The following is a 55,000-nucleotide window of genomic DNA, read 5'->3' as shown; positions in this document are numbered from 1 at the left end:
TAGGATGTAGGATAAAGAGTGTAGGGTATAGGGTATAAAGTGTAGAGTATAGGGTGTAGAGTATAAAGTGTAGGCTATAGGGTGTAAGGTATAAAGTGTAGGGTATAAAGTGTAGGGTGTAGGGTACAGAGTGTAGAGTATAGGGTATAGTGTAGGGTATAGAGTCTAGGATATAGGGTGTAAGGTATAAAGCGTAGGGTGTAGGGTATAGGGTAAAAGTGTAGGGTATAGGGTGCAAGGTATAAAATGTAGGGTATAGAGTGTAGGGTATAGGGTGCAAGGTATAAAATGTAGGGTATAGAGTGTAGGGTATAGGGTGTAGGGTATAAAGTGTAGGGTATAGGGTGTAGGGTATAAAGTATAGGGTGTAGGGTATAGGATGTAAAGTATAAAGTGTAGGGTATAAAGTGTAGGATATAGGGTGTAAGGTATAAAGTGTAGGGTATAGAGTGTAGGGCATAGGGTGTAAAGTATAAAGTGTAGGATATAAAGTGTAGGATATAGAGTGTAGGGCATAGGGTGTAAAGTATAAAGTGTAGGGTATAGGGTGTAGGGTATAGGATGTAAAGTATAAAGTGTAGGGTATAGGGTGTAGGATGTAAAGTATAAAGTGTAGGGTATAGGATGTAGGGTATAGGATGTAAGGTATAAAGTGTAGGGTATAGGGTGTAGGGCATAGGGTGTAAAGTATAAAGTGTAGGGTTTAGGGTGTAGGGTATAGGATGTAAGGTATAAAGTGTAGGGTATAGAGTGTAGGGTATAGGATGTAGGGTATAAAGTGTAGGGTATAGGGTGTAGCGTATAAAGTGTAGGGTATAGGATGTAAGGTATAAAGTGTAGAGTATGAAGTGTAGGGTATAAGGTGTAGGGTATAAGGTGTAGGGTATAAGGTGTAGGGTATAAAGTGTAGGGTATAAAGTGTGGAGGATAAAGTGTAGAGTATAGGATGTAGGGTATAGGATGTAGGGTATAAGGTGTAGGGTATGGAGTGTAAAGTATAAAGTGTAGGGTATAAAGTGTAGAGTATAAAGTGTAGGGTATAAAGTGTAGAGTATAAAGTATAGGGTATAAAGTGTAGGGTATAAGGTGTAGGGTATAAGGTGTAGGGTATAAGGTGTAGGGTATAAGGTGTAGGGTATAAAGTGTGGAGTATAAAGTGTGGAGTATAAAGTGTGGAGTATAAAGTGTGGAGTATAAAGTGTGGAGTATAAAGTGTGGAGTATAAAGTGTAGAGTATAAAGTGTAGAGTATAAAGTGTAGAGTATAAAGTGTGGAGTATAAAGTGTGGAGTATAGGATGTAGGGTATAAAGTGTAGGGTATAAAGTGTAGAGTATAAAGTGTGGAGTATAAAGTGTGGAGTATAAAGTGTGGAGTATAAAGTGTGGAGTATAAAGTGTGGAGTATAAAGTGTAGAGTATAAAGTGTGGAGTATAAAGTGTAGAGTATAAAGTGTGGAGTATAAAGTGTGGAGTATAGGATGTAGGGTATAAAGTGTAGAGTATAAAGTGTGGAGTATAAAGTGTAGAGTATAAAGTGTGGAGTATAAAGTGTAGAGTATAAAGTGTGGAGTATAAAGTGTGGAGTATAAAGTGTGGAGTATAGGATGTAGGGTATAAAGTGTGGAGTATAAAGTGTAGGGTATAAAGTGTAGGGTATAAAGTGTAGGGTATAAAGTGTGGAGTATAAAGTGTGGAGTATAAAGTGTGGAGTATAAATTGTGGAGTATAGGATGTAGGGTATAAAGTGTAGAGTATAAAGTGTGGAGTATAAAGTGTAGAGTATAAAGTGTAGAGTATAAAGTGTGGAGTATAAAGTGTAGAGTATAAAGTGTGGAGTATAAAGTGTAGAGTATAAAGTGTAGAGTATAAAGTGTGGAGTATAGGATGTAGGGTATAAAGTGTGGAGTATAAAGTGTAGGGTATAAAGTGTAGGGTATAAAGTGTAGGGTATAAAGTGTAGGGTATAAAGTGTAGGGTATAAAGTGTGGAGTATAGGATGTAGGGTATAAAGTGTGGAGTATAAAGTGTAGGGTATAAAGTGTAGGGTATAAAGTGTAGGGTATAAAGTGTGGAGTATAGGATGTAGGGTATAAAGTGTGGAGTATAAAGTGTAGGGTATAAACTGTAGGGTATAAAGTGTAGGGTATAAAGTGTAGGGTATAAAGTGTGGAGTATAAAGTGTGGAGTATAAAGTGTGGAGTATAAATTGTGGAGTATAGGATGTAGGGTATAAAGTGTAGGGTATAAAGTGTAGAGTATAAAGTATAGTTTATAAAGTGTGGAGTATAAAGTGTGGAGTATAAATTGTGGAGTATAGGATGTAGGGTACAAAGTGTAGAGTATAAAGTGTGGAGTATAGGATGTAGGGTATAAAGTGTAGAGTATAAAGTGTGGAGTATAGGATGTAGGGTATAAAGTGTAGAGTATAAAGTGTGGAGTATAGGATGTAGGGTATAAAGTGTAGAGTATAAAGTGTGGAGTATAGGATGTAGGGTATAAAGTGTAGAGTATAAAGTGTGGAGTATAGGATGTAGGGTATAAAGTGTAGAGTATAAAGTGTGGAGTATAGGATGTAGGGTATAAAGTGTAGAGTATAAAGTGTGGAGTATAAAGTGTAGAGTATAAAGTGTAGAGTATAAAGTGTGGAGTATAAAGTGTAGAGTATAAAGTGTGGAGTATAGGATGTAGGGTATAAAGTGTAGAGTATCAAGTGTGGAGTATAAAGTGTAGAGTATAAAGTGTAGAGTATAAAGTGTAGAGTATAAAGTGTAGAGTATAAAGTGTGGAGTATAAAGTGTGGAGTATAAAGTGTGGAGTATAAATTGTGGAGTATAGGATGTAGGGTACAAAGTGTAGAGTATAAAGTGTGGAGTATAGGATGTAGGGTATAAAGTGTAGAGTATAAAGTGTGGAGTATAGGATGTAGGGTATAAAGTGTAGAGTATAAAGTGTGGAGTATAGGATGTAGGGTATAAAGTGTAGAGTATAAAGTGTGGAGTATAGGATGTAGGGTATAAAGTGTAGAGTATAAAGTGTGGAGTATAGGATGTAGGGTATAAAGTGTAGAGTATAAAGTGTGGAGTATAGGATGTAGGGTATAAAGTGTAGGTTATAGGGTGTAGGGTATAAAGTGTAGAGTATAAAGTGTAGAGTATAAAGTGTAGAGTATAAAGTGTGGAGTATAAAGTGTAGAGTATAAAGTGTGGAGTATAGGATGTAGGGTATAAAGTGTAGAGTATCAAGTGTGGAGTATAAAGTGTAGAGTATAAAGTGTAGAGTATAAAGTGTAGAGTATAAAGTGTGGAGTATAAAGTGTGGAGTATAAAGTGTGGAGTATAAAGTGTAGGGTATAAAGTGTAGGGTATAAAGTGTAGGGTATAGGATGTAGGGTATAAAGTGTAGGTTATAGGGTGTAGGGTATAAAGTGTAGAGTATAAAGTGTGGAGTATAAAGTGTAGAGTATAAAGTGTAGAGTATAAAGTGTGGAGTATAAAGTGTGGAGTATAAAGTGTAGAGTATAAAGTGTGGAGTATAGGATGTAGGGTATAAAGTGTAGAGTATAAAGTGTGGAGTATAAAGTGTAGAGTATAAAGTGTAGAGTATAAAGTGTGGAGTATAAAGTGTGGAGTATAAAGTGTGGAGTATAAAGTGTAGAGTATGAAGTGTGGAGTATAGGATGTAGGGTATAAAGTGTAGAGTATAAAGTGTGGAGTATAAAGTGTAGAGTATAAAGTGTAGGGTATAAAGTGTAGGTTATAGGGTGTAGGGTATAAGGTGTAGGTTATAGGGTGTAGGGTATAAGGTGTAGGGTATAAAGTGTGGAGTATAAAGTGTGGAGTATAAAGTGTGGAGCATAAAGTGTGGAGCATAAAGTGTGGAGCATAAGGTGTAGGGTATAAAGTGTAGGTTATAGGATGTAGGGTATAAAGTGTAGGGTATAAAGTGTAGGGTATAGGGTGTAAGGTATAAAGTGTAGGGTATAGGGTATAGGGTGTAGGGTATAAAGTGTAGGGTATAGGGTGTAGGGTATAAAGTGTAGGGTATAGGGTGTAGGGTGTAAGGTATAAAGTGTAGGGTATAGGGTGTAAGGTATAAAGTGTAGGGTATAAAGTGTAAGGTATAAAGTGTAGGGTATAAAGTGTAGGGTATAGGGTGTAGGGTGTAAGGTATAAAGTGTAGGGTATAAAGTGTAGGGTATAGGGTGTAGGGTGTAAGGTATAAAGTGTAAGGTATAAAGTGTAGGGTATAAAGTGTAGGGTATAGGGTGTAGGGTGTAAGGTGTAGGGTATAAGGTGTAGGGTATAAGGTGTGGAGTATAAAGTGTAGGTTATAGGATGTAGGGTATAAAGTGTAGGGTATAAGGTGTAGGGTATAAAGTGTAGGGTATAAAGTGTAGGGTATAGGGTGTAGGGTGTAAGGTATAAAGTGTAGGGTATAGGGTGTAGGGTATAAAGTGTAGGGTATAGGGTGTAGGGTGTAAGGTATAAAGTGTAGGGTATAGGGTGTAGGGTGTAAGGTATAAAGTGTAGGGTATAAAGTGTAGGGTATAGGGTATAGGGTGTAGGGTATAGGGTGTAGGGTGTAAGGTATAAAGTGTAGGGTATAGGGTGTAAGGTATAAAGTGTAGGGTATAAAGTGTAGGGTATAGGGTATAGGGTGTAGGGTATAAAGTGAAGGGTATAGGGTGTAGGGTGTAAGGTATAAAGTGTAGGGTATAGGGTGTAGGGTGTAAGGTATAAAGTGTAGGGTATAAAGTGTAGGGTATAGGGTGTAAGGTATAAAGTGTAGGGTATAGGGTGTAGGGTATAAAGTGTAGGGTATAGGGTATAGGGTGTAGGGTATAAAGTGTAGGGTATAGGGTGTAGGGTGTAAGGTATAAAGTGTAGGGTATAAAGTGTAGGGTATAGGGTATAGGGTGTAGGGTATAAAGTGTAGGGTATAAAGTGTAGGGTATAGGGTGTAGGGTGTAAGGTATAAAGTGTAGGGTATAGGGTGTAAGGTATAAAGTGTAGGGTATAAAGTGTAGGGTATAGGGTATAGGGTGTAGGGTATAAAGTGAAGGGTATAGGGTGTAAGGTATAAAGTATAGGGTATAGGGTGTAGGGTGTAAGGTATAAAGTGTAGGGTATAAAGTGTAGGGTATAGGGTGTAAGGTATAAAGTGTAGGGTATAGGGTGTAGGGTGTAAGGTATAAAGTGTAGGGTATAGGGTATATGGTGTAGGGTGTAAGGTATAAAGTGTAGGGTATAGGGTATAGGGTGTAGGGTATAAAGTGTAGGGTATAGGGTGTAGGGTGTAAGGTATAAAGTGTAGGGTATAGGGTGTAAGGTATAAAGTGTAGGGTATAAAGTGTAGGGTATAAAGTGTAGGGTATAAAGTGTAGGGTATAAAGTGTAGGGTATAGGGTATAGGGTGTAGGGTATAGGGTGTAGGGTATAGGGTGTAGGGTGTAAGGTATAAAGTGTAGGGTATAGGGTGTAGGGTGTAAGGTATAAAGTGTAGGGTATAGGGTGTAGGGTGTAAGGTATAAAGTGTAGGGTATAGGGTATAGGGTGTAGGGTATAAAGTGTAGGGTATAGGGTGTAAGGTATAAAGTGTAGGGTATAGGGTATAAAGTGTAGGGTATAGGGTATAAAGTGTAGGATATAGGGTGTAAGGTATAAAGTGTAGGGTATAGGGTGTAGGGTGTAAGGTATAAAGTGTAGGGTATAAAGTGTAGGGTATAGGGTGTAAGGTATAAAGTGTAGGGTATAGGGTATAGGGTGCAGGGTATAAAGTGTAGGGTATAAAGTGTAGGGTGTAAGGTATAAAGTGTAGGGTATAAAGTGTAGGGTATAAAGTGTAGGGTATAGGGTGTAGGGTATAAAGTGTAGGGTATAAAGTGTAGGGTATAAAGTGTAAGGTATAAAGTGTAGGATATAAAGTGTAGGGTATAAAGTGTAGGGTATAGGGTGTAGGGTATAAAGTGTAGGGTATAAAGTGTAGGGTGTAGGGTGTAAGGTATAAAGTGTAGGGTATAGGGTGTAAGGTATAAAGTGTAGGGTATAAAGTGTAGGGTATAAAGTGTAGGGTATAGGGTGTAAGGTATAAAGTGTAGGGTATAGGGTGTAGGGTGTAAGGTATAAAGTGTAGGGTATAAAGTGTAGGGTATAAAGTGTAGGGTATAAAGTGTAGGGTATAAAGTGTAGGGTATAAAGTGTAGGGTATAGGGTGTAAGGCATAAAGTGTAGGGTATAAAGTGTAGGGTATAAAGTGTAGGGTATAGGGTGTAGGGTATAAAGTGTAGGGTATAAAGTGTAGGGTATAAAGTGTAGGGTATAAAGTGTAGGGTATAAAGTGTAGGGTATAAAGTGTAGGGTATAAAGTGTAGGGTATAGGGTGTAGGGTATAAAGTGTAGGGTATAAAGTGTAGGGTATAGGGTGTAGGGTGTAAGGTATAAAGTGTAGGGTATAGGGTGTAGGGTGTAAGGTATAAAGTGTAGGGTATAAAGTGTAGGGTATAGGGTGTAGGGTGTAAGGTATAAAGTGTAGGGTATAGGGTGTAGGGTGTAAGGTATAAAGTGTAGGGTATAGGGTGTAGGGTGTAAGGTATAAAGTGTAGGATATAGGGTGTAGGGTGTAAGGTATAAAGTGTAGGGTATAGGGTGTAGGGTGTAAGGTATAAAGTGTAGGGTATAGGGTGTAGGGTGTAAGGTATAAAGTGTAGGGTATAGGGTATAGGGTGTAGGGTATAAAGTGTAGGGTATAGGGTGTAAGGTATAAAGTGTAGGGTATAGGGTATAAAGTGTAGGGTATAGGGTATAAAGTGTAGGGTATAGGGTGTAGGGTGTAGGGTATAAAGTGTAGGATATAGGGTGTAAGGTATAAAGTGTAGGGTATAGGGTGTAGGGTGTAAGGTATAAAGTGTAGGGTATAAAGTGTAGGGTATAAAGTGTAGGGTATAGGGTGTAAGGTATAAAGTGTAGGGTATAGGGTATAGGGTGCAGGGTATAAAGTGTAGGGTATAAAGTGTAGGGTGTAAGGTATAAAGTGTAGGGTATAAAGTGTAGGGTATAAAGTGTAGGGTATAGGGTGTAGGGTATAAAGTGTAGGATATAAAGTGTAGGGTATGAAGTGTAAGGTATAAAGTGTAGGATATAAAGTGTAGGGTATAAAGTGTAGGGTATAAAGTGTAGGGTATAGGGTGTAGGGTATAAAGTGTAGGGTATAAAGTGTAGGGTGTAGGGTGTAAGGTATAAAGTGTAGGGTATAGGGTGTAGGGTGCAGGGTATAAAGTGAAGGGTATAGGGTGTAAGGTATAAAGTGTAGGGTATAGGGTGTAGGGTGTAGGGTATAAAGTGAAGGGTATAGGGTGTAAGGTATAAAGTGTAGGGTATAGGGTGTAGGGTGTAAGGTATAAAGTGTAGGGTATAAAGTGTAGGGTATAGGGTGTAAGGTATAAAGTGTAGGGTATAGGGTGTAGGGTGTAAGGTATAAAGTGTAGGGTATAGGGTATAGGGTGTAGGGTATAAAGTGAAGGGTATAGGGTGTAAGGTATAAAGTGTAGGGTATAGGGTGTAGGGTGTAAGGTATAAAGTGTAGGGTATAAAGTGTAGGGTATAGGGTGTAAGGTATAAAGTGTAGGGTATAGGGTGTAGGGTGTAAGGTATAAAGTGTAGGGTATAGGGTGTAGGGTGTAAGGTATAAAGTGTAGGGTATAGGGTGTAGGGTGTAAGGTATAAAGTGTAGGGTATAAAGTGTAGGGTATAGGGTGTAGGGTGTAAGGTATAAAGTGTAGGGTATAGGGTATAGGGTGTAGGGTATAAAGTGTAGGGTATAGGGTGTAGGGTGTAAGGTATAAAGTGTAGGGTATAGGGTGTAGGGTGTAAGGTATAAAGTGTAGGGTATAGGGTATAGGGTGTAGGGTATACTGCAGACTATCCCCACCCATTCCCCAGACAAGCACCACCCACTAGAAAAACTTGTGTATAAATGGGAATGTGTATCCTCTGTTTGTGTGATGACCTATTACAGGTGGTGTGTACACACACACACACACACCCTCAGCATCTGTGTGTGAGAGAGGCTTCAGATCCAACATCAGCTCCATCTGCTCTCCAGCTCCCCATTATACACATCACTCTGTGTGTGTGTGTGTCAGAGGCAGTTACGGTGACAGACTGCAGTTGAGGAACAGCCCAATGACTTCCAATTCTCTGCTTTACTAACTTCACTCCTCATTTTCTCTCTCTCACACACACACACACACACACACACACACACACACACACACACACACACACAGTTCTGTTGACTGTATTTCAGTGCAGTTACTCTGTGATGTGAAGATAATAAATATTTTAAAATGAATACCCCAGCTCTACCCCACCTGAACCTTACACACTAACTAACATGACAATACTGACACGTTGTCATGGTAACACTGTGTGGGTCATTAAGACAGTGTTCAATGTGGCTGTGTTTTAATCTTTTAATCAGAGGTGTGTCACTCTGTGGGTTTGACGCAAAAGGTTTTTGGTTGTGGGGGGGGGGGGGGGGGGTATTCAATAATTTTGTATAAAATTGAAACATGTCCAGAAATTCAGGATCTCCCATTGTGTATGTTTATAGAAGCATTTTCATGACGGGGGCCAGTACTTCTGGAGCCGAGTACAGGACTGAGTTACAGAGAGCAGAATTACAGCACACACACGCACACCTTTTGATTCTAAACATGAAACAGTATGAGATTGGATCTCCAGTCGCCGGAGCACTGAATCCATTTTCTCTCTCTCTCTTCCATTTATCCATCTCACACACACACGAGAGAAAGATTAAAAATATAATCACTTTTCTCACCTGTATTTCACGACTCAGTTGCTGTTTGTCTCTCTCACACACACTCCTAATTATGCGAGTGGCTCAGTGAGGCTGAATAAAAAGTACACTACTGGTACAAACTCCAGTTCCAGGCAGAATGTGAACCTTCATGTCAGTCTTTACTTCTCCTCTCTGAGACTCTCACCTGCCTCAGTTTTGTCTCTTTCCCTCCTCTCTTTTTATCTTTTCACTGCTCTGTTTTTCATCTTCATCTTCTGAGCATGGAGTTTTGTCTCCCTCTAGTGGCAGGAACACACATGCGCAGTGCATTAGCTCACATCAGTGTAAAGATCATCACGTGACTGTCATAACATTATTCACTTTATACACAGTGTAAGGTTTTGGGACACCACCCGAGTTTGGTGTGGAGGAACTGGACTGTCCTGCACAGAGTCCTGACCTCAACCCCATAGAACACCTTTGGGATGAATTAGAGTGGAGACTGTGAGACAGACCAAAAGTTTTGGGACGCCTGCCTTTACCTACACATGAATGTAATATGGAGTTGCCCCGCCCTTTACAGCTATAACAGATTCAGCTCTTCTGGAAGGCTTTCCACAAGGTTTAGGAGTGTGTTTATGGGAATTTCTGACTGTTCCTCTAGAAGCGCATTTGTGAGGTCAGACACTGATGTTGGACGAGAAGGTCTGTCTCACAGTCTCCACTCTAATTCATCCCAAAGGTGTTCTATGGGGTTGAGGTCAGGACTCTGTGCAGGACAGTCAAGTTCCTCCACACCAGACTCACTCATCCATGACTTTATGGACCTTGCTTTGGTCACTGGTGTACAGTCATGTTGGAACAGGAAGGGGTCATCCCCAAACTGTTCCCACAAAGAGCATGAAATTGTCCAAAATGTCTTGGTATGAAGCTGAAGCATTAAGAGTTCCTTTCACTGGAACTAACTAATGATTTGGAGGGGTGTCCCAATACTTTTGGCAATTCCGTGTACATTATATACCTGAACATCACACACATGTTCCACATCCTCACACTAAGGTTTTTGGTTTATTCTGTAAACTACTGAAACGTTCCCCAGGTGCAGTGTTCTCAGATGGTAGATGATGAAGTAAACAGATTTATTTGCAAACAGCAGTGTGAATGTGTAAAGTGAGGAAGAGTTCAGGAATCAGTTTAGTTTGGATCCTGAAGATCCTCACTGATCCTCCACCAGATTCCACAGGAGGTGAGAGACATGGGCTTGTCCAGGATTTTAACGGATTTATATTTGCATGATTTTATCGTGCGTTTTCCATCTCTCACTTTACTCGACTATTTCATCGATTCACTTCCTGTTATAATGACGGGACATCTTCAGCTGAACAAATGGTTTTAGAGGAACGTTCCAGATCCATCCTCTCCCTTCACTGTTCTAATCAGCTCCAGTCTTCTGGAAGGTTCTCCACTAGACGTTGGAGTGTGTCTGTGGGGATTAGTGGTCATTCAGCTACAGCAGAATTAGTGAGATCAGACTCTGGTGTTGTGAGAGTGAGGAGGTCTGGGGGTCAGGCTCTGTGCAGGGCACTCCAGTTCTTCACTCCAACCTTCTCCTCCACACCATGTCATGGTCATGCTGGAGCAGGGACTGGACTCTGAGGTCCAGTTAAACTGTAAAGCCACACACACACACACACACACACCTGTGAGACTCATGGGAACAGGGGGTCACTTTACTGTTGACCTCTCAGCATAATGACCGCAGAGAAATGAGTGAGAATTCCAGAGGTGTGGTCAGTTCAGTCGTTTATAATTCAGTAAAATCTACTGGAATACAGAGTACAACAAAATAGAGTGTACAATTCTAATGTTCAATATACAAACACCATCATCAGAGCATACTGCTGCCCCAGACCTAGGACACACACACACACACACACACACACACACAGTAGATGAGGGGAAAAAAGGAAGATGGTGAACAGCTTGTTGAACTTTAACCTTTAAAACAGCATCAAGTGTGAGGAGCTGTCTGTAATACTGCGTTTGGTACAAAACACACACACACACACACACACACACACACACACACAGAGCTTAACACTCCACTGAAGTAATAATAATAATAATAATAATAAACATGAGTTTTGTGAGCAGGACTCAAACTCTCCCTCACACACACACACACACACACACACACACACACACACACACACACACTCCCTGTTCCTCACTTCCTCTTCTTTCCTCGTTCCCTTTTTTTTCCTCTCCCCCGTCCTGAGCCCCACTCAGTCCATTCCCTCCATCCTGTGACATCATCACAGTGACAGTCCAAACTTAAATGCTGGTTTTGGATCACAAATACCCCCCAAAAAAAGGATCAACTCTCTGTACAGGTATAAAAGTTTGTATGTACACACACACACACACACACACACCTCTGTGCTGTGTGTAGAGTCAGTATGTCCACATGTGTCCTTTGTAGTGTTCTTCCTCTCTGTAGTGTCCTTCACTGCGGCCTCACACTGGTCCCTGAAACAGTCTGACTGACCGCTCAGTCTGTGTGTGTTCCCCATGAACATCTCCTTTTTAGCTCAACATCTCTGTGCTGCTAACTTCCTGTCTATGCACCTCCAATTCCTGTTTGCCTGGTGTGTGTGTGTGTGTGTGTGGGTGTGACATATATATATATATATATATGTGAGAGAGACAGAGAGGAGGAGACTGCTTCCACCTTTAGCTGTGTGTGTAAGCAGTGACTTCCTGTGTGTGTGCCTCCACTTCCTGTTGGAGAAGTTCTGTGTGTGTCATGTGACTGTCAGACTGTATATGGATCTGCACAGGGAGCTGAGTGGTGGGGGCGGAGCTGTGTGTGTGTGAGTGGGCAGGGTCTGTGCCAGGGGGCAGGGCGAGAGTAATAGGTGTGATGGTGATGATTTTGGCGAGCTGTAGCGTGATCTTATCACTGTTCTCCACTGCCGGGACCGTTTGGATCAGAACCTTAGAGGTGGAGGCTCCGGTTGCCGTGGTAACGCTGGAGGGAGGTGGGGATGCCGTTGGCATGGCAACCGGTGAGATCTTCTGACCTAGGGGCGTCGTCATGACAACAGGGACTTGCATAGCAACTCGGACAGTCCTGCAGATGGAGAAGAGATTTCAAAAACACACACACACACAAACAGTAATCACACAGTATACACACACAGAGAAAACACACACACACAGTATACACACACAGAGAAAACACACACACACAGTATACACACACAGAGAAAACACACACACACACACAGTATACACACACAGAGAAAACACACACACACAGTATACACACACAGAGAAAACACACACACACACAGTATACACACACAGAGAAAACACACACACACACAGTATACACACACAGAGAAAACACACACACACAGTATACACACACAGAGAAAACACACACACACACAGTATACACACACAGAGAAAACACACACACACACAGTATACACACACAGAGAAAACACACACACACAGTATACACACACAGAGAAAACACACACACACACAGTATACACACACAGAGAAAACACACACACACAGTATACACACACAGAGAAAACACACACACACAGTATACACACACAGAGAAAACACACACACACACAGTATACACACACAGAGAAAACACACACACACAGTATACACACACAGAAAACACACACACACAGTATACACACACAGAGAAAACACACACACACACAGTATACACACACAGAGAAAACACACACACACAGTATACACACACAGAGAAAACACACACACACAGTATACACACACAGAGAAAACACACACACACAGTATACACACACAGAGAAAACACACACACACACAGTATACACACACAGAGAAAACACACACACACAGTATACACACACAGAGAAAACACACACACACAGTATACACACACAGAGAAAACACACACACACAGTATACACACACAGAGAAAACACACACACACAGTATACACACACAGTATACACACACAGAGAACACACACACACACACAGTATACATAGACACACAGTATACACACACACAGAACACACACTCAGAACACACACACATAGTATACATAGACACACAGTACACACACACAGAACACACACACAGTATACATAGACACACAGTACACACACACAGAACACACACACACAGTATACATAGACACACAGTACACACACACAGAACACACACACAGAACACACACATAGTATACATAGACACACAGTACACACACACAGAACACACACACATAGTATACATAGACACACAGTATACACACACAGAACACACACACAGTATACATAGACACACAGTATACACACACACAGAACACACACACATAGTATACATAGACACACAGTATACACACACAGAACACACACACAGTACACACACACAGTATACATAGACACACAGTACACACACACAGAACACACACACATAGTATACATAGACACAGTACACACACACAGTACACACACACATAGTATACATAGACACACAGTACACACACACAGAACACACACACAGAACACACACACATAGTATACATAGACACACAGTATACACACACAGAACACACACATAGTATACATAGACACACAGTACACACACACAGAACACACACACAGTATACATAGACACACAGTATACACACACAGAACACACACATAGTATACATAGACACACAGTACACACACACAGAACACACACACAGAACACACACATAGTATACATAGACACACAGTACACACACACAGAACACACACACATAGTATACATAGACACACAGTACACACACACAGAACACACACATAGTATACATAGACACACAGTATACACACACACTCAGAACACACACACATAGTATACATAGACACACAGTATACACACACAGAACACACACACATAGTATACATAGACACACAGTATACACACACAGAACACACACACATAGTATACATAGACACAGTACACACACACAGAACACACACACATAGTATACATAGACACACAGTACACACACACAGTATACACACACAGAACACACACACATAGTATACATAGACACACAGTATACACACACAGAACACACACATAGTATACATAGACACTCAGAACACACACACAGAACACACACACATAGTATACATAGACACACAGTATACACACACAGAACACACACACAGTACACACACACATAGTATACATAGACACACAGTATACACACACAGAACACACACACAGTATACATAGACACACAGAACACACACACATAGTATACATAGACACTCAGAACACACACAGAACACACACACATAGTATACATAGACACACAGTATACACACACAGAACACACACACATAGTATACATAGACACACAGTACACACACACAGAACACACACACATAGTATACATAGACACACAGTACACACACACAGAACACACACACATAGTATACATAGACACACAGTACACACACACAGAACACACACACATAGTATACATAGACACACAGTATACACACACAGAACACACACACATAGTATACATAGACACACAGTACACACACACATAGTATACATAGACACACAGTATACACACACAGAACACACACATAGTATACATAGACACACAGTATACACACACAGAACACACACACATAGTATACATAGACACTCAGAACACACACACAGTATACATAGACACACAGTACACACACACACAGTATACATAGACACACAGTACACACACACACAGTATACATAGACACACAGTATACACACACAGAACACACACACAGTATACATAGACACACAGTATACATAGACACACAGTACACACACACACAGTATACACACAGAACACACACACAGTACACACACACACAGTATACATAGACACACAGTACACACACACACAGTATACACACAGAACACACACACAGTACACACACACACAGTATACATAGACACACAGTACACACACACACACACACAGTATACACACACAGAACACACACACAGTACACACACACACAGTATACACACACACACACAGTATACACACACAGAACACACACACAGAACAAACACACACAGAACACACACACAGTATACATAGACACACAGTATACACACACACAGAACAAACACACACAGAACACACACACAGTACACACACACACAGTATACACACACACACACAGTATACACACACAGAACACACACACAGTACACACACACACAGTATACACACACACACACAGTATACACACACAGAACACACACACAGAACAAACACACACAGAACACACACACAGTATACATAAACACACAGTATACACACACACTGTATACATAGACACTCAGAACACACTCAGAACACACACATAGTATACATAGACACACAGTACACACACACAGAACACACACACATAGTATACATAGACACACAGTATACACACACAGAACACACACACATAGTATACATAGACACTCAGAACACACACAGAACACACACACATAGTATACATAGACACTCAGAACACACACAGAACACACACATAGTATACATAGACACACAGTATACACACACAGAACACACACACAGAACAAACACACACAGAACACACACACAGTATACATAGACACACAGTATACACACACACAGAACAAACACACACAGAACACACACACATAGTATACATAGACACACAGTATACACACACAGAACACACACACATAGTATACATAGACACTCAGAACACACACAGAACACACACACATAGTATACATAGACACACAGTATACACACACTCAGAACAAACACACACAGTATACATAGACACACAGTATACACACACTCAGAACAAACACACACAGTATACATAGACACACAGTATACACACACAGAACACACACACATAGTATACATAGACACACAGTACACACACACAGAACACACACACATAGTATACATAGACACACAGTATACACACACAGAACACACACAGTATACACAGACACTCAGAACACACACACATAGTATACATAGACACACAGTACACACACACAGAACACACACACATAGTATACATAGACACACAGTACACACACACAGAACACACACACATAGTATACATAGACACACAGTACACACACACAGAACACACACACATAGTATACATAGACACACAGTATACACACTCAGAACACACACACATAGTATACATAGACACACAGTATACACACACAGAACACACACACAGTATACACACACAGAACACACACACAGTATACACACACAGAACACACACACATAGTATACATAGACACACAGTACACACACACAGAACACACACACATAGTATACATAGACACACAGTATACACACACAGAACACACACACAGTATACACACACACTCAGAACACACACACATAGTATACATAGACACTCACAACACACACACATAGTATACATAGACACTCAGAACACACACACATAGTATACATAGACACACAGTATACACACACACAGAACACACACACATAGTATACATAGACACACAGTATACACACACACAGAACACACACACAGTATACATAGACACACAGTACACACACACACAGTATACACACACAGAACACACACACAGTATACACACACAGAACACACACAGTATACATAGACACACAGTATACACACACACAGGACACACACAGTATACACACACATAGTATACATAGACACACAGTATACACACACACAGAACACACACACATAGTATACATAGACACACAGTACACACACACAGAACACACACACATAGTATACATAGACACACAGTATACACACACAGAACACACACACATAGTATACATAGACACTCAGAACACACACACATAGTATACATAGACACACAGTATACACACACACAGAACACACACACAGTATACATAGACACTCAGAACACACACACATAGTATACATAGACACACAGTATACACACAGAACACACACACATAGTATACATAGACACTCAGAACACACACACAGAACACACACATAGTATACATAGACACACAGTATACACACACAGAACACACACACAGAACACACACACATAGTATACATAGACACTCAGAACACACACACATAGTATACATAGACACACAGTATACACACAGAACACACACACATAGTATACATAGACACACAGTATACACACACAGAACACACACACAGTACACACACACACAGTATACATAGACACACAGTACACACACACACAGTATACATAGACACACAGTACACACACACACACACAGTATACACACACAGAACACACACACAGAACAAACACACACAGTATACATAGACACACAGTATACACACACAGAACAAACACACACAGTATACATAGACACTCAGAACACACACACACACAGTATACACACACAGAACACACACACAGTACACACACACACAGTATACATAGACACACAGTACACACACACACAGTATACATAGACACACAGTACACACACACACACACAGTATACACACACAGAACACACACACAGAACAAACACACACAGTATACATAGACACACAGTATACACACACAGAACAAACACACACAGTATACATAGACACTCAGAACACACACACACACAGTATACACACACACTCAGAACACACACACACTCAGAACACACACACATAGTATACATAGACACACAGTATACACACACAGAACACACACAGTATACATAGACACTCAGAACACACACACACACAGTATACACACACACTCAGAACACACACACATAGTATACATAGACACACAGTATACACACACAGAACAAACACACACAGTATACATAGACACTCAGAACACACACACACACAGTATACACACACACTCAGAACACACACACATAGTATACATAGACACACAGTATACACACACACACAGAACACACACACATAGTATACATAGACACACAGTATACACACACAGAACACACACACAGTATACATAGACACACAGTATACACACACAGAACACACACACATAGTATACATAGACACTCAGAACACACACAGAACACACACATAGTATACATAGACACACAGTACACACACACAGAACACACACACATAGTATACATAGACACTCAGAACACACACACAGAACACACACATAGTATACATAGACACACAGTATACACACACAGAACACACACACATAGTATACATAGACACACAGTACACACACACAGAACACACACACAGTATACATAGACACACAGTACACACACACACAGTATACACACACAGAACACACACACAGTATACACACACAGAACACACACAGTATACATAGACACACAGTATACACACACACAGAACACACACAGTATACACACACATAGTATACATAGACACACAGTATACACACACTCAGAACAAACACACACAGTATACATAGACACACAGTATACACACACACAGAACAAACACACAGTATACACACACTCAGAACACACACATAGTATACATAGACACACAGTATATACACACACACAGAACACACACACAGTATACATAGACACACAGTATATACACACACACAGAACACACACAGTATACATAGACACACAGTATATACACACACACAGAACAAACACACACAGTATACATAGACACACAGTATACACACACAGAACACACACAGTATACACACACATAGTATACATAGACACAGTGTATACACACACAGTATACACACACATAGTATACATAGACACACAGTATATACACACACAGAACACACACACAGTATACATAGACACACAGTATACACACACAGAACACACACACATAGTATACATAGACACACAGTGTATACACACAGAACACACACACAGTATACATAGACACAGTATATACACACACAGAACACACACACAGTATACATAGACACAGTATATACACACACAGAACACACACACAGTATACATAGACACACAGTATACACACACAGAACACACACACAGTATACATAGACACACAGTATATACACACACAGAACAAACACACACAGTATACATAGACACACAGTATATACACACACAGTATATACACACACAGTATACAGACACACAGTATACATAGACACAGTATATACACACACAGAACACACACACAGTATACATAGACACACAGTATACACACACAGAACACACACATAGTATACACACACATAGTATACACACACACACAGTATACACACACACACACAGTATACACACACACAGTATACACACACACAGTATACACACACACAGTATACATAGACACACAGTATACACACTCAGAGAAAACACACACACAGTATACATAGACACACAGTATACACACACAGTATACATAGACACACAGTATACACACACACAGTATACATAGACACACAGTATACATAGACACACAGTATACACACACACAGTATACATAGACACACAGTATACATAGACACACAACACACACACACACAGTATACATAGACACACAGTATACATAGACACACAGTATACACACACACAGTATACATAGACACACAGTATACATAGACACACAGTATACACACACACAGTATACATAGACACACAGTATACATAGACACACAGTATACACACACACAGTATACATAGACACACAGTATACACACACACAGTATACATAGACACACAGTATACATAGACACACAGTATACACACACACAGTATACATAGACACACAGTATACACACACAGAACACACACACAATATACATAGACACACAGTATACACACACAGTATACATAGACACACAGTATACACACTCAGAGAAAACACACACACAGTATACACACACAGAACACACACACAATATACATAGACACACAGTATACACACACAGTATACATAGACACACAGTATACACACTCAGAGAAAACACACACACAGTATACACACACAGAACACACACCCACACTCACCTGGGTGCACTGGTGTTGGGAATAATGGTGGCATGAGGCGGCTCTGTGGGTGCGGAGACGGTCACGATGCGCTGATTGGGTGTGACAATGGGTGAAGGCTTGGCTTTGGGAGAGGCGGGACTTATAACTGACCCCACCCCCCTCAGAATGCCCGAGGTTTTGGAGAGGTCAGCGGCTATGACATGCTCGTAAGCCGCACCCAGATCATCAGCTTCACACTTGTCATCATCAATGACCACAATGTCTTTAGGCATTTCTTTAAACTGGTACACTAACCTCTGACCTTCAACCTTAGACAGGATCCCCCTCTGATAATAATACCTACAGAGAGAGAGAGAGAGAGAGAGAGAGAGAGAGAGAGAGAGAGGGATATTAAGAAAAGTAAAATAAACAGATATGTAAATAGACATCATGTCCACTAGAGAGTGCTATAAGCAACATTAGATAAACAGATACAGCCTTATCTCAAACACCCCTGACCCCTACACCCTAGCTCTGACCCCTACAGCCTTCAAACCCTGTGCCCTAGTGCTCTCGGTCTAGCTCTCAACACCCCCCTATCCCCTTAACCCCTATGGCCTTAACCCCTATCCCCTTAACCCCTATCCCCTTAACCCCTATGGCCTTAACCCCTATCCCCTTAACCCCTATGGCCTTAACCCCTATCCCCTTAACCCCTATGGCCTTAACCCCTATCCCCTTAACTGCTATGGCCTTTACCCCTATGGCCTTAACCCCTATCCCCTTAACCCCTATCCCCTTAACCCCTATGGCCTTAATCCCTATCCCCTTAACCCCTATGGCCTTAACCCCTATGGCCTTAACCCCTATCCCCTTAACCCCTATGGCCTTAACCCCTATCCCCTTAACCCCTATGGCCTTAACCCCTATCCCCTTAACCCCTATCCCCTTAACCCCTATGGCCTTAACCCCTATGGCCTTAACCCCTATCCCCTTAACTGCTATGGCCTTTACCCCTATGGCCTTAATCCCCATGGCCTTTACCCCTATGGCCTTAATCCCCGTGGCCTTTACCCCTATGGCCTTAATCCCCGTGGCCTTTACCCCTATGGCCTTAATCCCCGTGGCCTTTACCCCTATGGCCTTAATCCCCATGGCCTTAATCCCCATGGCCTTTACCCCTATCCCCTTAACTGCTATGGCCTTTACCCCTATGGCCTTAATCCCCATGGCCTTTACCCCTATGGCCTTAATCCCCGTGGCCTTTACCCCTATGGCCTTAATCCCCGTGGCCTTTACCCCTATGGCCTTAATCCCCATGGCCTTAATCCCCATGGCCTTTACCCCTATCCCCTTAACTGCTATGGCCTTAACCCCTATGGCCTTAACTGCTATCCCCTTAACCCCTATGGCCTTAACCCCTATCCCCTTAACCCCTATGGCCTTAACCCCTATGGCCTTAACCCCTATCCCCTTAACCCCTATCCCCTTAACCCCTATGGCCTTAACCCCTATCCCCTTAACCCCTATGGCCTTAACCCCTATGGCCTTAATCCCCATGGCCTTTATCCCTATGGCCTTTATCCCCGTGGCCTTAATCCCCGTGGCCTTTAACCCTATGGCCTTAATCCCCATGGCCTTAACCCCTATGGCCTTAATCCCCATGGCCTTTACCCCTATCCCCTTAACTGCTATGGCCTTAACCCCTATGGCCTTTACCCCTATCCCCTTAACCCCTATGGCCTTAATCCCTGTGGCCTTAATCCCTGTGGCCTTTACCCCTATCCCCTTAACCCCTCTGGCCTTAACCACTAAGCAAGGTTGAACCTGCTAGCCCTATACCCTACTCTGGAGCCTTGCACCCTACACCTTGGGCCTGGACCCTTAACCCATGTCCACTACTGCTGAACTTTTAGAGCCTATAACTCTGAGCCTAACACACTGACCTTAAACTCCAAGACCTGAAACTTTAGCCTTGAATCTTTAATGGTCAGAGTTAGTGAGAGTGAGTGTGTGTGTGTGGTGGATGTTCACCTGAGGGCGCGTCCCATGGTCTCGTAATTCATGTCAGGTTTGTTCTTGTGTTTGCCCCACAGCTTGGAAACAGCTTTAGAGTCCACAAGCTTAAAAATGCCCTTTTCCCGCTGTGTCCACTTAATGTACCTGGGACAGGTGTTCTTATCCTGCAGCAGGTCCAACAGGAACTCCCACAGGTACGTACTGCCTACAGAATACACATACAATCTTCATCATCCTCTTCCTCCTCACACACACACACAAACTCATCACCATCATTCACACAAACACTCAGACTCACCTTTGCCATCTCTCGATTTCTTCTTGATGCCTAAATCAGGAGAGCCGTTGGGGATAGGGTGGGGCTTACTGGGCTTCCTCCCAGCTACAGAACACACACACACTTCTTAAATACAGACATCACACCAGTAAATAAATGCTGTGTTTACAGTGACAGTGATGGAACAAATCCATGAGGGTGTGGCCAAGCATCAAACAGCTGAGCTGAGAACTATATGTAAAGGATGTGGTTCTTGTGTGAAAGTGAAATCTCAGTCATGTGGACAAGACCATCAGGGGGCAGTAATGAGTGTGTGGTTGTGTGTATATAGGTGTGTTCACTCGTACTTTTCTTCTTCCTGCCATCTCTCTCCATCACTCTCGGCTCCTTGATTAAGGTCACCACCTCCATAGGCTCCGCCTCCTCCGTGCTGACCTCCACCACTGTTTCCGTGACGACGTCAGGACGCATGGCAGCGTGCAGGAACTCCGGAGTGGATATGCATGGAGGGACAAATACCTCTACACACACACACACACACACACCATCCTGAATTACTGAACGCACACACACACACACACACGTCTGGAAAACTAATCCTGTACAAACAGCACATATTAGAGTGTGTGTGTGTGTGTGTGTGTGTGTGTGTGTGTGTGTGTACCTGGACTGCGGTCTCCCCGTAAGCTACATGGTGAGTCCATGTGTAAAAGAGCTTCTGCTGCTTCAATTGTTTTATCAGTGCAGTGAAGACTGGAGCCTCCATGTACTGACGCCTCCACTGTAACACACACACAGGGACATACACATAAAAACACACACACACACACACACAGAGACAAACACACACACAGGGACACACACAACAACACACACACACACACACACACAGAGACACACAGAGAGACAAACACACACAGACACACACACACACACACAGAGACACACAGAGAGACAAACACACACAGACACACACACACACACACACAAAGAGACACACAGACACAGTTACTACAAAACTACAAGATAAGCATGTATACCACTATATCTCCTATGTGTAACTGAACACACACACACACGTGCACACACACCTGGAACTCTTCATCTGTACACTACACACTAGATCAGGAACACTACAGGAACACTACACACTAGATCAGGAACACTACAGGAACACTACACCACTAGATCAGGAACACTACAGGAACACTAGACACTAGATCAGGAACACTACAGGAACACTACACACTAGATCAGGAACACTACAGGAACACTACACCACTAGATCAGGAACACTACAGGAACACTAGACACTAGATCAGGAACACTACAGGAACACTACACCACTAGATCAGGAACACTACAGGAACACTACACCACTAGATCAGGAACACTACAGGAACACTACACCACTAGATCAGGAACACTACAGGAACACTACACCACTAGATCAGGAACACTACAGGAACACTACACCACTAGATCAGGAACACTACAGGAACACTACACCACTAGATCAGGAACACTACACACTAGATCAGGAACACTACAGGAACACTAGACACTAGATCAGGAACACTACAGGAACGCTACACCACTAGATCAGGAACACTAGAGGAACACTACACCACTAGATCAGGAACACTACAGGAACACTAGACACTAGATCAGGAACACTACACACTAGATCAGGAAGACTACAGGAACACTACACACTAGATCAGGAACACTAGACACTAGATCAGGAACACTACAGGAACACTACACCACTAGATCAGGAACACTACAGGAACACTAGACACTAGATCAGGAACACTACAGGAACACTACACCACTAGATCAGGAACACTACAGGAACACTACACCACTAGATCAGGAACACTACACCACTAGATCAGGAACACTACAGGAACACTACACCACTAGATCAGGAACACTACACACTAGATCAGGAACACTACAGGAACACTAGACACTAGATCAGGAACACTACAGGAACGCTACACCACTAGATCAGGAACACTAGAGGAACACTACACCACTAGATCAGGAACACTACAGGAACACTAGACACTAGATCAGGAACACTACACACTAGATCAGGAAGACTACAGGAACACTACACACTAGATCAGGAACACTAGACACTAGATCAGGAAGACTACAGGAACACTACACACTAGATCAGGAACACTACACACTAGATCAGGAACACTACACACTAGATCAGGAAGACTACAGGAACACTACACCACTAGATCAGGAACACTACAGGAACACTACACACTAGATCAGGAACACTACAGGAATACTACACCACTAGATCAGGAACACTACAGGAATACTACACACTAGATCAGGAACACTACAGGAACACTACACACTAGATCAGGAACACTACAGGAACACTACACACTAGATCAGGAATACTACAGGAACACTACACCACTAGATCAGGAACACTACAGGAACACTACACACTAGATCAGGAATACTACAGGAACACTACACACTAGATCAGGAACACTACAGGAACACTACACACTAGATCAGGAACACTACAGGAACACTACACACTAGATCAGGAACACTACAGGAACACTACACACTAGATCAGGAACACTACAGGAATACTACACCACTAGATCAGGAACACTACAGGAACACTACAGGAATACTACACACTAGATCAGGAACACTACAGGAACACTACAGGAATACTACACACTAGATCAGGAACACTACAGGAACACTACACACTAGATCAGGAACACTACAGGAACACTACACCACTAGATCAGGAACACTACAGGAATACTACACACTAGATCAGGAATACTACAGGAACACTACACCACTAGATCAGGAACACTACACACTAGATCAGGAACACTACAGGAATACTACACCACTAGATCAGGAACACTACAGGAACACTACAGGAACACTACACACTAGATCAGGAACACTAGACACTAGATCAGGAAGACTACAGGAACACTACACACTAGATCAGGAACACTACAGGAACACTACACCACTAGATCAGAAACACTACAGGAACACTACACACTAGATCAGGAACACTACACACTAGATCAGGAACACTACAGGAATACTACACCACTAGATCAGGAACACTACAGGAACACTACACACTAGATCAGGAACACTACACACTAGATCAGGAAGACTACAGGAACACTACACACTAGATCAGGAACACTACACACTAGATCAGGAACACTACAGGAACACTACACACTAGATCAGGAACACTACAGGAACACTACACACTAGATCAGGAACACTACAGGAACACTACACACTAGATCAGGAATACTACAGGAACACTACACACTAGATCAGGAATACTACAGGAACACTACACACTAGATCAGGAATACTACAGGAACACTACACACTAGATCAGGAACACTACAGGAACACTACACACTAGATCAGGAACACTACAGGAACACTACACACTAGATCAGGAACACTACAGGAACACTACACCACTAGATCAGGAACACTACAGGAATACTACACACTAGATCAGGAACACTACACACTAGATCAGGAAGACTACAGGAACACTACACACTAGATCAGGAACACTACAGGAACACTACACACTAGATCAGGAACACTACACACTAGATCAGGAACACTACAGGAACACTACACACTAGATCAGGAACACTACACACTAGATCAGGAAGACTACAGGAACACTACACCACTAGATCAGGAACACTACAGGAACACTACACCACTAGATCAGGAACACTACAGGAATACTACACACTAGATCAGGAACACTACACACTAGATCAGGAAGACTACAGGAACACTACACCACTAGATCAGGAATACTACAGGAACACTACACCACTAGATCAGGAACACTACAGGAACACTACACCACTAGATCAGGAATACTACAGGAACACTACACCACTAGATCAGGAACACTACAGGAACACTACACACTAGATCAGGAACACTACACACTAGATCAGGAAGACTACAGGAATACTACACACTAGATCAGGAATACTACAGGAACACTACACACTAGATCAGGAATACTACAGGAACACTACACACTAGATCAGGAATACTACAGGAACACTACACACTAGATCAGGAACACTACAGGAACACTACACACTAGATCAGGAACACTACAGGAACACTACACACTAGATCAGGAACACTACAGGAACACTACACACTAGATCAGGAACACTACAGGAACACTACACACTAGATCAGGAACACTACAGGAACACTACACCACTAGATCAGGAACACTACAGGAACACTACACACTAGATCAGGAACACTACAGGAACACTACACACTAGATCAGGAACACTACACACTAGATCAGGAACACTACAGGAACACTACAGGAATACTACACACTAGATCAGGAAGACTACAGGAACACTACACACTAGATCAGGAACACTAGACACTAGATCAGGAAGACTACAGGAACACTACACACTAGATCAGGAACACTACACACTAGATCAGGAAGACTACAGGAACACTACACACTAGATCAGGAACACTACACACTAGATCAGGAAGACTACAGGAACACTACACCACTAGATCAGGAACACTACAGGAATACTACACACTAGATCAGGAACACTACAGGAACACTACACACTAGATCAGGAACACTACAGGAACACTACACACTAGATCAGGAATACTACAGGAACACTACACACTAGATCAGGAATACTACAGGAACACTACACACTAGATCAGGAATACTACAGGAACACTACACCACTAGATCAGGAACACTACACACTAGATCAGGAATACTACAGGAACACTACACACTAGATCAGGAATACTACAGGAACACTACACACTAGATCAGGAACACTACAGGAACACTACACCACTAGATCAGGAACACTACACACTAGATCAGGAACACTACACACTAGATCAGGAACACTACACACTAGATCAGGAACACTACACACTAGATCAGGAACACTACACACTAGATCAGGAACACTACACACTAGATCAGGAACACTACAGGAATACTACACACTAGATCAGGAACACTACACACTAGATCAGGAACACTACAGGAACACTACACACTAGATCAGGAACACTACACACTAGATCAGGAATACTACAGGAACACTACACACTAGATCAGGAATACTACAGGAACACTACACACTAGATCAGGAATACTACAGGAACACTACACACTAGATCAGGAATACTACAGGAACACTACACACTAGATCAGGAATACTACAGGAACACTACACACTAGATCAGGAATACTACAGGAACACTACACACTAGATCAGGAACACTACAGGAACACTACACCACTAGATCAGGAACACTACAGGAATACTACACACTAGATCAGGAACACTACAGGAATACTACACACTAGATCAGGAACACTACAGGAACACTACACACTAGATCAGGAACACTACAGGAATACTACACCACTAGATCAGGAACACTACAGGAACACTACACACTAGATCAGGAACACTACACACTAGATCAGGAACACTACACACTAGATCAGGAACACTACAGGAATACTACACACTAGATCAGGAACACTACACACTAGATCAGGAACACTACACACTAGATCAGGAACACTACACACTAGATCAGGAACACTACACACTAGATCAGGAACACTACACACTAGATCAGGAACACTACACACTAGATCAGGAACACTACAGGAACACTACACACTAGATCAGGAACACTACAGGAACTCTTCACCTGTGATAAATGTTGTTTTGAGGGACATCATATCAGTACATGACTCCTGTCTTATTTTATCACACGATGACCCACAGCTTTACCAACCCCCCAAAACCGGACACACACACACACCCCTGCCTTGGTGAAGTCGGCCCCCTCCACCGGATATCACCCCCTCTACACCTGTCGCTGTCCATCCCTCCCTCCTCCTACACACTCCTGCACTGACCATGTTTGGACATGAGTGCCTTCCATCATACAGGAGCTATCTTTAGTTATTACACACACACACACACACACACACACACACACACACACACACACACACACCCTTTATCTAGAAGATGGAAACTTTAGCTCGCCCGTTTATCTATATAACAAAATAATTGTCCTAAACTTCCCCTACTTTACACACACAGCCCATATTTCACATACATGCTGCAGTGTTAAGGAACACAGCATGGTTTAAAACACACACGGTGTGTGTGTGTGCGCGCGCGCGAGATCTCAGAATAGCAGCGCTGCTCTCCACTTCCCTGTTTACACGCTTTCCCTCCACTTCGCTTCCTGCCCGTTATGCCCCGCCCTCAGTTCTGATTGGACGGTTCTGATTGACGCGTGAAGAAAGCTTAGCTGGGAGAGGGCGTGCTGAGAATTTCGAACGCATCTCATTGTTCTATTGGACAGACCTTGCGTCAATCAAAGGGTAAGTCACGCCCCCTGTAGAACGGCAACGCTTCCGCCATCAAAATATTTATGGAAAAATAAATCAGATTTCAGCGCGCAAATAAAATAAACCATTACCTTTGGTCATTTTAAACAAACAGCGATTTATAGCTCTAAAAAAATATTAAACATGACTGAGGAAAAGAAATATGAAATATTTTACATGAAGTAAAAGCAGGACGCTTATGTTAGTTGGGTTAGATAACGGGGCTAAGGCGATATACACATACATACATACATACATACATATATATATATATATATAAATAAATATTTGGGGGGGGTAGCTAAAATGATCACCTAATTTCTCCAAACATACATTACATTTTTTTAAATATACTATTAAGTGTAAATTTAGGTGCTGTAACATTTTACAATTACATTTACTGAGTCCGAGTGAGCGCGAGTAACGTCTCAGACCTGTGAACAACACGCTACAAATATAAACCTAATGTTTAGTTATGAGAGATTCATTAAAAGGAATGAAATTAAAAGCCCAGTGCGTGTCCTTCCTGTGTAAGACAGCGTGGCAGAGACGGAGGCGAGACAACACGCGCCACTTCAAAACCCACCACTACTCAACACGTAGGGCACTACATAGGGGACATGCGTCATTGCGTCACACAAGACGTAGTGCACGTGTGTGAGCACTGAGAAGCCGTTTGGGATTCGGCCTCGCGCGTTTACACTTCCTGGTTTAGCCTCCAAGCCCGTTATTTTACAACCCTATCAACAAACGCACTATTACGCCATCGCTGCACACTTTTCAAAAACCTGCAAAATAAATATATGCATTAAAAAAACACATATAAAAATATAATAAGTCCAGCCGCCAAGCAGGCTTTACACACCGAACCGAACCAAGGTGATCCACTTCCTGCAATATGCCCTCCGCTAACTTCACAACTGCCCCGGCGACCAACAACTTCATAAACACACAAAAACACACATTACCCGGAATGTTGAAGCTGATTTTTGATCATTGTACTCGCGTTACCTGCACGGATGAGTAAATCCAACTGGTTAGCGGCTCCCTCATGAAGCGACGTCGCCATGTTTAGGTTCACGTTCATACACATTGACTCGCGTTATTTTCTTTCTTACGCACCCGCACTCCGGCAGCTCCCGCCTCCCACTCCTGACGACAGCCCAGCCCTCCTGTGCTGGGATTGGCCAGTAGCTCATATTCAAGAGCCGTCAGCCAATCACAGGACAGGAAGGCGTAACAAGTCGGAATATGGGTGAGAGGAAAAACAACGCCGTTGACTCGCATGCTAAGCGCTGGAAGAAGAGAGATCACACCGCCACTAATAGCGCCGAAGCACCGCATCAGATCCTTCCGCAGCGCACATCTCCGCAATATACCAAGCCTTTAGTTCAGAATGAACTTCTTTACATCATTTCAGTATAACTTACGCACCTTTATTCATTAAACACAAAGTTTACACATGACATATATCCCTCACAACCCTGAAATTATCCACCACTTAAAGAAGATTCAGCCCAGAATGCAGTAGGAATCTTCTAGAAGCTGAAACTCATTTCTAATCTATATTAAGTCTATTTTTTTCTGCTTCTATATTTTTAATAAAAATCTTACCAATATTTCCAAAACGCTTAACCCTCATCACTAATCCAAACTTTGGTGTGAATTTCCTGCAACATACCTGCATATTTTCACTTCCAATTAGATCCACGTGTTGCTATATATATATATATATACATACACTATATTGATAAAAAGTATTCGCTCACCCATCCAAATAATCAGAATCAGGTGTTCCAATCACTTCCATGGCCACAGGTGTATAAAATCAAGCACCTAGGCATGCAGACTGTTTTTACAAACATTTGTGAAAGAATGGGTCGCTCTCAGGAGCTCAGTGAATTCCAGCGTGGAACTGTGATAGGATGCCACCTGTGCAACAAATCCAGTCGTGAAATTTCCTCGCTCCTAAATATTCCACAGTCAACTGTCAGCTGTATTATAAGAACGTGGAAGTGTTTGGGAACGACAGCAACTCAGCCACGAAGTGGTAGGCCACGTAAACTGACGGAGCGGGGTCAGCGGATGCTGAGGCGCATAGTGCGAAGAGGTCGCCAACTTTCTGCAGAGTCAATCGCTACAGACCTCCAAACTTCATGTGGCCTTCAGATGAGCTCAAGAACAGTGCGCAGAGAGCTTCATGGAATGGGTTTCCATGGCCGAGCAGCTGCATCCAAGCCATACATCACCAAGTGCAATGCAAAGCGTCGGATGCAGTGGTGTAAAGCACGCCGCCACTGGACTCTAGAGCAGTGGAGACGCGTTCTCTGGAGTGACGAATCGCGCTTCTCCATCTGGCAATCTGATGGACGAGTCTGGGTTTGGCGGTTGCCAGGAGAACGGTACTTGTCTGACTGCATTGTGCCAAGTGTAAAGTTTGGTGGAGGGGGGATTATGGTGTGGGGTTGTTTTTCAGGAGCTGGGCTTGGCCCCTTAGTTCCAGTGAAAGGAACTCTGAATGCTTCAGCATACCAAGACATTTTGGACAATTCCATGCTCCCAACTTTGTGGGAACAGTTTGGAGCTGGCCCCTTCCTCTTCCAACATGACTGTGCACCAGTGACCAAAGCAAGGTCCATAAAGACATGGATGACAGAGTCTGGTGTGGAGGAACTTGACTGGCCTGCACAGAGTCCTGACCTCAACCCGATAGAACACCTTTGGGATGAATTAGAGCGGAGACTGAGAGCCAGACCTTCTCGTCCAACATCAGTGTGTGACCTCACAAATGCGCTTCTGGAAGAATGGTCAAAAATTCCCATAAACACACTCCTAAACCTTGTGGACAGCCTTCCCAGAAGAGTTGAAGCTGTTATAGCTGCAAAGGGTGGACCGACGTCATATTGAACCCTATGGATTAGGAATGGGATGTCACTTAAGTTCATATGCGAGTCAAGGCAGGTGAGCGAATACTTTTGGCAATATACTGTGTGTGTGTGTGTGAGATTATATATATATATATATATATATATATATATATTATATATATATATATATATATATATATATATATATATATATATATATATATATATATATATATATATATATATATATATATATATATATATACACATATACACACACACACTACCAGTCAAAAGTTTGGACACCCCTTCTAATCCCATGGTCTTTCCTGATGTTTATTTCTCTCTACATTGTAAAACAATGCTGAAGGCGGCCGAAATCCACAATAATGTCCTTTGAACAGTTGATATTGAGATATGTCTGCTACTGACGCTCTGTAAAGCCTTCATAACGCCTCTAATCTGAGGCGCTGTTAATTGGTGATTTCTGAGGCTGGTGACTCTAAATGAACTTCTCCTCTGCAGCAGAGGTCAGTTTTGGTCTTGCTTTACTGGGATGGTCTTCATGTGAGCCAGTTTCATCATGGTGCTTGATGGGTTTTGCAAATGCACTTGACAATACTGTTCTTGCAAGAACTATTCCAGAACACCTGACCTTCGTGTCTTAAAATAACAACTGACTGTTTTTTGTCGTCATTACTCCATTAAGTCCATGTGTGTTATTTTATAGTTTTGAAATCTCCAGTATTGTTCTAGAGTGTAGAAAATAAATCCCTAAACAAAAAACATTGAATTAGAAGGTGTGTCCAAACTTTTGACTGGTAGTGTACACATTTTTTTTTTATATATATATATATATATATATAAATTATTTAAAACATAATTTGGTGAGGCAGCTATCATATCTCCATCATCCACACATTAGAAATTACTGACTGAATAATTTAAATTACTGACTGAATTATTGAATGAATTATTGATATTACTAACTGATTTACTGAAATTACTGACCGAATTTACTGACTGAACTACTGACTGAATTATTAAAATTGCTGAAAATTACTCAAATTACTGACTGAGCTACGGATCGATCTACAGACTAAACTACTGACTGAACAACTGACTGAATTATTGAATGAATTATTGAATGAATTATTGACTGAATTACTGAAATTACTGACTGAATTACTGCATGAATTACTAACTAAACTACTGATGGAATTGCTGAAATTACTGCCTAAACAACTGAAATTCTTGTCTGAACTACTGACTGAATTACTAAAATTCCTGTCTGAACTACTGACTGAATTACAGAAATTACTGACTAAATTCCTGAATGAATTACTGAAATTACTGACTTACTGACTAAACTCCTGACTGAATTACTGTATTACTAACTGAATTACTGTAGTACTGACTAAATTCCTGTCTGAATTACTGACTGAATTACAGAAATTCCTGACTGAATTCCTACTGAGTTACTGTATTACTGACTGAATTACTGTATTAATGACTGATTTACTGTATTATTGACTGAATTACTGTATTACTAACTAAGTTACTGGCTGAGTTACTGTATTACTGACTGAATTACTGTATCACTGACTAAATTACTGACTGAATTACTGTATCACTGACTAAATTACTGACTGAATTACTGTATTACTGACTAAATTACTGACTGAATTACTGTATTACTGACTAAATTCCTGACTGAATTACTGTATTACTGACTAAATTACCGACTGAATTACTGTATCACTGACTAAATTACCGACTGAATTACTGTATCACTGACAATTACCGACTGAATTACTGTATTACTGACTGAATTACTGTATTACTGACTGAATTACTGTATTCCTGACTGAATTCCTGACTGAATTACTGTATTACTGACTAAATTCCTGACTGAATTACTGTATTACTGACTAAATTCCTGACTGAATTACTGTATTACTGACTAAATTACTGTATTACTGACTAAATTCCTGACTGAATTACTGTATTACTGACTAAATTACTGTATTACTGACTAAATTCCTGACTGAATTACTGTATTACTGACAATTACTGTATTACTGACTAAATTCCTGACTGAATTACTGTATTACTGACTAAATTACTGTATTACTGACAATTACTGTATTACTGACTAAATTCCTGACTGAATTACTGTATTACTGACTAAATTACTGTATTACTGACTAAATTACTGTATTACTGACTAAATTCCTGACTGAATTACTGTATTCCTGACTGAATTCCTGACTGAATTACTGTATTACTGACTAAATTCCTGACTGAATTACTGTATTACTGACTAAATTCCTGACTAAATTACTGTATTACTGACTAAATTACTGTATTACTGACTAAATTCCTGACTGAATTACTGTATTACTGACAATTACTGTATTACTGACTAAATTCCTGACTGAATTACTGTATTACTGACTAAATTACTGTATTACTGACAATTACTGTATTACTGACTAAATTCCTGACTGAATTACTGTATTACTGACTAAATTACTGTATTACTGACTAAATTACTGTATTACTGACTAAATTACTGTATTGCTAACTAAATTCCTGACTGAATTACTGTATTACTGACTCAGTTACTGCATTACTGACTAAATTACTGTATTACTGACTGAATTACTGTATTACTGACTGAATTACTGTATTACTGACTAAATTACTGTATTGCTAACTAAATTCCTGACTGAATTACTGTATTACTGACTAAATTACTGTATTACTGACTAAATTACTGTATTGCTAACTAAATTCCTGACTGAATTACTGTATTACTGACTAAATTACTGTATTACTGACTAAATTACTGTATTGCTAACTAAATTCCTGACTGAATTACTGTATTACTGACTGAATTACTGACTGAATTACTGTATTACTGACTGAATTACTGACTGAATTAATGTATTACTGACTAAATTACTGACTGAATTACTGTATCACTGACTAAATTACTGACTGAATTAATGTATTACTGACTAAATTAATGTATTACTGACTAAATTACTGACTGAATTACTGTATCACTGACTAAATTACTGACTGAATTACTGTATTACTGACTAAATTACTGACTGACTTAATGTATTACTGACTAAATTACTGACTGAATTAATGCATTACTGACCAAATTACTGACTGAATTACTGTATCACTGACTAAATTACTGACTGAATTAATGTATTACTGACTAAATTACTGACTGAATTAATGTATTACTGACTAAATTACTGACTGAATTACTATTACTGACTGAATTACTGTAGCACTGACTAAATTACTGACTGAATTACTGTATCACTGACTAAATTACTGACTGAATTATTGTATTACTGACTAAATTACTGACTGAATTATTGTATTACTGACTAAATTACTGACTGAATTAATGCATTACTGACTAAATTACTGACTGAATTACTGTATTACTGACTGAATTACTGTAGCACTGACTAAATTACTGACTGAATTACTGTATCACTGACTGAATTACTGTATTACTGACTGAATTACTGTATTACTGACTAAATTACTGTACTACTGACTAAATTACTGACTGAGTTACTGAAGGTAGTGACTGAGTGGTGAGGTCATACTGCAGGGCTGCATTTCAGCACACAGCCACAAGAGGGCAGACATGATGCTAACACTTAAGAAACTATTTGGTGTTTTTTTACCCCAAACCCATACACTAGGGCAGTGGACAGGAGTCCAGGCTAACAGCAGGAGAGAGATAATGTAGATCACAGATATTTATCTGTAAAATACCACAATGTCTGTTTTTATAAAGAATCAGATGAGTGTATGATCTCACTATATACACTTTCACACCAAACACTACTGTGTCCAGTCTGGAGTCCAGTCCACATCCATACTCTACATCATAAACACTCTCTAAACTGGACTGAGATTAGTTACTGCTGATTAACTGACCACAAAGATCTTTACACTTTAAAACTGTCAGGAGAGGAAGCCATCACACATCTCCATCAGACTGTCTGATCTAACACACACATATGGACACAGCTCCTGACTGGACACATATTAAAAGAGTGATGAAGTGATTACATGGACACACACAGCACATCTGACCCATGTGTGCAATAGTCTTAATAGCCCTAAGCTCCTACACACACACTGCAGCCATGCCACCAGGTGAGCTCCTGATGTTTGTGTATTCACAGGTCAAAGGTAAAGGTCACCTAAAGAAAGCTGGTGTAAAGTGGTGTAGGTTAGCAACTCCCCTCACACAGCAGTGAGACTGTGTGTGTGTGTGTGTGTGTGTTACCTGTTTCCACTATTTCTGTCTCCACTTCCTGTTCCTCAGCAACGCCCTGCATTAGCTCCGTGTTCTCATCATACACATAAACATGTGCAGGTGAGCACTCCTCCTCTTCCTGATCACACACTCCCTCGATCTCACACACATCCTCACACACATCCTCCACCTCACACACACCTTCACACACTCCCTCAACCTCACACACACCCTCTTCCTGTTACAGACAGACAATGAGAGAGAGAGAGAGAGAGAGAGAGAGAGAGAGAGAGATCAGTCTGGACAAGCAAATGTGTTCAGATAAGTGTGTGTGTGTGTGTGTGTACCTGATGTAGATCCTCCACTGCAGTGACATACTCCAGCACGGCTCCTCCACTGTCTACCAACACCACAGACGTCATCCCTCATTCCCTGTGTGCGCGCACACACACACACACACACACACAGGTCAGTTCCTTACTCACCTCCCATCAGTACTGAGAGTCTAACTATCTCTCCACTCATCCATACTCAAACATCTCTCAATTTCAAATCCTTCCATACGTCTCCTCAGTGAGAGGGAACGGAGGCATGTGTCCACTGTCTGTGTGTCTGTCTGTCTGTGTGTGTGTGTGTTCACATGAAAGCATCATCTCACAGCCAAACACAAGGCAACTTTTTGTTTCAACACCAGAATGACCACACACACACACACACACGCAGTAATTACTGAAGCGTGTTTCTGTACATGTACATTGTACTGGATTCTCTCAATCAGGATTCATTCATTTTTATTTCTATTCTATTAAATTTACTGAATGTATTCAGAGAGAGAGAGAGACAGACAGACAGAGAGAGAGAGGGAGAGAGAGACAGACAGACAGACAGACAGAGAGAGAGAGAGGGGGAGAGAGAGAGAGACAGACAGACAGACAGACAGAGAGAGGGAGAGAGAGAGACAGACAGACAGACAGACAGACAGACAGAGAGAGAGGGGGAGAGAGAGAGAACAGTAATGGTCACTACACTGATGTTTTGTGTTTGTTATTTTTATGACGTCATGTTTACCTTGACCAGATCCGTACATGCATGAACAATGCTAACAGACAGATACACAAACATACACAATAAACACAGACACACACCTCATTATTCATACACACACACCCCTATTTGTTCCTAATCTACAGTTAGCATTAACGCTAACTCTACAGCACAGTAATAATGTCTGTGGATGACACTATAATCATTACTGTACTTTATCAGTACTGAGTGAACACACTCCAGAGCTGCTGTATGAAGCAGTAATATTTCAGTATAATTACTGTACCCCTCTCACAGCTCTGGACATTAGCCTCACAGTCCGTGTGCAGGACAGCTAATGCTAAAGCTAACAGTCAGACTGCTGGACAATGCGTACAGAGACGCTAGGCTACGTTAGCAACAGTTATCTTAAACAAACACAGCGCATATGAATGTCCACATTACCTTCAGTACAACGCAGTGAATAAACAGTCAGTTGTTAATAAATGTTTATAATATAGAGTTTATAAAGCTCTGCTCTTTTACTATATTGTTATCTTAATAGCTATATAGCTAAAATCTCTAACCTGTCGGAAAATAAGCAATTCTGTACTGCGCATGCGCACCTTTAAACGCCCGATATCTCCGCGTCTCTCAACGGTATTACACTGCGCACGCGCGGACTTTTGTTTTACACCTGAGCGCCATCTAGTGTCTAAAAACATACACTGCACAGATTTAAACCTGCTGTGTGTGTGTGTGTGTGTGTGTGTGTGTGTGTGTGTGTGTGTGTGTGTGTGTGTGTGTGTGTGTGTGTGTGTGTGTGTGTGAGCACTGACACTGAGACTAGATGTTTAATACACTTCTCCTTACAGAAACCCTCACAGTGTCTATCATCTGTCCACCCTACACACCTCTGTCCACCCTACACACCTCTGTCATCTGTCCACCCTACACACCTCTGTCATCTGTCCACCCTACACACCTCTGTCCACCCTACACACCTCTGTCATCTGTCCACCCTACACACCTCTGTCATCTGTCCACCCTACACACCTCTGTCCACCCTACACACCTCTGTCATCTGTCCACCCTACACACCTCTGTCATCTGTCCACCCTACACACCTCTGTCCACCCTACACACCTCTGTCCACCCTACACGTCTCTGTCATCTGTCCACCCTACACGTCTGTCATCTGTCCACCCTACACACCTCTGTCCACCCTACACGTCTCTGTCCTCTGTCCACCCTACACGTCTGTGTCATCTGTCCACCCTACACATCAATGTCATCTGTCCACCCTACACACCTCTGTCCACCCTACAGGTCTCTGTCCTCTGTCCACCCTACAGGTCTCTGTCCTCTGTCCACCCTACAGGTCTCTGTCCTCTGTCCACGCTACACGTCTGTCATCTGTCCACCCTACATGTCTCTGTCATCTGTCCACCCTACACATCTATCATCTGTCCACCCTACACGTCTGTCATCTGTCCACCCTACACGTCTGTCATCTGTCCACCCTACACATCAATATCATCTACACACCTCTGTCATCTGTCCACCCTACACACCTCTGTCCACCCTACACACCTCTGTCATCTGTCCACCCTACACACCTCTGTCCACCCTACACACCTCTGTCATCTGTCCACCCTACATGTCTCTGTCCACCCTACACGTCTCTGTCATCTGTCCACCCTACACGTCTCTGTCATCTGTCCACCCTACACACCTCTGTCCACCCTACACACCTCTGTCATCTGTCCACCCTACACACCTCTGTCCACCCTACACACCTCTGTCATCTGTCCACCCTACACACCTCTGTCCACCCTACACACCTCTGTCATCTGTCCACCCTACACACCTCTGTCCACCCTACACACCTCTGTCATCTGTCCACCCTACACACCTCTGTCCACCCTACACACCTCTGTCATCTGTCCACCCTACACACCTCTGTCCACCCTACACACCTCTGTCATCTGTCCACCCTACACACCTCTGTCCACCCTACACACCTCTGTCATCTGTCCACCCTACACGTCTGTCCTCTGTCCACCCTACACACCTCTGTCCACCCTACACACCTCTGTCATCTGTCCACCCTACACACCTCTGTCCACCCTACACACCTCTGTCATCTGTCCACCCTACACACCTCTGTCCACCCTACACACCTCTGTCCACCCTACACGCCTCTGTCATCTGTCCACCCTACACGTCTGTCATCTGTCCACCCTACACACCTCTGTCATCTGTCCACCCTACACACCTCTGTCCACCCTACACGTCTCTGTCATCTGTCCACCCTACACGTCTGTCATCTGTCCACCCTACACACCTCTGTCCACCCTACACACCTCTGTCATCTGTCCACCCTACACACCTATGTCCACCCTACACGCCTCTGTCATCTGTCCACCCTACATGTCTCTGTCATCTGTCCACCCTACACGTCTCTGTCATCTGTCCACCCTACACGTCTGTCATCTGTCCACCCTACACATCTGTCATCTGTCCACCCTACACATCAATGTCATCTACACACCTCTGTCATCTGTCCACCCTACACACCTCTGTCCACCCTACACACCTCTGTCATCTGTCCACCCTACACACCTCTGTCATCTGTCCACCCTACACACCTCTGTCCACCCTACACACCTCTGTCATCTGTCCACCCTACACACCTCTGTCCACCCTACACACCTCTGTCATCTGTCCACCCTACACACCTCTGTCTACCCTACACACCTCTGTCATCTGTCCACCCTACACACCTCTGTCCACCCTACACACCTCTGTCATCTGTCCACCCTACACACCTCTGTCCACCCTACACACCTCTGTCATCTGTCCACCCTACACACCTCTGTCCACCCTACACACCTCTGTCATCTGTCCACCCTACACACCTCTGTCCACCCTACACACCTCTGTCATCTGTCCACCCTACACACCTCTGTCCACCCTACACACCTCTGTCATCTGTCCACCCTACACACCTCTGTCCACCCTACACACCTCTGTCATCTGTCCACCCTACACACCTCTGTCCACCCTACACACCTCTGTCATCTGTCCACCCTACACACCTCTGTCCACCCTACACACCTCTGTCCACCCTACACGTCTCTGTCATCTGTCCACCCTACACGTCTGTCATCTGTCCACCCTACACACCTCTGTCCACCCTACACGTCTCTGTCCTCTGTCCACCCTACACGTCTGTGTCATCTGTCCACCCTACACATCAATGTCATCTGTCCACCCTACACACCTCTGTCCACCCTACAGGTCTCTGTCCTCTGTCCACCCTACAGGTCTCTGTCCTCTGTCCACGCTACACGTCTGTCATCTGTCCACCCTACATGTCTCTGTCATCTGTCCACCCTACACACATCTGTCCACCCTACACGTCTGTCATCTGTCCACCCTACACGTCTCTGTCATCTGTCCACCCTACACACCTCTGTCCACCCTACACGTCTGTCATCTGTCCACCCCACACACCTCTGTCCACCCTACACACCTCTGTCATCTGGCCACCCTACACACCTCTGTCCTCTGTCCACCCTACACACCTCTGTCCAGCCTACACACCTGTCATCTGTCCACCCTACACGTCTGTCATCTGTCCACCCTACACACCTCTGTCCACCCTACAAGTCTGTCATCTGTCCACCCTACACACCTCTGTCATCTGCCCACCCTACACACCTCTGTCCACCCTACACACCTCTGTCATGTGTCCACCCTACACACATCTGTCCACCCTACACGTCTGTCAACTGTCCACCCTACACACATCTGTCCACCCTACACGTCTGTCATCTGTCCACCCTACACAACTCTGTCCACCCTACACATCTCTGTCATCTGTGCACCCTACACACCTCTGTCCACCCTACACGTCTGTCATCTGTCCACCCTACACGTCTGTCATCTGTCCACCCTACACGTCTCTGTCATCTGTCCACCCTACACACCTCTGTCCACCCTACACGTCTGTCATCTGTCCACCCCACACACCTCTGTCCACCCTACACACCTCTGTCATCTGGCCACCCTACACACCTCTGTCCTCTGTCCACCCTACACACCTCTGTCCACCCTACACGTCTGTCATCTGTCCACCCTACACACCTCTGTCCACCCTACACGTCTCTGTCATCTGTCCACCCTACACGTCATCTGTCCACCCTACACGTCTCTGTCATCTGTCCACCCTACACTCATCTGTCCACCCTACACGTCATCTGTCCACCCTACACGTCTCTGTCATCTGTCCACCCTACACACCTCTGTCCACCCTACACACCTCTGTCCACCCTACACGCCTCTGTCCACCCTACACGTCTCTGTCATCTGTCCACCCTACACACCTCTGTCATCTGTCGACCCTACACATCAATGTCATCTGTCCACCCTACACATGTCTGTCATCTGTCCACCCTGCACGTCTGTCATCTGTCCACCCTGCACGTCTGTCATCTGTCCACCCTACACGTCTATCATCTGTCCACCCTGCACATCAATGTCATCTACACACCTCTGTCATCTGTCCACCATACACACCTCTGTTCACCCTACACACCTCTGTCATCTGTCCACCCTACACACCTCTGTCATCTGTCCACCCTACACACATCTGTCCACCCTACACACCTCTGTCATCTGTCCACCCTACACACCTCTGTCCACCCTACACACCTCTGTCATCTGTCCACCCTACACACCTCTGTCATCTGTCCACCCTACACACCTCTGTCCTCTGTCCACCCTACACGTCTGTCCTCTGTCCACCCTACACACCTCTGTCATCTGTCCACCCTACACACCTCTGTCCACCCTACACACCTCTGTCCACCCTACACGTCTCTGTCATCTGTCCACCCTACACACCTCTGTCCACCCTACACGTCTGTCATCTGTCCACCCTACACGTCTGTCATCTGTCCACCCTACACGTCTGTCATCTGTCCACCCTACACGTTTCTGTCCACCCTACACGTCTGTGTCATCTGTCCACCCTACACGTCTGTGTCATCTGTCCACCCTACACGTCTGTGTCATCTGTCCACCCTACACGTCTCTGTCATCTGTCCACCCTACATGTCTGTCATCTGTCCACCCTACACGTCTGTCATCTGTCCACCCTACACAGCTCTGTCCACCCTACACGCCTCTGTCATCTGTCCACCCTACACACCTCTGTCTTCTGTCCACCCTACACACCTCTGTCCACCCTACACACCTTTGTCCACCCTACACGTCTGTCATCTGTCCACCCTACACACCTCTGTCCACCCTACACACCTCTGTCATCTGTCCACCCTACACGTCTGTCATCTGTCCACCCTACACACCTCTGTCCACCCTACACGTCTCTGTCATCTGTCCACCCTACACGTCTGTCATCTGTCCACCCTACACGTCTGTCATCTGTCCACCCTACACACCTCTGTCCACCCTACACACCTCTGTCATCTGTCCACCCTACACACCTCTGTCCACCCTACACACCTCTGTCATCTGTCCACCCTACACACCTCTGTCATCTGTCCACCCTACACACCTCTGTCCACCCTACACGTCTCTGTCATCTGTCCACCCTACACGTCTCTGTCATCTGTCCACCCTACACGTCTCTGTCATCTGTCCACCCTACACGTCTCTGTCCACCCTACACACCTCTGTCATCTGTCCACCCTACACACCTCTGTCCACCCTACACACCTCTGTCATCTGTCCACCCTACACACCTCTGTCCACCCTACACATCTCTGTCATCTGTGCACCCTACACACCTCTGTCATCTGTCCACCCTACACGTCTCTGTCATCTGTCCACCCTACACGTCTCTGTCATCTGTCCACCCTACACACCTCTGTCCACCCTACACACCTCTGTCATCTGTCCACCCTACACAGCTCTGTCCACCCTACACGCCTCTGTCATCTGTCCACCCTACACACCTCTGTCTTCTGTCCACCCTACACACCTCTGTCCACCCTACACACCTGTCATCTGTCCACCCTACACACCTCTGTCCACCCTACACACCTCTGTCATCTGTCCACCCTACACACCTCTGTCCACCCTACACACCTCTGTCATCTGTCCACCCTACATGTCTCAGTCATCTGTCCACCCTACACGTCTGTCATCTGTCCACCCTACACATCTGTCATCTGTCCACCCTACACATCAATGTCATCTACACACCTCTGTCATCTGTCCACCCTACACACCTCTGTCCACCCTACACACCTCTGTCATCTGTCCACCCTACACACATCTGTCCACCCTACACACCTCTGTCATCTGTCCACCCTACACACCTCTGTCCACCCTACACACCTCTGTCATCTGTCCACCCTACACACCTCTGTCTACCCTACACACCTCTGTCCTCTGTCCACCCTACACGTCTGTCCTCTGTCCACCCTACACACCTCTGTCATCTGTCCACCCTACACACCTCTGTCATCTGTCCACCCTACACACCTCTGTCCACCCTACACGTCTCTGTCATCTGTCCACCCTACACACCTCTGTCCACCCTACACGTCTGTCATCTGTCCACCCTACACGTCTGTCATCTGTCCACCCTACACGTCTGTCATCTGTCCACCCTACACGTCTCTGTCATCTGTCCACCCTACACGTTTCTGTCCACCCTACACGTCTGTGTCATCTGTCCACCCTACACGTCTGTGTCATCTGTCCACCCTACACGTCTGTTTCATCTGTCCACCCTACACGTCTCTGTCATCTGTCCACCCTACACGTCTGTCATCTGTCCACCCTACACACCTCTGTCCACCCTACACGTGTCATCTGTCCACCCTACACCTCTCTGTCATCTGTCCACCCTACACGTCTCTGTCATCTGTCCACCCTACACGTCTCTGTCATCTGTCCACCCTACACGTCTCTGTCATCTGTCCACCCTACACGTCTATCATCTGTCCACCCTACACACCTCTGTCCACCCTACACACCTCTGTCATCTGTCCACCCTACACACCTCTGTCATCTGTCCACCCTACACACCTCTGTCCACCCTACACGCCTCTGTCATCTGTCCACCCTACACGCCTCTGTCATCTGTCCACCCTACACGTCTCTGTCATCTGTCCACCCTACACACCTGTCATCTGTCCACCCTACACACCTCTGTCCACCCTACAAGTCTCTGGCATCTGTCCACCCTACACACCTCTATCCACCCTACACACCTCTGTCATCTGTCCACCCTACACACCTCTGTCCACCCTACACACCTCTCTTCTGTCCACCCTACACACCTTTGTCCACCCTACACACCTCTGTCCCCTGTCCACCCTACACGTCTGTCCTCTGTCCACCCTACACACCTCTGTCATCTGTCCACCCTACACGTCTCTGTCATCTGTCCACCCTACACACCTCTGTCCACCCTACACGTCTGTCATCTGTCCACCCTACACGTCTGTCTTCTGTCCACCCTACACGTCTGTCATCTGTCCACCCTACACGTCTGTCATCTGTCCACCCTACACACATCTGTCCACCCTACACGTCTCTGTCCACCCTACACGTCTCTGCCATCTGTCCACCCTACACATCTGTCATCTGTCCACCCTACACACCTCAGTCCACCCTACACACCTGTCATCTGTCGACCCTACACACCTCTGTCATCTGTCGACCCTACACACCTCTGTCATCTGTCCACCCTACACAATGTCATCTGTCCACCCTACACACCTCTGTCCACCCTACACATCTCTGTCATCTGTCCACCCTACACGTCACTGTCATCTGTCCACCCTACACACCTCTGTCCACCCTACACGCCTCTGTCATCTGTCCACCCTACACACCTCTGTCATCTGTCCACCCTACACACCTCTGTCCACCCTACACACCTCTGTCATCTGTCCACCCTACACGCCTCTGTCATCTGTCCACCCTACACGCCTCTGTCATCTGTCCACCCTACACGTCTGTCATCTGTCCACCCTACACACCTCTGTCCACCCTACACACCTCTGTCCACCCTACACACCTCTGTCATCTGTCCACCCTACACATGTCTGTCATCTGTCCACCCTACACGTCTCTGTCATCTGTCCACCCTACACGTCTCTGTCCACCCTACACGTCTGTCATCTGTCCACCCTACACGTCTGTCATCTGTCCACCCTACACGTCTGTGTCATCTGTCCACCCTACACGTCTGTCATGTCCACCCTACACGTCTGTGTCATGTCCACCCTACACGTCTGTCATCTGTCCACCCTACACGTCTGTGTCATCTGTCCACCCTACACGTCTGTGTCATCTGTCCACCCTACACGTCTGTGTCATCTGTCCACCCTACACGTCTGTGTCATCTGTCCACCCTACATGTCTGTCATCTGTCCACCCTACACGTCTGTCATCTGTCCACCCTACACACCTCTGTCCACCCTACACACCTCTGTCTTCTGTCCACCCTACACACCTTTGTCCACCCTACACACCTCTGTCATCTGTCCACCCTACACACATCTGTCCACCCTACACGTCTGTCATCTGTCCACCCTACACACCTCTGTCCACCCTACACACCTCTGTCCCCTGTCCACCCTACACGTCTGTCCTCTGTCCACCCTACACACCTGTCATCTGTCCACCCTACACGTCTGTCATCTGTCCACCCTACACACCTCTGTCATCTGTCCACCCTACACGTCTGTCATCTGTCCACCCTACACACCTCTGTCATCTGTCCACCCTACACGTCTGTCATCTGTCCACCCTACACACCTCTGTCCACCCTACACGTCTGTCATCTGTCCACCCTACACGTCTGTCATCTGTCCACCCTACACGTCTGTCATCTGTCCACCCTACACGTCTCTGTCCACCCTACACGTCTCTGTCCACCCTACACGTCTGTGTCATCTGTCCACCCTACACGTCTGTCATCTGTCCACCCTACACACCTCTGTCCACCCTACACGTCTCTGTCATCTGTCCACCCTACATGTCTGTCATCTGTCCACCCTACACGTCTGTCATCTGTCCACCCTACACACCTCTGTCCACCCTACACGTCTCTGTCATCTGTCCACCCTACACGTCTCTGTCATCTGTCCACCCTACACACATCTGTCCACCCTACACGTCTGTCATCTGTCCACCCTACACACCTCTGTCATCTGTCCACCCTACACACCTCTGTCCACCCTACACACCTGTCATCTGTCCACCCTACACGTCACTGTCATATGTCCACCCTACACACCTCTGTCCACCCTACATGTCTCTGTCATCTGTCCACCCTACACATCTCTGTCCACCCTACACACCTCTGTCATCTGTCCACCCCACACACCTCTGTCCACCATACACACCTCTGTCATCTGTCTACCCTACACACCTCTGTCCACCCTACACACCTCTGTCATCTGTCCACCCTACACACCTCTATCCACCCTACACACCTCTGTCATCTGTCCACCCTACACACCTCTGTCCACCCTACACACCTCTGTCATCTGTCCACCCTACATGTCTGTCATCTGTCCACCCTACACACCTCTGTCCACCCTACACGTCTCTGTCATATGTCCACCCTACACATCTCTGTCCACCCTACACACCTCTGTCATCTGTCCACCCTACACACCTCTGTCATCTGTCCACCCTACACACCTCTGTCCACCCTACACACCTCTGTCATATGTCCACCCTACACACCTCTGTCCAGCCTACACACCTGTCATCTGTCCACCCTACACGTCTGTCATCTGTCCACCCTACACACCTCTGTCCACCCTACAAGTCTGTCATCTGTCCACCCTACACACCTCTGTCATCTGTCCACCCTACACACCTCTGTCCACCCTACACACCTCTGTCATGTGTCCACCCTACACACATCTGTCCACCCTACACGTCTGTCAACTGTCCACCCTACACACATCTGTCCACCCTACACGTCTCTGTCCACCCTACACGTCTGTCATCTGTCCACCCTACACGGCTGTCATCTGTCCACCCTACACGTCTCTGTCATCTGTTCACCCTACACACATCTGTCCACCCTACACGTCTGTCATCTGTCCACCCTACACGTCTCTGTCATCTGTCCACCCTACACACCTCTGTCCACCCTACACGTCTGTCATCTGTCCACCCCACACACCTCTGTCCACCCTACACACCTCTGTCATCTGGCCACCCTACACACCTCTGTCCTCTGTCCACCCTACACACCTCTGTCCACCCTACACGTCTGTCATCTGTCCACCCTACACACCTCTGTCCACCCTACACACCTCTGTCCACCCTACACGTCTCTGTCATCTGTCCACCCTACACACCTCTGTCATCTGTCGACCCTACACATCAATGTCATCTGTCCACCCTACACATGTCTGTCATCTGTCCACCCTACACATGTCTGTCATCTGTCCACCCTGCACGTCTGTCATCTGTCCACCCTGCACGTCTGTCATCTGTCCACCCTACACGTCTATCATCTATCCACCCTGCACATCAATGTCATCTACACACCTCTGTCATCTGTCCACCCTACACACCTCTGTTCACCCTACACACCTCTGTCATCTGTCCACCCTACACACCTCTGTCATCTGTCCACCCTACACACATCTGTCCACCCTACACACCTCTGTCATCTGTCCACCCTACACACCTCTGTCCACCCTACACACCTCTGTCATCTGTCCACCCTACACACCTCTGTCTACCCTACACACCTCTGTCATCTGTCCACCCTACACACCTCTGTCATCTGTCCACCCTACACACCTCTGTCATCTGTCCACCCTACACACCTCTGTCCACCCTACACGTCTCTGTCATCTGTCCACCCTACACACCTCTGTCCACCCTACACGTCTGTCATCTGTCCACCCTACACGTCTGTCATCTGTCCACCCTACACATTTCTGTCCACCCTACACGTCTGTCATCTGTCCACCCTACACGTCTGTGTCATCTGTCCACCCTACACGTCTGTGTCATCTGTCCACCCTACACGTCTGTGTCATCTGTCCACCCTACACGTCTCTGTCATCTGTCCACCCTACACGTCTGTCATCTGTCCACCCTACACAGCTCTGTCCACCCTACACGCCTCTGTCATCTGTCCACCCTACACATGTCTGTCATCAGTCCACCCTACACACCTCTGTCCACCCTACACACCTCTGTCCACCCTACACGTCTGTCATCAGTCCACCCTACACACCTCTGTCCACCCTACACACCTCTGTCATCTGTCCACCCTACACACCTCTGTCATCTGTCCACCCTACACACCTCTGTCCTCCCTCCACGTCTCTGTCATCGGTCCACCCTACACACCTCTGTCATCTGTCCACCCTACACGTCTGTCATCTGTCCACCCTACACGTCTCTGTCATCTGTCCACCCTACACACCTCTGTCATCTGTCCACCCTACACACCTCTGTCATCTGTCCACCCTACACACCTCTGTCCACCCTACACACCTCTGTCATCTGTCCACCCTACACACCTCTGTCCACCCTACACACCTCTGTCATCTGTCCACCCTACAAACTTCTGTCCACACTACTCACCTCTGTCCACCCTACACACCTCTGTCATATGTCCACCCAACACAGGTCTGTCATCTGTTCACCTTACACAATCTGTCCACCCTACACACCTCTGTCCACCCTACACACCTCTGTCATCTGTCCACCCTACACACCTCTGTCCACCCTACACACCTGTCATCTGTCCACCCTACACACCTGTCATCTGTCCACCCTACACACCTCTGTCCACCCTACACACCTCTGTCATCTGTCCACCCTACACACCTCTGTCCACCCTACACACCTCTGTCATCTGTCCACCCTACACACCTCTGTCCACCCTACACACCTGTCATCTGTCCACCCTACACACCTCTGTCCACCCTACACGTCTGTCATCTGTCCACCCTACACACCTCTGTCATCTGTCCACCCTACACACCTCTGTCCACCCTACACACCTGTCATCTGTCCACCCTACACACCTGTCATCTGTCCACCCTACACGCCTCTGTCATCTGTCCACCCTACACGTCTGTCATCTGTCCACCCTACACACCTCTGTCATTTGTCCACCCTACACACCTCTGTCCACCCTAAACGTCTCTGTCATCTGTCCACCCTACACGTCTGTCATCTGTCCACCCTACACACCTCTGTCCACCCTACACACCTCTGTCATCTGTCCACCCTACACACCTATGTCCACCCTACACGCCTCTGTCATCTGTCCACCCTACATGTCTCTGTCATCTGTCCACCCTACATGTCTCTGTCATCTGTCCACCCTACACGTCTCTGTCATCTGTCCACCCTACACGTCTGTCATCTGTCCACCCTACACATCTGTCATCTGTCCACCCTACACACCTCTGTCATCTGTCCACCCTACACACCTCTGTCCACCCTACACACCTCTGTCATCTGTCCACCCTACACACCTCTGTCCACCCTACACACCTCTGTCATCTGTCCACCCTACACACCTCTGTCCACCCTACACACCTCTGTCCACCCTACACGTCTCTGTCATCTGTCCACCCTACACGTCTGTCATCTGTCCACCCTACACACCTCTGTCCACCCTACACGTCTCTGTCCTCTGTCCACCCTACACGTCTGTGTCATCTGTCCACCCTACACATCAATGTCATCTGTCCACCCTACACACCTCTGTCCACCCTACAGGTCTCTGTCCTCTGTCCACCCTACAGGTCTCTGTCCTCTGTCCACGCTACACGTCTGTCATCTGTCCACCCTACATGTCTGTCATCTGTCCACCCTACACATCTGTCATCTGTCCACCCTACACATCAATGTCATCTACACACCTCTGTCATCTGTCCACCCTACACACCTGTCCACCCTACACACCTCTGTCATCTGTCCACCCTACACACCTCTGTCCACCCTACACACCTCTGTCATCTGTCCACCCTACACACCTCTGTCATCTGTCCACCCTACACACCTCTGTCCACCCTACACGTCTCTGTCCACCCTACACGTCTCTGTCATCTGTCCACCCTACACGTCTCTGTCATCTGTCCACCCTACACACCTCTGTCCACCCTACACACCTCTGTCATCTGTCCACCCTACACGTCTGTCATCTGTCCACCCTACACACCTCTGTCCACCCTACAAGTCTGTCATCTGTTCACCCTACACACCTCTGTCATCTGTCCACCCTACACACCTCTGTCCACCCTACACGTCTCTGTCATCTGTCCACCCTACACACCTCTGTCCACCCTACACGTCTCTGTCATCTGTCCACCCTACACACCTCTGTCCACCCTACACGTCTCTGTCATCTGTCCACCCTACACACCTCTGTCCACCCTACACACCTCTGTCATCTGTCCACCCTACACACCTCTGTCTACCCTACACACCTCTGTCATCTGTCCACCCTACACACCTCTGTCCACCCTACACACCTCTGTCATCTGTCCACCCTACACACATCTGTCCACCCTACACGTCTCTGTCCACCCTACACGTCTCTGTCATCTGTCCACCCTACACACCTCTGTCCACCCTACACGTCTCTGTCATCTGTCCACCCTACACACCTCTGTCTACCCTACACACCTCTGTCATCTGTCCACCCTACACACCTCTGTCCACCCTACACACCTCTGTCATCTGTCCACCCTACACACCTCTGTCATCTGTCCACCCTACACACCTCTGTCCACCCTACACACCTCTGTCATATGTCCACCCTACACACCTCTGTCCACCCTACACACCTGTCATCTGTCCACCCTACACGTCTGTCATCTGTCCACCCTACACACCTCTGTCCACCCTACAAGTCTGTCATCTGTCCACCCTACACACCTCTGTCATCTGTCCACCCTACACACCTCTGTCCACCCTACACACCTCTGTCATGTGTCCACCCTACACACATCTGTCCACCCTACACGTCTGTCAACTGTCCACCCTACACACATCTGTCCACCCTACACGTCTCTGTCCACCCTACACGTCTGTCATCTGTCCACCCTACACACCTCTGTCCACCCTACACATCTGTCATCTGTGCACCCTACACACCTCTGTCCACCCTACACGTCTGTCATCTGTCCACCCTACACGTCTCTGTCATCTGTTCACCCTACACACATCTGTCCACCCTACACGTCTGTCATCTGTCCACCCTACACGTCTCTGTCATCTGTCCACCCTACACACCTCTGTCCACCCTACACGTCTGTCATCTGTCCACCCCACACACCTCTGTCCACCCTACACACCTGTCATCTGGCCACCCTACACACCTCTGTCCTCTGTCCACCCTACACACCTCTGTCCACCCTACATGTCTGTCATCTGTCCACCCTACACACCTCTGTCCACCCTACACGTCATCTGTCCACCCTACACGTCTCTGTCATCTGTCCACCCTACACACCTCTGTCATCTGTCGACCCTACACATCAATGTCATCTGTCCACCCTACACATGTCTGTCATCTGTCCACCCTACACATGTCTGTCATCTGTCCACCCTGCACGTCTGTCATCTGTCCACCCTGCACGTCTGTCATCTGTCCACCCTACACGTCTATCATCTATCCACCCTGCACATCAATGTCATCTACACACCTCTGTCATCTGTCCACCCTACACACCTCTGTTCACCCTACACACCTCTGTCATCTGTCCACCCTACACACCTCTGTCATCTGTCCACCCTACACACATCTGTCCACCCTACACACCTCTGTCATCTGTCCACCCTACACACCTCTGTCCACCCTACACACCTCTGTCTACCCTACACACCTCTGTCCTCTGTCCACCCTACACCTCTGTCATCTGTCCACCCTACACACCTCTGTCATCTGTCCACCCTACACACCTCTGTCATCTGTCCACCCTACACACCTCTGTCCACCCTACACACCTCTGTCCACCCTACACGTCTCTGTCATCAGTCCACCCTACACGTCTCTGTCCACCCTACACACCTCTGTCCACCCTACACGTCTCTGTCATCTGTCCACCCTACACGTCTCTGTCATCTGTCCACCCTACACACCTCTGTCATCTGTCCACCCTACACATCAATGTCATCTGTCCACCCTACACACATCTGTCCACCCTACACGTCTCTGTCATCAGTCCACCCTACACGTCTCTGTCCACCCTACACACCTCTGTCCACCCTACACACCTGTCATCTGTCCACCCTACACACCTCTGTCCACCCTACACACCTCTGTCCACCCTACACACCTCTGTCATCTGTCCACCCTACACATGTCTGTCATCTGTCCACCCTACACATGTCTGTCATCTGTCCACCCTACACGTCTCTGTCATCTGTCCACCCTACACGTCTCTGTCCACCCTACACGTCTGTCATCTGTCCACCCTACACACCTCTGTCCACCCTACACACCTCTGTCATCTGTCCACCCTACACATGTCTGTCATCTGTCCACCCTACACTTGTCTGTCATCTGTCCACCCTACACATGTCTGTCATCTGTCCACCCTACACGTCTCTGTCATCTGTCCACCCTACACACCTCTGTCCACCCTACACGTCTGTCATCTGTCCACCCTACACCCCTCTGTCCACCCTACACACCTCTGTCCACCCTAAACACCTGTCATCTGTCCACCCTACACACCTCTGTCCACCCTACACACCTCTGTCCACACTACACACCTCTGTCATCTGTCCACCCTACACGTCTGTCATCTGTCCACCCTACACCCCTCTGTTCACCCTACACACCTCTGTCATCTGTCCACCCTACACACCTCTGTCCACCCTACACGTCTGTCATCTGTCCACCCTACACACCTCTGTCCACCCTACACACCTCTGTCATCTGTCCACCCTACACACCTCTGTCATCTGTCCACCCTACACATGTCTGTCATCTGTCCACCCTACACGTCTGTCATCTGTCCACCCTACACACCTCTGTCATCTGTCCACCCTACACGTCTCTGTCCACCCTACATGTCTGTCATCTGTCCACCCTACACACCTCTGTCCACCCTACACACCTGTCATCTGTCCACCCTACACACCTCTGTCCACCCTACACACCTCTGTCATCTGTCCACCCTACACGTCTCTGTCATCTGTCCACCCTACACACCTCTGTCCACCCTACACACCTCTGTCATCTGTCCACCCTACACATCAATGTCATCTGTCCACCCTACACGTCTGTCATCTGTCCACCCTACACACATCTGTCCACCCTACACGTCTCTGTCATCAGTCCACCCTACACGTCTCTGTCCACCCTACACACCTGTCATCTGTCCACCCTACACACCTCTGTCCACCCTACACACCTGTCATCTGTCCACCCTACACACCTCTGTCCACCCTACACATGTCTGTCATCTGTCCACCCTACACATGTCTGTCATCTGTCCACCCTACACGTCTCTGTCATCTGTCCACCCTACACACCTCTGTCCACCCTACACACCTCTGTCATCTGTCCACCCTACACATCAATGTCATCTGTCCACCCTACACGTCTGTCATCTGTCCACCCTACACATCAATGTCATCTGTCCACCCTACACATGTCTGTCATCTGTCCACCCTACACACATCTGTCCACCCTACACGTCTGTCATCAGTCCACCCTACACACCTCTGTCCACCCTAAACACCTGTCATCTGTCCACCCTACACACCTCTGTCCACCCTACACACCTCTGTCATCTGTCCACCCTACACACCTCTGTCATCTGTCCACCCTACACGTCTGTCATCTGTCCACCCTACACACCTCTGTCATCTGTCCACCCTACACGTCTGTCATCTGTCCACCCTACACCCCTCTGTTCACCCTACACACCTCTGTCATCTGTCCACCCTACACACCTCTGTCCACCCTACACACCTCTGTCATCTGTCCACCCTACACACCTCTGTCATCTGTCCACCCTACACACCTCTGTCCACCCTACACGTCTCTGTCATCTGTCCACCCTACACGTCTCTGTCATCTGTCCACCCTACACGTCTCTGTCATCTGTCCACCCTACACGTCTCTGTCATCTGTCCACCCTACACGTCTCTGTCATCTGTCCACCCTACACATCAATGTCATCTGTCCACCCTACACATCAATGTCATCTGTCCACCCTACACATCAATGTCATCTGTCCACCCTACACGTCATCTGTCCACCCTGCACGTCTGTCATCTGTCCACCCTGCACGTCTGTCATCTGTCCACCCTGCACGTCTGTCATCTGTCCACCCTGCACGTCTGTCATCTGTCCACCCTACACATCAATGTCATCTGTCCACCCTACACATCAATGTCATCTGTCCACCGTACACATGTCATCTGTCCACCCTTCACACCTCTGTCCACCCTACACATCTGTCATCTGTCCACCCTACACACCTCTGTCCACCCTTCACACCTCTGTCCACCCTTCACACCTCTGTCCACCCTACACGTCTCTGTCATCTGTCCACCCTACACGCCTCTGTCATCTGTCCACCCTACACATCTCTGTCCACCCTACACATCTCTGTCATCTGTCCACCCTACACACCTCTGTCATCTGTCCACCCTACACACCTCTATCATCTGTCCACCCTACACATCTCTGTCCACCCTACACACCTCTGTCATCTGTCCACCCTACACACCTCTGTCATCTGTCCACCCTACACACCTCTGTCATCTGTCCACCCTACACATCTCTGTCATCTGTCCACCCTACACATCTGTCATCTGTCCACCCTACACACCTCTATCATCTGTCCACCCTACACACCTCTGTCCACCCTACACACCTCTGTCCACCCTTCACACCTCCGTCATCTGTCCACCCTACACACCTCTGTCATCTGTCCACCCTACACATCTCTGCGTGCTGCTCTTATAGACAATTAATCGATACCTCCTGACCAATCACAATCCAAGATTCAGGAATCCTGTGAATGAGCAGCGTTCCAAAAGTGATGACATCATCCTAGCTAGCTTTCAGAGAATCTTGGGGATTTCTCTCAGTGTGATATTTCGACTCGCTGAAAGGGCAATGCACTAGATCCTG

At 45.4% G+C, this 55,000-nt stretch overlaps 1 protein-coding gene across 3 annotated transcripts; it reads right to left on the bottom strand.

The window, feature by feature from the left end:
- Positions 1–10,589: 10,589 nt before the first annotated feature.
- Positions 10,590–37,477, bottom strand: elf2b (E74-like factor 2b (ets domain transcription factor)). 3 transcript variants are annotated; one of them, XM_058385194.1, is made up of 9 exons: positions 37,324–37,477; positions 36,183–36,267; positions 35,866–36,073; positions 22,819–22,935; positions 22,502–22,675; positions 22,176–22,259; positions 21,893–22,082; positions 19,898–20,218; positions 10,590–11,932 (listed from the first exon to the last, which is right to left on the bottom strand). In XM_058385194.1, exons 2-9 carry the CDS (start codon positions 36,255–36,257, stop codon positions 11,533–11,535), a joined length of 1,569 nt encoding a protein of 522 aa, XP_058241177.1. In that variant the 5' UTR covers positions 36,258–36,267; positions 37,324–37,477; the 3' UTR covers positions 10,590–11,532. The 3 variants fall into 3 exon arrangements, with proteins under 3 accessions (XP_058241177.1, XP_058241178.1, XP_058241179.1); XM_058385195.1 differs by having other exon boundaries at positions 37,446–37,464; XM_058385196.1 differs by lacking the exons at positions 35,866–36,073; positions 36,183–36,267; positions 37,324–37,477 and adding an exon at positions 29,677–30,406.
- Between the last annotated feature and the right edge of the window lie 17,523 nt (positions 37,478–55,000).

This window comes from Hemibagrus wyckioides, linkage group LG29, assembly GCF_019097595.1.
Source record: "Hemibagrus wyckioides isolate EC202008001 linkage group LG29, SWU_Hwy_1.0, whole genome shotgun sequence".
NCBI classification, from domain to species: Eukaryota; Metazoa; Chordata; class Actinopteri; order Siluriformes; family Bagridae; genus Hemibagrus; species Hemibagrus wyckioides.
The sequence above is the reverse complement of the archived record's forward strand: the minus strand, read 5'-3'. Positions and strand labels throughout refer to the sequence as shown.

Excerpts from the sequence above, each read along its gene's own strand:
- elf2b (XM_058385194.1), bottom strand. The coding sequence starts at position 36,257 with ATGACGTCTGTGGTGTTGGTAGACAGTGGAGGAGCCGTGCTGGAGTAT. Across the intron at positions 36,074-36,182 it reads CAGTGGAGGATCTACATCAG|GAAGAGGGTGTGTGTGAGGT; the intron begins GTACACACACAC and ends TGTCTGTAACAG. Across the intron at positions 22,936-35,865 it reads GACAGAAATAGTGGAAACAG|TGGAGGCGTCAGTACATGGA; the intron begins GTAACACACACA and ends TGTGTGTTACAG.